This window comes from Desmodus rotundus, chromosome 5, assembly GCF_022682495.2.
Source record: "Desmodus rotundus isolate HL8 chromosome 5, HLdesRot8A.1, whole genome shotgun sequence".
In the NCBI taxonomy this organism is placed as follows: domain Eukaryota; kingdom Metazoa; phylum Chordata; class Mammalia; order Chiroptera; family Phyllostomidae; genus Desmodus; species Desmodus rotundus.
In genome coordinates this window covers 9,757,063-9,828,600 of record NC_071391.1, presented here as the reverse complement: position 1 = coordinate 9,828,600, position 71,538 = coordinate 9,757,063, and the positions used below count along the sequence as shown (strand labels likewise).

General features: G+C 41.1%; 3 protein-coding genes and 1 pseudogene across 8 annotated transcripts; 3 read left to right on the top strand and 1 right to left on the bottom strand.

Moving 5' to 3' along the window:
* Positions 1-2,371, top strand: part of LOC139440897 (olfactory receptor 9I1-like) — a 5,171-nt pseudogene extending 2,800 nt beyond the window's left edge.
* A 33,244-nt stretch (positions 2,372-35,615) lies between these two features.
* OR9Q1 (olfactory receptor family 9 subfamily Q member 1) lies at positions 35,616-40,558 on the top strand. Of its 2 annotated transcripts, XM_045185657.2 has the most exons (3): positions 35,616-35,942; positions 37,217-37,296; positions 37,973-40,558. In XM_045185657.2, exon 3 carries the CDS (start codon positions 37,996-37,998, stop codon positions 38,929-38,931), a length of 936 nt encoding a protein of 311 aa, XP_045041592.1. In that variant the 5' UTR covers positions 35,616-35,942; positions 37,217-37,296; positions 37,973-37,995; the 3' UTR covers positions 38,932-40,558. The 2 variants fall into 2 exon arrangements, with proteins under 2 accessions (XP_045041592.1, XP_045041593.1); XM_045185658.2 differs by lacking the exon at positions 37,217-37,296.
* An 11,024-nt stretch (positions 40,559-51,582) lies between these two features.
* On the top strand, positions 51,583-57,482 carry LOC112320326 (olfactory receptor 9Q2). Of its 4 annotated transcripts, none has more exons than XR_006653629.2 (3): positions 51,583-51,900; positions 52,907-54,256; positions 57,181-57,201. XR_006653629.2 is itself a non-coding variant. In XM_045185653.2 (3 exons), the coding sequence occupies exons 2-3, from the start codon at positions 53,064-53,066 to the stop codon at positions 57,289-57,291; spliced, it is 867 nt and encodes a 288-aa protein (XP_045041588.2). In that variant the 5' UTR covers positions 51,583-51,900; positions 53,053-53,063; the 3' UTR covers positions 57,292-57,482. The 4 variants fall into 4 exon arrangements, 3 of the variants coding, with proteins under 3 accessions (XP_045041588.2, XP_024433561.3, XP_045041587.2); XM_045185653.2 differs by having other exon boundaries at positions 53,053-53,819; positions 57,181-57,482; XM_024577793.3 differs by having other exon boundaries at positions 52,907-53,819; positions 57,181-57,482.
* A 6,899-nt stretch (positions 57,483-64,381) lies between these two features.
* LOC112320323 (olfactory receptor 1S1) lies at positions 64,382-69,149 on the bottom strand. Of its 2 annotated transcripts, none has more exons than XM_045185655.2 (2): positions 69,074-69,149; positions 64,382-67,878 (listed from the first exon to the last, which is right to left on the bottom strand). In XM_045185655.2, the coding sequence occupies exon 2, from the start codon at positions 67,690-67,692 to the stop codon at positions 66,754-66,756; it is 939 nt and encodes a 312-aa protein (XP_045041590.2). In that variant the 5' UTR covers positions 67,693-67,878; positions 69,074-69,149; the 3' UTR covers positions 64,382-66,753. The 2 variants fall into 2 exon arrangements, with proteins under 2 accessions (XP_045041590.2, XP_045041591.2); XM_045185656.2 differs by having other exon boundaries at positions 64,382-67,704; positions 69,074-69,128.
* Positions 69,150-71,538: the final 2,389 nt, after the last annotated feature.

The window sequence follows — 71,538 nt, the reverse complement described above, 5'->3', positions numbered from 1 at the left end:
TGTTCTTCTTTTTAAAATTTTTTCATACCATTATCATCTTCTATCATGGTAGAAAATATACTTAAAATAGATTGTATATACTTGGCTCTCTGCTAGCATGACAGCTCTACAAGGGCAAAGATCTCTGTGTATTTTGTTCTAAGCAAGCAGAGGCATGCTTGGCACACAGTAAGTTCTCAGTAGGCTCTTACTGAATAAATAAATGAATGTCGTCTCTCTCTCTCTTTTTTTCCCTTTTTGGTCAGGATGATTTGTGTGAATTCCTTTCAGAACACAGCAAGTCATTGTTTTGGTCAAAGGTCAGAATTAGAATGGCCCCTAACGAAAGAAAAAAACTCCCAAATACTTACGTTATCAGGAATTCAGTTGGGAGAAGCACCAGATGCTGACCTTTATGTCACCAGTAGTTCAGCTTTTTCCAAACATTGAGCAAAGTTTCATTTTCTTATTTATCTGAAATCCTATGAGAACTTTCTCAAATTCAGTTTTTATTTCAAGGTTGGGAGAATTACAAGAAGAATCACTTTTGAAGTATTCAGTATTCCCACTACCCCAAATTATCACCAGCCAAAGGTGCAGAAGCAAGATTGCCCAAGCACCTGGCAAGAACTCCATCTGTACTAGAACTCTAAACTCAGTGTGTTGGCTTTGTCCCTTAATGAGCTGTGCAGCCTAACTCTGGAATGGCTCCATGCCTGTATCTCACTGATTGATACTGATCTGGCATTTTAAAAAATTAGGCAGGTCCTTTGGAATAAGAGGAGAACTTGGAAACCAGGTCATGGTGCCTGGGAAGAACAGAGGGGAAGAAGTGACTTGGCCCGTAACAGGTTGTAGAGGTTCTTTTCTCTTCACAGCTCACTTCTTGTGCCCAACTCCATTGTGTTTATATGCACATCAAAAGAACTGTAAAGAAAGATAGGGTTGATATTAGGACTCAGGGGAGCTGTGGATTAGGAGATAAGATTCCAGAATGCATGTGAACCCAGGAGCATGTTACTCACGTTGTTGCATAACTTAGAAAAAAATAATTCTCAGTGTGTGAGTCAGACCCTGTGCTAGGCATAGTACATACGATGTCTTTCACAATAATATTGTGACTTTGGTGTTGAAATGTACATTAAACCAACAGGGAGGCTGAGGTTCACCAAAAGATGAGTGAACTTGCCCAAGGTCTCCAGGAATTTGGAATTAGGTCTGATTTCAAATCCCATGTCCTTAATACTCTATCACTAGGGTTTCACCAACAAAGTGGAGTTTTCCAACTCTGCAGTGAGGCTAAGGAAGTTTTTAGTTTGGGAAGTTTGGAAGTGTCTAAGGAACTGAGTTCTAGCTCTGGCTTTGCCTCTCGACTAAGTATGAAATTGTGAACTAGTCACTTTGCCTCTTTGACCCTCATATTCCTCTCTTGAAAACGGGATTAACAATTTATACATCCAAGGATTTCTGAAAAGTCAAATGAAATAAAGTCTATAAAGAATGTTAAGTGCTTTACAAATCTAGAAGATTGTTATCATTACTAAAAATGATCAAATCCAGCCACGCTCATCTTAATTTATCTTTAATGAGACTTCATTTTTTAAATGTCAGTGTGCAAGTGAGGATTCGTGGCAGAGAATGGCACTGTGGCGACAGAATTCATTCTGATGGGGTTCCAGCTGCAGGCAGACTACAGACGGACCTCTTCTTTGTGTTCTTGGTTCTCTATCTCGTCAACATGGGGGGCAGCCTGGGCATGATAGTGCTGATTCAGAGTGACCCTTGCCTCCCTCCACATTCTGATGTACTTCTTCCTCAGACCCCTTTCCTTTCTGCGCATTTTCTACTCCTCTGTTATTGTCTCTCAGTTGCTTGAGACCTTGGACACTGATAAGATGGTCATCACTAAGAGTGCTGAGCTACCTAGCTCTTTTTTCTCCACTCTGTGCTAGGACTGAATGATTCCTTTTGGCCGGGATAGCCTATGACCATTACAGATTATAATGGTATAGGGTAGACCATTATAGGTTATAACCTATACCATGCGTACATGGTATACATCTGGCTGTGTATAACCCCCTCCTTTATGCCACTGCCATGACACCACATACATGCCTGGGGCTGGTGGCCGGGGACTGCGCTGGTGGCACGTTCAATCCCATCATCCATACTGGGTGTACCTTCTCAATCTCCTCTGGAAGTCCAAACACATGGACTACATGGACTTCTTTTGTGACTTTCCACCCCTGCTGAAGCTTGCCTATAGTGAGACCAGGCTATGGGATGAGTGATCTACCTCTTTGCTTTCTGGGTCATATCAACCAGCATTGCAGTGATTCTTATATCCTACCTGCTCATCGTTTGGGTCGTTCTGAAGGGATCTATAGCCTGAGAAACAAGGAAGTGAAGGAGGCTCTGAGAAAGCCCTTGATAGGATGAGGGTTTCCAAGTTGCATTAGACTTGAGTTCCATCAATTCAGAAGTTCTTGCAAATCATCCTTTGGGCTTTTGGCTTGTCCCCTTAACACATAGTCTGGATCTTGTAATTACAAAGACATATTAGAGCAGAAAAATACAGTTTGGGTTTTAATGATTTATTTATTAGCTCTATGACCTTGATCCAGAAATTCTCTGCCTCAGTTTTCACATCAGTAAAAATTTCTGCCTTGCTATGATTAAAGCCAGGATTAAGACAGATGGAATGACAAAGGACTTTATCAATAACAACATGTTATAAACTGTAAAATTTATTTTTCTGATCTGACCTGGGTATTGCTGAGTGTTTTCTTAGGTACTCAATTTTTTTTTCTATAAAGCTAATTTTTGCACCTTGGATAATTACAAAACAATAGCTTATTATTTACATAATAAAGGCAGTCACATTCTTTGGTTGTGGGTAGTGAGGTGGAAATCAGCCTTGACCAGCAAAACCTTTTCTGAACATTCAATCATATCCAAGTTAGGCATTTGTCATGAAGAACACAAGTAGCTAAACAGAGAAAGAAAAAATAGAGGGGAAAGGAGATGTGACTGGGAAACGTTGAACTAGAATATGTTCGCCTACTTCCCAAGATAGCATAGAGGACTGGGACACTGTAGGATAAAAGAGAGATGTAATGATTTGCATTAATTATTGGAAACAACTTGATCTTGATATAGAGCTGAATTGAGTCCCATATATAACTTTAGAAATATTTCTTGATCGCCAAAGGTCAGAAGCTCTATTTTATTTCTGAAGCATTGTTCGTGGACGTCTGCTTCAATCAACTCAGGCTGTGTTCTATTCTCCCGTAATGAAAACCACTATCTCTTGTAGGACATTTACTTTATTATCAGAAGACAGATAACTATGAATCCAAGTGCCACATTTTAATGACCTCTATATCTACTAGAAATATTATTTGAGAAACATTTCCATAGAGATTCAATCTCATTCATCACGTCAGCAAATATTTACGGACAATCTGCTATGTATTGAACATAATACAAGGCTCCAGCACATAGTAATAAATAAGATAGACATTGTTCCTCCTGGAGATTAGAACCTGGGGCACAGACAGATATTAAACCATTACACAGTTAATTGATTTTTTCATTTGATATGGGAAAAAGGAACAAAAGAAGCACAGGATATTGTTATACTATATAATAGGGCTCTGACCCAGTTTGGTGTGGTCAGAAAAGGCTTCCCTGAGGGAACTAACATTTAAACTGAGGCTTAAAGAATAAGTATGTCAGAGTCATAGGTGGGGGGGACTATTCCAGAGAGAAAGAGTTACAAATGCAAGGACCTGTGAAACAGGATGCCTTGAGGAACTGAGAGAGTGAGTGGCTGCCACATAGGAGTGAGGGGTTTATGTGAGAGGCAGCTGGCGAGTTCAGGAGAAACTAGGTCACAGAGCCTTGCAGGCTCACTTAGGGACTTGTGGACTTTACTCCATGAGCAAGGCACGAAAGGATCCTATCTGAATTTTCTAAAGATCTCTTTGACTATAGTGTGATGGGTGGAAGGAAATGGAAGGAAAACCCCCTATTTCATCTGAGAAACAAACGGTGTCTCCCAGGGCATGATGCTTCATTTGCACACAGTATTGTATACTTTATTCTAGAATACACATTAGGCCACAGGAGCATGGCCATGATATTGTTCTAGGATGGATTTCTTGGCAAAATGCTGAAACTGGGGAAATATACTTTTGGAGGCATTCAGTCTTTCATTGGTACACCTTTCCTTCCCTGAATTGCAACCTTCTTCGAGTATACACAATGTGTCCCTCCATCAAAATGGTCATCAATTACTCCCACTTAAGAGGCCGACACATTTTCATTAACTCCTACTGTATGTCAGGCTGTGTTAATAAGCTGAAGAAATCACCCTCTCCAAGGAAGGCTTCTTGCATACTTAAAGGCAGGAAAAACTTTCAACTAAAAAGCAAATAAATGGGCAAAGATGGAACACTATTTCAGTAGGGGGCGTGGCCTCACCTTCCTCCCACCTTCCACTTGATAAGTAGTAACCAACTCCGTCTATAAATGAATGACCTTTGATGCATGCACAATATTTGATGTAGAAACGATTGCTTCAGGGGTGCACAAAGTAGATACAGATAAAATGAATTTTAGCATGTTTTAGGGCACTATGTTCCGATTAACATTAGAAGGCACTGGAAGAAATTGCATTTATGTTGAGTTTCCAATGACATAAATTAATAAACAAATGAAAACATACACACATTACCTAATATGTGTCAGGCTCTGTGCCACGAGTTTTTATTTATCTCATTCTTAAAATAGATACTACACATTATCTTTTAGAAAACAGAATCTGGTGATGGTTGTTTTTTTTGTGTCAATTTGACTGAGTCACAGGGTGCCCAAATATTTGGCTAAACATTATTTGTGGGTGTCCGTGAGGATGTTTTCCAATGAGATTAGCATTTGAATTGGTGAACTCAGTAAAGCTGGTTGTTCTCTGCAATGTGGGTGGGCATCATCCAACCGCCTGAGGGCTTGGATAGAACAAAAGGCAGAGGAAGGGAGAGTCCATTCCTTCTCTGCCTGACTGCAGGAGCTAGAACATTGGTCTCCTGCACTTGGACTGGGATTTACACCTTCAACCTCCCTGGTTCCCAGGCCTGCAGACTTAACTGCATCCCTGCTTTCCTGCGTCTCCTGGAGTGTGGGACTTCTCAACTTCCATTTAAAGACTCGTATGAGACAGTTTCTTAAAACAAATCCCCTTCCGTGCAATAAAATAATCCATCACCTCCAAAAGTTTTTCTAACACCTTTTTATTATTATTATTTTGTGATAAGAAGACTTAACATGAGATCTACCTTCTTAGCAAATGTTTAAGTATACAGTATAGTTTGTATACTATACTGTATACTATATACAGTATACTGTATATTTGTGGAGAAACTATCTCCACAATCTATACTGTATACTTAAGTTTGTCTCCAAACTCATCAAGTTGTACACATGAAATGCATACAATTTTTTATATGTCAATTATACATCAACAAAGGGGTTCAAGAAAAATCTCCATATTTATATGCTATTAGTTTGGTATTTCTAGAGAATGCTGAGTAATAAAATCCAGTCAGTAATATTGTAATCTTTTTCTTTTTATCCCCTTGAATTTCAAAGTGTATCTTGTTTAGGGTTTTAGAATTATAAAATTTTAGCTGTAATACTTTGGCCTCAGCCTACCAAACATGATATAGAAAAGATGAAGAAAGCAGACTTTCAGACTTTGAACTGACCCATTTAACTCAATCATCAAGAGGCCAAAGGGCCATATTCTCATCATTTAGAACACCAAAAAGTGGCATCACCAAGACGGTGGAATAAGAGACCCCAGCCCTTGTTCCCCACAGAGATCAGTAATTAGATAGCCACCCGTGAGCAAAAACAGCCCTGGGAGAGCTTAGGAGTCCACTGGAGAATCTTTAGCCACACAGTGAAAAAAACAAACCTGAGAATAACTATACAAAAAGGTGAGCAAGACCAGCTTCATTTTGCCTCCCATCATTCCACCCCCATAGCTGGTACTGCTCAGTGCCAAGAAGGAACGCACCAGCTAGAAAGAGCTTCCCCCAATGAGAAAGGGATGGTGGGGTAAGTGACCAGTGTTCCCTACCTTGTGGGAACTGCACAAGAGACCCATTTCAGTTTTATCCCACCCAGAGACAGGCAAACCTGAGATGTAAAGAGGTGGCCAGGGACAAGGGAGGAGGGAAGGGACTTCCAGTATTAGCCACAGAGTGGGAATGACCGTGGTTCCTGGTGACGGGCTCTGCCGAGGACCCCAGCAGCTTTCACCACTGAGGAAACCGAAGGCCAGCACAGCCTCCATGAACCCCATGCAGATTTCACTGCTTGTCACCCCACAGGTTTTCATGATTGCAGATGCCAGCCACCTGAGTGCTTCTCACCTCCTCAGCACATCTCCCTCCTCCAAAGAGAGTCAGGGATCTGCACCAGCAGCCAGCCCAGGCCTCTGCGGCCGTGTGGGTGCAGACTTCCGGCCTAGACCCTGCAGCTGGCCCCTAGTGTTACAGAGCAGAGGGAGGGGGTGGTTCCTTCACGATAAATTATTACAGAAGGATTCCCCCTTTCTGTCTCTGGAGGTTCCTCCTCCCCCATGCCCACCTGCTAGGTTCGCAATGCCCGCTGCCAGAGGAAAGACATCTCTCAATGCCAGAGACTGGTGAAAAGGAAAGGAATTGTTTATTTAAAAGTTACACAAACTTAAGAGTAATGACTTAATGTCTTCAATAAGATACTAAAGTCCTTTAGAATACAGATGCACAGTCCTTCCCTCTCCCTGTGCCCAGTCCGGGGTACCGTGTCTCAGGAAAAGAAGTAGAAGTCCGTGATTCAGGCTCCCGGCACCATCAGCTGTGTGGCTGCTGCAATCTCCAGTTAATCCAAAGCTATGTGGCACCTTCTCATGGCCCACCAGCAAGAGTCCTCTCTCCCCTTTGTGGCTGCAAAGTCTCTCCTGCTGCCTAAGCCGCGTGGCAAGAAGCACTCCAAAATCTCGTGGTCCTCTTCCTTTCCCTTCAGAACCGCATGGTCCTTTCTTTACTTCACCTAAGCTGCCTGATCCTGGCCCTCTTCCTTTCCCCTCAGAACCTCGTGGTACTCTCCTCTTTTATTTCAGAACCACATGGACCTCTGTCTATCTACTTGCTCCAGAACCTCGTGGTTCTCCCATTTACTTCAGAGGCGCGTGGTCTACTCCCCATTTACTTTGGAGCCGCGTGGTCTCCTCTTTCCTTCCCCAAAACCTTTTGGTCCTCCCTACTACTATGGAGCCGCGTGGTCTCCTCCCTATTTACTTTGGAGCCGCGTGGTCTCCTCTTTTCTCCCCCAAAACCTTGTGGTCCTCCTCCGTCAGCTATACCTGCCAGCATCCCCGTATTCTTCCAGCTTTAGTGGGCTGCCATAGTAAGTCTGGGCAGGTGTGGCCCCATGGCATGGAGCCAATCATCTCCAAGCTCTCCCACAGGCCCTGTAACCAGGGGGAGTTGCTTCCTAGTCCCATCTTGGGTGGAATTTGGTCCCATCCCCCTGGCTCAAAGCATGGCCACAGCTACTTAACACATCCATGAAACCAGTTAAAGGTTGTAGATATGTTAAATGACTGTGCCAGGGGTTAGCTGCAAAGCTCTTGCTACCCAAAACAGCTCTGAATGGCCCTGTTCCATGTGTCCCATCCCCCCTGGCTCAGGCCTGTGGGGGTGAAGACATCCTAGATACATTTTTCTAATATTTCCTGGACACCCCGAGTCCTGGACCCCATTACAAATCCCTTCCTGGGGCCCTCCTCTTGGCTGCACCCTGCTTCACTAGTGCTGTGCAAGCACTTGCAGGCCTGACTTTTGTCACTGGCTTCTACTGCTGTAAATGTGCTTGTGGCGAGACCTGGTAACAGCAAGCACGTATGCCAATAGCCAGGGTCTGACAGCTGCTTATGGGCCTGGATCTGGCCTTGACCCCTGTCACTGGCCTGTGCCACCGGGATCACCTGCAGCCAGCCCCTCCAACTGTGCACCTGCCCATCTCCAGCTGTGCACCTTCCTGCCTCCAGCCTGACTCCCATTGCTGACCGGCCTCTTCTGCTGTACACAAGCTTATGGTGAGACCCTGCAGCCACAAGAGTGCATGCCAACAGCCTTTTGACACCGAAAGCAAAGGCAACAAAAGCAAAAATCAACAAGTGGACCTGCATCAAGCTAAAAAGCTTCTGCAAAGCAAAAGAAATAACAAAATAAAAAGGCAACCTACGGAACAAGAGCAAATATTTGCAAACCATATATCTGATAAGGAGTAAATGTCAAAATATATAAAGAACTCATGTAGCTCAATAGCAATAAAACAAACAATCCAATTAAAAATGCCCAACCACTGGATTTAAAAATTAAAATTAAAAAAAGCCTGGTACACATGACCAGGTACTATAGCCAATTAAAAATGGGCAGAGCACCTGAGTAGACATTTTGCCGAAGAGAACATACAAATGGACAGCAGGCACATGAAAAGCTACTTAACATCATTAGCCATGAGGGGAACGCAAGTCAAAACTCCAATGAGATATTGCCTCATTACTGTTAGAATGGCTGTCATCAGAAAGACAAGAGATATCAAATGCTGGCAAGGAACTGGAGGAAGGAAATTCTTGCGCTCTCTGGGTGGGAATGTAAATTGGTGCAGCCCACAATGCAAAGCAGTATGGAGTTCCCCCCATCCCTCAAAAACTGAAAACAAAACTACCCCATGATCCAGCAATCCAACTTCTGGGTACACATCCGAAGGAAATGAAATTGTTATGGGAGAAACTCCCAGAAACTTAGTTCTTCTTGACAATGCAGTAAAGAACCAGAGATCTGAGAGGCTATTAGCGGGCAAGCAGGATTTATTGATCTGTTCTCATGAAAGAGAATGAGCCTAGTTAAGGTGGGGCTGGGGGCTGAAAGTCATGGGTTCAGGGTGAAGCAGGGTAAAGGCTGTGAAGGTAGGGGTGGCCAAAGGTGGGGGTGGCAAGCTCAGGGGTGGTGAGGGATGGGGTGGCAAGTGTGTGGCCTGGCCAGAGGCCAGGTGGCCTGAGGCTGGGCTCCAGAGAGCCTAGAGCGCCAAGCCCCGTGTCCTTTGTTCTGATGACTTATATAGTTGGTGGGATGGGGGAGGGTGAAGAAGTTACATATTGATTAACAGGTAAAGGTGATGCTAGCTTTCCAGGAGGCGGGGTGAGGGGGTGTGAGTACCCAAAGGTGTTAATGGGCTTCTTCCTTTAGGCACTATGGGCCTTTTGGGGCTTTTCAGGCCTCTGGAGGAAAGCAGTCTCAAAGGCTTTCTTTCCCAGATAGTAGAGACAAAGAATTTTAAGGATGGCTGAGTCAGTGGGTGGGACACTGAGTCAAGTATCCGTCCTCCTCCCTGCCTTTGTTTGCTATCTATCCTACATAACAAAATCACTATCTAGAAAAGATGTCTGCATCCCCGTGTTCCTTACAGCATTATTTACAATTGCCAAGACATGGAAACAATCTAAGTGTGCATTAACACATGAATTGATAAAGAAAATGTCACACACACACACACACACACGCGCGGTAATACTATTCATTCATAAACAGAAAAAAAAATCCGCATCTCGCAACATCATGGATAGACCTTGACAACATTATGCTAAGTGAAAGAAGTCAGAGAAAGACAAATACTATACATGATCTTTCTTTTATGTGGAATCTAAAACTCCTAGAACTCCTAGAGGCACAGAGTAGATTAAGGGGTTGGGGAAATGGGGAATGTTGGTCAAAGGGGATAAACTTCCCACTATAAGATGAATAAGTTCCAGATCTAATGTACAGCATCATGACTATAGTTAGCAATACCGTATAGCAATACCGTACAGCATACTTGAACATTGCTATTAGGATACATCTTAAACATTTTCCCCACAACAACAAGACCAAAATGGTAATCCTGTGAGATGAAGAATGTTAACTAACCTCACTGTGGTGAACATTTCACAACACATTACGGGCAGCAAATCATCACATTGTGTGTCTTAAACTTACACCATATCATAGGTCAATTATATGTCAATAGAGCCGGGGGCAAAAGAACAACACGAAAACTTTAATTGTGATTTCCCTTTTTTCACGTGTATTTATTTGAATGCATGAATGCAGGTGTAAAGCCAGTTTAACTAAATTACTACATGAGGGCACGAGTGTAGGGTAGAAAGATGGAGTATTACCCACACAACACATAATCTTGGCCCTTTGGTTCGAGTGTACATTTACTTTTGTGTATGGGCATGGATATCATCTGGGAGAGTCCTAACACTTCCGATAAGATCAGCAACAACCACAAAGAAATTCTTTCTTTTTTTGTCATGGAGACAGACCTATACAGTATAGATACACTTTTCAGATTTCTTTTTCTGTCCCCCTGTTGCTCCCAGCCTGTTTGTCTAACCTGCAGGGAGGGGATAATGCTGTCATAGTCTTGTGCAAAGGACCACAGGCTGCTCAGGCCCCAGAACCTCCTCCTCCCGCTCATGGATCTCCCATGTCTTTTTGGTAGCAATAGTGGTAGAAGGTAAAAAAGAAAATGAAGCATTTTGATTAAAAAAATTTTTTTAAAATCAGTGATGGAGTTCAAAGGAGATAAGATAGCTCTAGGTTCTTTAAAAAAAAAAAAAATTACTAGGGCGGGTGGCCCTACCAGTGTGGCTCAGTTAGTTGGGCATGGTCCGGCAGAGTGAAAGGTTGCCGGTTCAATTCCTGGTCAGGACACATGCCTGGGTTGTGGGTTTGGTCTCCAGGTGGGGCATGTATGAGAGGCAACCAATCTATGTTTCTCTCTCACATTGATGTTTCTCTCCCCTTCTTTCTCCCTCTCTGCCCCTCTTTCTAAAAATAGATAAATAAAAATCTTTAAAAGGTTTATTGGGGTGACATTGGTTAATAGGATTATACAGGTTTCAAGTGATAGCTCTAGGTTCTGAATCTTACTTTGCCTGATGCTGAATTCAAACCTAAAGCAATATTTTCTTCTGAATCTTACTTAGATAGAAAGTGTAGGAGGATAAATCGCTTGAGAAACTGGGGAAAGCTGACAGAAGTTGAAAGGAAAGTAGGCTGCCTGCCTCCCTGTGGTGCGTCTGCCAGCTTGTGCGTGGAGACCGAGGTGCTTTATGGACATTATACAATTCATCCTTTTAATCCTATTGGGAAAGAAGGCCTCAGCTGTTTTCACTTATCTCCCTTCAAAACCATGAACTGTTCTGAAAACTGTTGAAAAGAACATTGTGTCTTTTTCTCAACTTACCTTTATCTTTATTTAAAACATAATGTTGCAAACACACAAAAAAATGACAGCAACAGCAATAACAAAAGTACTTTTTTCCCTTGTAATGGAATGAACATCTGAACTCTTTCTGATTCTAGCCTTAGTAAATGTGTTTCTTTGGGTTCTGAAAACCCTCAAAAAGGTATTGTATAAATAGCCTGTCTACACCTATTACTTTATATTTTCACTATAGAAGTAGTCTGAAATATTTTATACATTAATTCAATAAATTGTTTTTTTAAAGATTTTATTTATTTTTAGAGAGAGAGGAAGGGAAGAAGAAAGAGAGGGAGAAAACTATTGATTGTGTGAGAGATACATGGACCATTTACCTCTCATATACCCCCAACTGGGGACCTGACCCACAACCCAGGCATGTGCCCTTACTGGGAATCGAACTGGTGACCCTTCAGTTTGAGGGCTGGCATTCAATCCATTGGGTCACACCAGCCAGAGCCAACAAATTAACTTTTTAAGGGGCTGCTATATGCTAGGCACATTGCTAGCAGCTGGGAACTAATATCAGTGAAGAAAATAGGCAAAACTCTCTTCCTTTGTGGAGCACAAATGGAGGAGGAAGACAATAAACTGGATATAATAAATACGTAAATGATATAGTAAGCCATATAATATGTTGAAATGTGTTGAGTGCTATGGAAAAAAACTGGAGACATAAATTTTATAACATTGAGTGAGGAATTCCCTGTGTCAGAGATACTGGATGAAGTGCTAGGAGGTAATTATTTCCTTCCTAGGATGAACATAATCTCAACTATATCCATTGAATAATAACTCTCATTATCCTTGCCTTCCCAGCCCCAGAAAACCACTATTGTCTTCCTTGCTACTATGAGTTTGACTATTTCAGACACTTTCTAGAAGTAGAATCGTGCAGTATTTGTCCTTCTGTGACTGGCTTATTTCACTTAGCATAATGTTCTCAGGTTTATCCATTTTGCAGCAAATGTCAGAACTTCCTTCCTTTTAAAGGCTGAATGATATTCTACTGCATATACCACAAATGTATACACCACATTTTCTTTATTCATTCATTCTTTGATGACCACTTAGGTTGTTTGCATATCTTGGCTATTGTAAATAATGCTGTTATGAATACTGCATACATCTATACATTCAAGTCCCTGTTTTCCATCCTTTTGGGTGCAATACCCAGAAATGGAATTGTTGGCTCAGATAGTGAAACTTTGTTTAACATTTTTAGGAACGCCTTACTATTTTGTACAGTGGCTCTACTGTTATACATTCTTATCAACAGTGCACTAAGATTCTAGTTTTCCCACATCTTTACCAACACTTGTTATTTTTGGTTTTTTTCCCTCTTTGATAGCCATTCTAATGGGTGTGAAGTGGTATCTCATTGTAGTTTTGATTTTCATTACTTTTATATTGAGTGATACTGAACATCTTTTCATGTGCCTTTTGGCCATTTGTTATCTTCTTTGGAGGAATGTATGTTCAAGTCTTTTGCTCACTGAAAAAAAAATTGGTTGTTGTTGACTTGTATTAGTTCTTTATATATTCTAGATGGCAATCCCTTGTCTGATATATGATTTGCAAACATTTTCTCCCATTCTGCAGTTTGCCTTTCAGTCTGTTGATTGTGCCCTTGAATATATAACATTTTAAATTTCGATGGGGTCCAATTCATCTATTGTTTCTTTTGCTTCTTTTATTGGTGTCATGTGTAAGAAATCATTGCTAAATCTAGTGTCATGAGGCTTTCCTCCTGAGTTTTCTTCTAAGAGTTTTACAGGTTTACCTGGTATGTTTAGGTCTTTAATTTATCTTGAGTTAATTTTTGTAGAGGGTGTAAGGTAAGAATCTAATTTTACTCTTTTGCGTGTGGGTATCCAGTTTTCCCAGCACCATTTATTGAAAAAAAAAGCACTCAACCGACATTTGCTGAAATCCTTAGGACGACGAGGGGCGATGTGGTGTAAAAAGTCACGAGACTGACACGAGAGGACTCTGAACTCATCTTCTGGCCCGCCCTTCTTCCTTCTGTATGTTGTTAGTCCCATTTTATCAATGGAGAAAATTAAGCCCGGGAGGTTAAATAATCCCAGCTACTGCAGCTAAGTAGCAAGGGTGTTTTAAAGTTGCTGTTGAGAAGATGGTATCACATTTTTCACTTCCACAGTTTTCCTGGGGGAGGGGACACTTCTCAAGGAGGGTGAATCCAAATTTGCAAGAGACTGAAACTGTCGTCAGCACGAATATTGTTTTCATCATACAAACAATATAAAGTAAAACTCTTCTGTTTATGGTTTGTGGGACTGCGCAGAGAGTAGGGTGCAAGCATTGGATGAGAGGTCTGAGCTAAATATGCTGGGGGAATATCGATCTAGTGGGTATTATCTCATAACCATGTAGACACAACCAGTCAGTGATGAGCAAAAACACTTCTAGGTAATGTGGTCAGTGAATGAATGTCTAGTTTCCATTTCTTTACCTTGCATGGAACTACCCCAGGCACTAACACAACTGTCTTGGTTGTGATGTTACTCAATTTCCCCAGGAGCTCTAGGTGCTTACATTTCTTTTCCAGTTGGAGCCATCATCTACTGTAGGTACGGGGTAGGAAGACACTCCCGAATAGTTCAGATTTTCCCGTTATCAGGAACCTTGGCAGGGACGCAATGGAAGTTCACTAGACCATTGTTGCATTTCCTCGGACATTTCAGAAGACAAATAAGCCATGTGGAAATCCCCTAGGCCAGGAGAACAAAGGTCCTGAGTCTCAGAAATTACAGATTAAGTAGAAAGAATCTAGAAATTTAATATGAGAATATGGGGAGGTGCAGGTGTGAGCCAGTGCTGGAAGCCATGACATGATGGGGAATAGGTTGGATGAGAAATAAAGGATAAGAACAATTAAAGTGGCAGAAGAAGAACACTTAAAATAAGCAAATTGCTGAGTTCCCTGCAAAAGGACTGTTTCCATGTGCGGTGAGTGGGAGAGCCATCTCCCAGACACATTGACAGCAGCAGGGGTTTCAAATTTAAAATATCATGGCTGATATTTACTTGGCAATATCTTATTGTTTTAACTTGTTTTTCTTTGATTATTAATGAGGTTCAGAATTGTCTCATTTATTTGCATCATTTATATTTCTTTTGTAAAATTTTTATGTGCTGTGTCAATTGATTTGTAAGAGTAACTTGTACATTGGGGAAATCAGTCATTTGCATTGCAAAGTTTCCCCTAAGTTTGTCTTTTGAGTTTGTTTGTGGTGTTTTTAACTGCCAAAAATTTTAAAATTTAATGTAATTATATTTATCCTGTCTTTTCCTTTGTAGCTTCAAAGTTTCCTGTTGTGATTAGAAAGTCCTAAGATAACCAAATTATTCACCCATATTTATCCTTAGATTTGTTAAATTTCCTTTTATTTCCATGTCCAAATTATTGGATGCCTTTGGAACTTATTTTCCATTTCTTTGGGAGATTGCTCAGTACCACTGTCTCCCCACTAGAATTTGGGCCTCAGGGGATTGTTGTAGAAGAGTCAAACTTCAAGAGTCAAACTTCAAGAGTCAAGCAACTGCAAGCCATGGGGTTGAAGATAATTCAATAGGGAGGGGTGGGGAACTGTGAATGGGGGAGGCTCTGTCCTAAAGAGGTATTTAAAGAGGTATTTAGGTATTTAAAGAGGTATCTGCCTAAAGGAGCAAATACCTTTCAACTCCAGCCAAGTGTTACCCTAAGTTAACAGAAGATTTTAATAACATTAAAATTTTAAATGTGAAGTTTCTTGATTTTTAAAACATTTTTTTCATGGCCCAAACAAAATTTATCTGCTGGCTGGATTTCTCTTCTGGTCCACCACTTTGCAAGCCCTGTTTCAGATGGAAGAAAAATTGCATATAGAATGTCACAGTGTCTGGACTAGATGACCTTTCAGAAGTCTTCTACCCTTGGCTCTCTGATTTCCTGAGCTATATATATGTGAGGGATTATTAATAGTGGCAGTATATCACTAGAATGTGACTCAGCATATAAGAAGAGAGGATGGAACAAAGGAAGAATTAGGGTTTGATGGAGGGAAAAGGGTCTCTAGAATTAGTCTGCTAATACAGATAATTATGACAATAAATATTAAGTGCTGATAATAATAATTAAGCAAGTCTTAAGAGGAGAAAAAGAGTCAGGAAATATTTCAAGTGGCAATGGAGTGACAGATATATAGAAGGAGGAGAGAGAGAGAGAGGAAGGAAAGCAGTTTTGGACTTAAACTTCATGCACAAAATGAGAAACTAGGAGTTTAAAGTTTCTACCCTCAGCCCTGTGTCCTGGAGACATAGGCTCTTCTCAGGCTGCACCATTCACTAAAAAGGTGGAGTGTTTTTGCTCAGCAATAAAAATCAATGCTATGGACTTTTGGCTCTGTGATGAAGCTGAGAAAGCCTAAAAGGAGTGGGAGTTGTTATACTTCCCAATCCAACATGATGTCACTGTATCTTTTTATCCATTACTGGGAAGGACTAAGTGCAAAGGTAAGGAGAAATGATGGCTTTTCTTCACATGGCACCTGTGACTCAAAAGACAGAATTCCTTCACTAATCTCCTGACCACCCTTTCTGAAGAACATCAAGAAGGAATTTTTCAAGTGAGGCCAGACTCTCCATCAAAGCCTCCATCTAGTATGAGGTCTTGATGATTCCATCTTGATGTGACCCACTGCTATGTATAGCAACATGGTCTATTCCTTGAAGGAACTATTTGAGCAGTAGTTCAAGACTCTTGTGATTCAAGTGCATTAATTCATTTACTGACATTCTACTGGGTATCAGTTGTTGTGGGAATTAGGAATGAAGACAAGATTCTGTCTTTAGATATTTACTGATGGCTTCTTGAGGGAGAACATTTTATTCTCCATATAATATTCAGCTGTAATCTATAGGGGGTTTTTAATTTAATAATGTTATTATTTTTTAAATGTATGATTATTGGTTTTAGAGAGAGAGGAAAGGAGGGAAGGGGGAGGAGAGAGAGAGACAGAGAGAGAGATCATATGAAAGAGAAACATCTATTGGTTGCCTCCCATATGTGCCCCAACCAGGGATCTAACCCACAACCTAGGTATGTGTCCTGACTGGGACAATGTTCCAACCAACTGAGCCACACCAGTCAGGGTGGGTTTTTAATTTTAGGGGGGTTTCTTGAATGGAGACTTTGATAACTTGATGATAGCTAGGTGCCTTTATCTGAGGAAAACAAGCATACCCTTATACAATCAAATTTTGCAGTCAAGAACATAAATAAAGGTGAGGCTTATGTTTATTTATGGGAGAAAAAGGAAAAGTTCTCCATAATTAGACTTCACGTTATAGAAACTACTTAATTAATTTCAGACCTCCTAAGGGTGAGTGTCTGTAAATCGTCTGGACTATTCAAATTTTTTCATATCACTATTTCAAGTTTTCCAGCTAGATAAGGTCGGACTATGGTTATTGGATACTACTATGAACTGAATCTTAGTTCTCCCAACTCATATGTCAGAACCCTAATCCTCAATGAGATTGTATTTGGAGTAAGGAAGTAACTAAGGCTAAATGATGTCATAAAGTTGGGCCCTAATCTGATAAGATTGGTGACCTTATAAGAGGAGACACCCCAGACATCGCTCTCTTTCTCTCCATTGTGTGAAGGCACAGCAAGAAGGAGGCCGTCTACAAGCCAGGAAGAGAGCTCCCACCAGAATGCAACCTGGCACTCTGATCTTGGATTTCAGCCTCCAGAACTGATAAAATAAATTTCTGTTGTTTATACCACCCAGTCTATGGTATGTTGTTATGGCAGTCCCAGCAGACTAATACAGATACAAAATCTGAGGTGAAGGGAACTTTCAAATTTTAATAAGAATGGTGAACACTTGGCCTGTGTAAATAGAACCTGCATTCTGTACTGGAAAAACAAGAATGAGTAATCTTAAATTTCATTTTGATGCCAGTGGCACTGCTGTTTAAAGTGAAATCCCTTGAAGACATGCTTAGCTTTAGCAAAGTCAGGTTCAATAAGTATTATGAAAGAATCCTCCTTCACTTAGCTCACTGTCCCAGAATGATGTGGTCTCTACTGGTAGAGAAAAAAATAGCATGGGCATTATAGGGGGCTACAAATTAATAGCCTAGTCAAGAAGGTACTATATAAGAGCCGTCTTTTGTTATTTTTTAGGGCTTTAGGCTATTTTCTTTATGAGGAATTGATGTGATTGTTGAAATGGATTCCCATTTTTTTTCCTTAAAAAGCAAACATTTATTGTGATCCTATTCTGTATTCACCACTGGGGTAAATCTATTTTGAAAAATTCAAGAAAATAAAAGACACATCCTCAAGGTCTGTGCAGGAGGGAAGACTAACATACACGAAACAGTACCAGGAGACCGTGCCCATCAGCTGCCATGGTGTGGGGGGCAGTCTTCCGTTTATTTATTAAAACATTTTTCAAGACTGTTTTGATAGCAGTTAGTTCAAATTATAAGATGGGTAGATAAAACAGAAATTCTGTAGTTTAGTTTTTCTCAATTCAGATTGGTTTTCTTGGTTAGAGAGATCTTATGATATTAAGAAAAAATTTATGTAGTACCTCTGCTATATTAAAGGCATTTTACTCAGGTCTGTATGGCCTAAACATATATTTTATATTAAATAGTAAATATGTTACTTTAAAAAATGGAACAGCATTGTAACAGCAGATATTTGGGAGGCAAGGAAAATTCTCTGGGATTTGCACTGTACCAGCCAGTACTCTCTTGCTGTCTCTCTTTATCTGTCTCTTCTGTCTCTCTCACTCTGTATACACACACACTCACCACACACATATTGATATGTGCATTTATAATATTTATCTGTCATATATAATATACATCTGTATATATAATATATGTATATGTAATATATAGGATAATTTTTGGCTCATTTCCTGTATAGCAGAGTCCTCTGTAGACATCAACTCAACACCCTGCAGTTTCAGTTCCAGAATAGCTTATTAAACTATCAGCACATGAGAAATAAGAGAAGACAGGGGATGTTGGAGAACAGAAAATATTGGACTTCTCTATAGGATAATGGATTTTCCTCCAGTAACTATGAGTCAACCTAATGCTTTGGAGCATAGGTTTTAGTTACTCTTAAGGTATAGACCAAACCCTGAACAAGGCTTGTAAAACCCTACATAACTTGGCCCCAACCAACTGTACTATGCTCCCCTTAGTGCAGCCCTGGTCACACTGTTTTTTTCCAGTCTCTTAAATATGTGGCCTTGGCTAATTCCAGTCCAGGGCCTGCCCAGGTCATCCCTTCTGCTCCCTCTACACATGTTGCTCCCAACGACAGTCAGATCTCAGCACACTTCCTCAGGAAGCCTTCTAGGACTTCTCTTTCCTCTCTCATCGCTATGCATGTTTCTTCTTTGTAGTACTTGGACACAGTATAATTTTACATTTTTGATCAATTATTTAATGTTTAATTACCATCTATTCCCAAATTGGATTACAAATGGCAACAGGGCATGAGTTGCATCTCTTTTGCTCATCATTGAATCCCTATCCTCTGGTAACAGAAATAATGGTTGAGAAGTAAGGAGGAAAGAAAGGGAAATTATGGGATGGTTGGAGCAACATATGCTTCATGTGGGGCTTGAAAGTTCTGAGGACTTTATTTTCAGAAGACAGAAGGAGCAGATGTGAATAGGGAGGTGCATGAGTTGTTGCCCTTCTAAGTTCTTCAGCTAAATAGCTAATGAGATATCCTTCCATCCCTTGGGCCTCACTCCCCTCTCAGGCTCCCTTAGTTAGGGATTGTTGGTTGTGGCAAAAGGAAATCTACTTAAGCTAGCTCAATAAAAGTGGGAAATTTTACTGTAATGATAAAATAGCCAATTTCATGGATACAGGAGCTGAATTGCAGCTAGAGCTCATGGGAACTGGGTTCCAGAAGTGACTGGGGAACCAAAGCTTCACTCTCATGTCTCAGGAGTGCCATGGTCTGATTCATCTTTCCTTCACTCTGACTTTTTCTGGGCCCTTCTTTTAGCAAATTTCCTCTGTTTGCAAGGGCTCAATACAATTACAAACCTTCAAATATACATCATAAATCAGTACAAATTCTTCCTATGAAACTGATTACAGAATCTGCATTTTGAAATTTTTAATTAAATTTATTGGGGTGACATTGGTTGGCAGGATCTTGTAGGTTTCAAGTGTAGATTTTTATAATACTAGATCTGTATATTGCATTGTGTGCCCACCACCCAAAGTGAAACCCTCTTCTGTCACCATATATTAGGCCCCCCTGACAAGTTCCCCACCCCCTTTACTTTGGTAACCACCCACTGCTGTCTGTGTCCATGAGTTCAGTGTTATAGCCCACATATGAGTGAAATCATATGGTTCATAGCTTTTTCTGATCGACTTGTTTCACTTAGCATAATATTCCCCAGATCCATCCATGTTCTTGATTAAAATTCTCTAGAGAAAAAATGAGTCAACTGGCCAGACACATTATTTTTTAAAAAATTTAGATTTTTAACTTTAGTGACAATCTTTTAATCTTTTTATATGTACTGATTAAGTAAGGAATACCATAGATCCTTCTGAATAATAAATATTAGTGTCTGGAATTCCCTAACATCGTGGCTTTTCCTCAGTTCCCCATCTTCCACCGTTACCTTTAACTCTTATCCACAATTGCAGGGAAAATACTACTCTTCCATAATTAAAGGAGGACAGAACCTACCTACTTCCCAACATTTTCTTCTTGCTCTTGCTATTCAGAGTTTGGTCTGGGTTCCTGGCAGCAGTAGCAGCAACATCTAGCTTGATAGAAATGTAGACTCTCAGGCCCTACCCTATGGCTGCTGAGTTGGAGCCTGCATTTAAAGGGGTCCTCAGTAATTTGCATGCACACTAGAGTCTGGAAAGGACTGGACCTGACCTACAGACCTGACTCACAGTCCACACTGCCAGAGGCCAGACACACTATTGGGTGTGTTGTCCACTGCATATTCAGATGAAGTCTAGGCCGTAAGATAGAAACATGGCTTCCCAGGTCTGCTGTGCTTTAGAGGTGTTTCATAAGGACAGTTTTGAGACAAGTAGATCATGTCAGAGGTAAGCAGTCCAAAATCATGTCTATTATATAGTTGCATTGGGCCCATGTCCTTGCTGCATCACACCCCTTTGAAGAGACCACCAAGGCTGACAATAAAGCTCTCAAATGCTTTATTTTCTAATTTTCAGCAGTGAGTACATTATGGGCAAAAGAATAGAAATGGGTGCTCAATAACCAAGGTGATCCCACCTCCATGGTCATGATTTATGGGACAGGGAAGGTCACCTGACTCAAGTTGGGCTATTTTGAGACCCTTTAGTAGGAATTTGAAATTGCGACTAGGGAAGACTGGCTGCTCTAAAGGGCTGGACTTACAGTGTATAGGACTGGGAGTTGTCACTGGCCATATCTGCCATGTGGGCTGGGTTGTGAAAGAAACAGTTCTTCAGGGGCAGAGAAATAGGACTTTGCCGTGTAGGAAGAAGCAGAGGTGAGAGATGAAGAAATACTTCCTGGGCTTCTGATAGCTCCCTAGGAGTTGGGCTCCCTGGGTTTGGCTGCACAGCCGCCAATGGGTTCTGCGAGAATCCCCTCAGTCCATACAGAAAATCCTTCCGTAAAAATCTTCAGTTCATTTGAATTGGTTTCTGATACTTGCATCCAGATATCTTAATGAGTATAAAAATCAGGATTATCAGGAATAACATGTGCAAAACCAGACTTTTAGAAAAAAATGTGGTATCATCTGAAACAATGTGGGGGACAGTGGAACCTTCCCCATCCTGGGACGAGAAGCTGACATTCGCTCCTTGGGAAGTGCTGGCAAAGCAATTGCTGGCACACTACCTGTTACCACCTGGGGCTCAGGCCATGTGCTCACAGAGGTGGAGGAGTCCTGATGGCTAAATATCAGGATACTAGGGCACAGGTTGCCCGTTGCAGCGTCTGGTAGAGAGCAACAGAATAGAGGCAAATTCTTGCCCAGATGTCCCACATGAGAAAATACAGAATCCACAGAGTTGATATTACAGAGGCCCAGATCAAAAAATTAATCATTAGATTGGTGAGAGCTTGGAGGAATGGAGACATCTTTAACAGGTTCTAGTCTCCCCACCTGAACCGTAACAAATCCTCTTATCATAGGCACCCAGCCAGGAGCCAATTCCTGAAGAGCCTCATGGCCTTTGAATTCCCACACAGAACTTTCAATTCTTACATGGAATCTTTTGATTTATATCCTGGAGAAACAAGATAAAGAAGCAGTCCTTGAGGCAGGCTCCTAACGGTTATTCTAAGCCTCTTTGTAACTGTGTAACATATTAACAAGCCATTATTGACATCAGTTACCAGTATAATAAGTCATAATAAGTAAAAATGTCCTAACTTTCCTGGGAAAATCACCTTTCATCTTTTTATAAATGTTATATTTTGTTTGAATGGTTTTTTTTGGTAATAATACATAGAGTATCATTTTAACAATGGGTTGTCAGGCTGATAAAACCCAGGGTCTCTGATTTGCCACTCTACTAAGAATATGGTCAGTGAATACATTATAATTGTTATCAAAATTGTTTCAGAAGCAAGGAATAGGCTGGAGCCTTAGTTAGTGAAGCTGCCTATGCCACCCTCTGTTAGAAAAAGATCTCTCTGGGTCTTTTGAAAGCTGAGGCACTGAAGTGAAGGGGTGATTTTATTTTCTGATGCTGTAAGGAGGCAGGAAAAGCAAAGAAGTCAGAAAAACACTCACAGTGCCAGCTGCTAGTACTAAGAATGTAATTTAATACCATTTTCTGAAAAAAGATGATATAAGAAAAATTAAATAATAATTTTTGTAGTTTGTGTATTTCCTATATGCCAAGAGGGATTCTAATGACATCTCTGTAAGGTTGGTGGGTGTTAGGTGAATGACCTTGGGTAACCTTCCATCCTCCTCCCCACCCGCTTCTATATTGCTGCTCCAGCATACTCTGTTCTTTACAGAGCCCTTCTGAGCATAAACTGGATGGGACAGTGCTCTGAAAACTCAAAGGTACTCCACAAATATAAGAATCTATCTATTTAGACTTCTGGCCAAGATGGAGGCGTAGGTAGACACACCGTGCCTCCTCACACAACCAAAAGAAGGACAACAACAATTTAAAAACAAAAAACAACCAGAACTGATAGAAAATTGAACTGTATGGAAGCCTGACAACCAAGGAGTTAAAAGAAGACACATTCATCCAGACCCATAGGAGAGGCGGAGAGGGGCATCCGGGTGGAGAGAACTCTCGGCAAGGCGGCAGCTGACAGACCCAGTGAGGTGGCGATTGTGAAATAGGGTGGGCAAGGCTGCAGCTGGCAGATCTGGCGGTCCCATATTCTCACACAGATAAGCCGGGAGGAACAAAGGGGGAGCAAAACAGACTGCACAACCCCAGGGCTCCAGTGTAGAGAAATAAAGCCTCAAACCACTGATTGAAAACACCTGTGGGGATTGAGGCATCAGGAGAAACCCCCAGCCTCACAGGAGAGTTCGTTGGAGAGATCCACAGGGTCCCAGAAGGTACACAAACCCACCCACATGGGAATCAGCACCAGAAAGGCCCAATTTGCTTGTGGGTAGTGGGGGAAGTGACTGAAAACTGGTAGAGAGTGGAGCAAGCACCATTGGTCCCTCTCAGACCCCTCCCCAACATACAGCATCACAGCACAGCGAGGTGGGTTGCCCTGCCCTGGTGAACACCTAAGGCTCCGCCCTTTTATGTAATGAGTGCCAAGACATATATATATGGGCCATATATGTATATATGGCCCAAATGAAAGAACAGATCAAAGCTCCAGAAAAAAATACAACTAAGCGACGAAGAGATAGCCAACCTATCAGATGCACAGTTCAAAACACTGGTAATCAGGAAGCTCACAGAATTGGTTGAATTTGGCCGCAAATTAGATGAAAAAATGAAGGCTATGCTAAGTGAAATAAAGGAAAATGTACAGGGAACCAACAGTGATGGGAAGGAAACCAGGACTCAAATCAATGGTGTGGACCAGAAGGAAGAAAGAAACATCCAACCAGAAAAGAATGAAGAAACAAGAATTCAAAAAAATGAAGAGAGGCTTAGGAACCTCCAGGACATCTTTAAACGTTCCAACATCTGAATCATAGGGGTACCAGAAGGAGAACAGGAAGAGAAGAAATTGAAATCTTATTTGAAAAACTAATGAAGGAGAACTTCCCTAATCTGGTAAAGGAAATAGACTTCCAGGCAGTCCAGGAAGCTCAGAGAGTCCCAAAGAAGTTGGACCCAAGGAAGCACACACCAAGGCACATTAGAATTACATTAGCCAAGATTAAAGATAAGGAGAGAATCTTCAAAGCAGCAAGAGAAAAGGAGACAATTACCTACAAAGGAGTTCCCATAAGACTGTCAGCTGATTTCTCAAAAGAGACCTTGCAGGCAAGAAGGGGCTGGAAAGAAGTATTCTGGGGCTGGAAAGAAGTATTCCAAGTCATGAAAGACAAGGACCTACATCCAAGTTTGCTCTATCCAGCAAAGCTATCATTTAGAATGGAAGGGCAGATAAAGTGCTTCCCAGATGAGGTTAAGTTCAAGGAGTTCACCATCAGCAAGCCCTTATTATATGAAATGTTAAAGGGATTTATCTAAGAAAAAGAAGGTAAAAATATGAACAGTAAAATGACAGCAAACTCACAGTTATTAACAACCACACCTAAAGCAAAAACAAAAGCAAACTAAGGAAACAACTAAAACAGGAACAGAACCACAGAAATAGAGATCATATGGCAGGTTATCAGCAGGGGAGTGGGAGGAGGAGAGAGGGGGAAAAGATACAGAGAATTAGTAGCATAAATGGGAGGTAGAAAATAGACAGGGGGAGGGTAAGAATAGTATAGGAAATGCAGAAGCCAAAGAACTTATATGTATGACCCACGGACATGAACTAAGTGGGGGGAATGTGGGCAGGAGGGGGTGTGCAGGGCAGAGGGGAATGAAGGGTGGGGAATGGGACAAATGTAATAGCACAATCAATAAAATACATTAAAAAAGAGAGTCTATCCATTTTTCTTTCTTTGCATTTGAGTGATGCAGTGAAAAGAAAGTGAAGCAGCAGCCTTGGTCAGAATTAACATAAGTGTGAGGGGAATAGACAATAAATGTAATAAGTAAATTATATCTTATTTTAGAAGGTGATAATTCCTCTGAAGAAAAATAAGACAGGGCACGAATAGGGAGTTTGAAATTTTGCATAACAAGCTTTAGTCCAAATGTCACTTCCTTGGGAATCATCTCCCTAAATTTCTATTCTGGTGTGGAAATGATTGATTACATACATGACAGTTACAATTCCAGTCAAATGATTAATTACCCCTATAAAATTCTTGAAGGCAGGACATATGTGCATGTATGTGTGTAAGTTTCAGCCCATGATCTATAGAGCACCTTCCACAGTAAAAAATGACATGCTGACAATGTGCAGGTGGCTTCCACCTGTCACCTCCCTGGACCCATCTTTATCTAAGGGGCTTCTTTCTGACCTTGTTCCTTTCCTTTTTCTTGCCTGGACATTTTGAGATTCATAAAAAAACGCTTGTGCATCAGATGCTAAGAATAATTGCCACAATTTCTCAGCCATGGAGAGCTGGCAAAGGTCATGCCAACCTGCAGACTGTGCCAATTGCTTCTCTGGGCAATACACTTGTCCTACTTATTTTTCCCTAGGGTTTCTCTTGTGTTAAAGATGAAAGGGAGAAACTTGATGAAGCACCTGACTCCAGGAGGGCAAACTGGCTACAATGGGCCTTGTCTTTCCCTAGGTGAATAGGTTCCCATTATACCATCCCTGGGAGGGGGCAGCCCTGTATTTACAAAACATTTTTCTCCTAGGTCACAGCTGGTGAGAGAGTGGCAGAGCCTATGATTCTTGTCATTATTCCAAATGAGGAAATTGGACCCTGGAATGTAGATGTCTCCTCGTGGGACAAATCAGAACCAGAATTCAGACTCCATCAAACATTGTTAGGGAGGGCACAACAGGGCAAATGCTTTTAGCAAGGGGGAGAAAAGAGAAACCTTTTCTATTCCCGCGTGAACGGTGCCATTTACATTTAAGGAATCCCAGTATCTGCAATAACTTCTTGGGGACCCAGGTCAGCCATTGACAGAACATAACAGTGTTGGGAGCAGAATATACTACTAGAGTCTTAGGCTGGACCCAAATCCAAGACTGAGAGTATTCCTATTCCCCCCACCTTCCCTGTGCTTGCATGGGTAGGGGGATGGCGGACATATAGTAACCACAGGTAGGAATTCATGGAAAGAGAAGTAGGAAGAAAGGCTAACCACTAAATTAAAATCCCTCTGGTTTCATGTCTTCAGGTGGCTATCCTCACATATTTTTTGAGGGGTGTGGGTGGGTATAATAAACAGCTGTGGAAGTGGAAGCTTAGTGAGATTAAGAACTTACTCAGAAAACTAATAGCTAGTGTAGGATGGTGGTAAAGATGCAGAAGGAAATGGGGATGAGGACCCAGGGGACTGGCTGCCTCATCGAGTGGCTGTTTTTCTACACCTCCAGCCTGAGATTACAATCGGTGGAAGAGCAGAAGGTCATGAGCAATGAAAGAACAATGAACAGGGAGGGAAAGAGACTGTCCAGAGAAAGATGAGGTGGGTTTCAGGTGAGGAAACTGATCAGGTTTACTTGGTCCACACCCATCCAGTGCTGCCAAATCACATTTTCCTTTACACTTGTCATGTAGACAATGGCTTAGTTTAACACTGACCTTGCTGCCTGGGTGTTTCCAGACATACCAAAAATTCTTCCCCTGCAGCCTCACACCAGAATTCTGGCACAGCTTCCCATAATTAATTAACAAAAATTCCCAGCATCACCATGGTCACATCGAATTATTAAATAGTTCCTTTTTGTATGATTGTTTCTTTTCCTAGACTCTGAACTCCTTGTTGATCTTTGAACACACTAGGGGTATTCTCACCTCAGGACCTTTGCACTTGCTGTTCCCCCTACTAAAATGCTATTCCTCTAGAAATTGTTTAATTTATCCCTTGATTCTTTCAGATCATTGTTCAAATGTCACTTTTTTTTAATGCTCACCCGAGGACTTTTTTTTTTTTTTTTTTGCTTTTTGCTTTTAGAGAGAGAGGAAAGGAGAGAGGAAGAGGAGAGAAACATCAATGTGAGAGAGAGGCATCTATTGCTTGCATCCTGTACACACCTGGACCAGGGATTGTATTCACCCCAGTTGGAAATCGAATTTGCAACCTAGGTCTGTGCCCTGACTGGGAACTGAACTTGCTACTTTTGGTACACAAGGATGCTCCAACCAACAGAGCCACATTGGCCAGGGCAATATCACCTTCTGATGAGGTTTTCATGATCACCCTATTTAAAATGGCAAACAACCTCCCTAACAGTCTTTACTGCTATATTTTCATGCATTGCTCTGATTACCATCTGACAAAATGTTTTCTTTTTGTGCCTTATCTTCTGTCATCCCACAATTATGTAAATTCATGAGGGTAGGGCTCTCTGCTGTGTCCTCAGTGCCTAAAACAGCCAGGCATATAGGAAGTACCCAGTAAATATTCAATACTTGTGGACTACGTGACGAGCGCATGCACTCCTCTAGGTGGAACACACTGACCCCTAACACAGGCTTGGGGTCTACAGCACGAAAGAAGACAAATGTTGTTTCTTCCAAGGGCTCTATTTAAAAGTGTCTTGATCGTTTCCTATTTCCACCTGTGGCTTAAAGACTTTCCAATCTCTTTTGTCAGTTATGTCTGAATAGCTTGAACTTTCAGGATGAGCTCCGCTTTATCTTGAGTGTAACTGAACAGGCTACTTCAATATGTCAAAACAGGTGATACTCTTTCTGGCTAGACCTTTGTTAATTGCTGTGTGCCTTACTCTGTCATCAGAGAATGTCTTTTGAATGGTTAATTAATTTGAACGATAGTTTGGTTGGGAATTAAATTTTAAATTCAAAGTCATTTTGTCTGATCTTTATAGACAGTTTTTTTCCTTTGACTCCTGGTATTCAATACAGTAGCTGGAAATTTGGTGGCAGTTTGTTTCTTGTCTGCTTTTGGATCACTCGTTTTTGTTTTTTGTGTTTTTCTCCTACATTAATGTGTAGGATACTCATTCTACACTTGAGTCTAGAAATGTGTCTTATTTGCAATGTTGTTATCAAGACCTTCATGAGCTCTTTGGATCTGAGGGCTTAAATTTTTTTTAAGCTCAAGGAAATTTTCTCTTGTTATTTCTTTAATTTTATTATCCCCTTTATATATTCTCCCTGAGCTTTTTATTAAACAGATATTTGTATTTTGTGTCCGTTACTTTTTTTCATGATTCTTGTCTCCTCAGCTGGTATTTTTGCTATATATTGTGGTATGTATAACAGTTTTATAATTTACAGTTTCAATACAGGTATGCAACAAAAATAACTACCTTATTAAGTGAACTCAATGTTTATTCCACTGAAAGCAGAATAAAAAAAGAATCCTTTCCATTCCTAGGCAACTCAGTTACTTTCAGTTTTAAACATGGCCCATTCAGGACTTAAATTCAGTCAAAATTCTCTCTCCTCTTTATTTCCTTCTTTCCTCTGGGAGTGATGTGAATTCCAAAGGGTTTTATTTATCATAATGGCTTTGGGAGTAGGACAGTTAGTATAACTAACTTCCTCTATTCCCACTTTCCTCTGTGCAATGGTAGCTAGTCCTTTCTGGTTCTGATTGTCATATGTTTCTATCTGCCACTCTCCATGGCCAACCATGGCTTCTCTCTTAAGAGACATATGGGGTTTGTCCAGAAAAACCCCAGCCATTGTTAACATAATGAGAATGGTTGTGCAACATCATGTAACCTGGCAGCCAAAGAGAGTGGACTGGAGTGCACATGTGTGAACAGTGACAATTTCACTGTACTAGTCAGTCGGTGAGGGGGTTTGGGGGGTGGGCAGTAGATGCCCTTGAGTGAGCATGTGTGGTTGTTACATTCAAAATGACTGAGTGAGTAGAGCAAGCAATCTGCATCAAATTTTGCATTAAGCTTGAACATTCTTCTGTGGAAACTATTTGGATGATTCAGAAGGCTTTTGGGGACAATGCAATGAGTGATTGGCAGCTTCATCATGACAATGTGCCTGCTCATGCATCACATCTCGTAAAGGGTTTTTGACAAAACATCAAGTCATCCAGGTGACTCAGCCTTGCTATAGCCCAGATTTGTGACCCTGTGCCTTCTGCCTTTTCCCAAAACTAAAATCACCTTGAAAGGGAAGAGATTTCATACTGTCAATGAGATACGGGAAAATACAACACAGCAGCTGATGGCGATTCCAACAAAGGATTTTGCAGTGTTGTGAACAGTGGAAGAGATGCTGGGAGAACTGTGTGAGGTCCCAAGTTGCCTACTTTGAAGTGCACTGAGGCGTCATTGTCTTATGTACAATGTTTCTTGTATCTTGTATGTTCTTCAATAAATGTCTCTATTTTTCGTATTACATGGCTGGGTACTTTCTGGACAGACCTTGTTGTATACTCTGCATTCTCTTTGCATGGGCCTAAGTCACCTTTGGTTTTCCAACCCTCGTGTCAATTTTTTAATACTGAGGTGTCAAGACTGTGTGAAGTTACTCTTGGTCCCTCTGCATCTATCAGCTAATGCTGGTAAGTTGCTATGCTGCCTTATTGGATGCAGAGAACCCCTAGAAGGTTTGCCACTGCCCCAGAAAGTGAGGCACTCATATCCTCTCCTTCAGCTATAAAAAATGAGATGGGAGTTTATATGACCTACTGACCTCTTTGGGGCTCATTGGGGTTGGGAGGTGTTGGAGGCACTGACACCTTTGTAACAACATTCATACTCTAATCAGGATACGCTCTGATTTTTCTCCTCTCCTGCATGCTGATAATATTTGTTTATTCTTTTTCAACAAGAAAATGACTCTTTATCATAGTGTGACTTTTAGGTTCATGGTATAAACTCCCTGCTTCCTGTCTTCTAGGATTGCTCTTTATATTAAAAGATCCATTTGAGGACTTTCAAGGACAACCTTTTGTTTTTCAACATAGTCTCTCACAACTAAAAGCTTTACTGTCAACCCTTTTATTCTTTTAATGTATTAAAAATTCTACTTAGAAGTTCAATTGGTTTTTTAGTCCAGGATGTATCAGGCTTGCTCCTGAAGGGAAGGTGCATGACAAGTAATCTCTGCTTCCTGAGTCATGGCAGTAAACAGGGGCTGTAAGGAAGACAGGCTATTGTGTTGGGGGTGGTGGTGGGAAGCCAGTGCTCAAAATCCTAAAATATTACTTGTTTGAAATTAGGTCTCATCTTTGGAAACACTCGTTAGCTTTTCAGATGTCTATGATTATTTTGTACCCATTGTCAACCCCTGCTTTATGTCGTCATCATGACTCTCAAGATGACTGGCGGAGGCTGGTGACTGCATAGTTTAGGAGGTTTGACAAATGTAATCCTACGCACACCTTTCACCGTCTCCTGCTCCTTCTGTGGGCCTCATCAATTGGTTTCATTTTCTGTGAGCTCCCATCACTGCTGGCCCTGACTGGGTGGATTGCTTCCTGTAGCAGCTGCTGCTGTATGTGATTTCTGCTACTACATCTGAGTTGCTCTCTCTATAATTCTGACCAGACTGTCTGTGATCCTGTTCACTTACCTGTTCATCAGCAAGCCCATCCGAACATCGGCAAATCAGGTCAGCAGGGTAAGACCTACTCTACCTTTCCCTCATTTAGAACTGCACTTGGGTTGATCTTTGGGACCCAAGCTTTAATTTATGTATGCAATGATTTAGGCAAGACCCTGGAAAGGAAAAATCTGTGACCATGTTCTACCTACCACTGAGCCCCAGGCTGAACTTTCTGATTTTATAGCTGAAGAGCAAAGGAGTGAAGGAGGCCCTGAGGAAAGCTCTTAATAAACCAAGTTGTACTCATTATCTTCACAGCTCTGCAAACGCTCATCAAAAGCCTCTTCTGTTGTACTAACATCTGGGCTGTCATTACCATTTGCAAGTGTGTGCATGGAACCAGGCAGAGAGGTAGAGAATCCTCAGGTATGGAGCTTTCCATGAAGCCTGCCTCCAGGGAAAGTCATAAAAAACAGAATTCAAACAAAGGAAATTCCACATCGTAATGAGGGAAAAATACTGATAAAGCTTTGAAATTAAATTGTGTAACAGGGAAGGCTGACCTCAGCAGTATCACTAATATTGAGCTAGAGGAGAGCAATATGAAATAAGGAGATGAGGGGATGACAGTTGCATAATGAAGCTATGAGAACTGCTACCATAAGAGAGCATGCTTTATCATCTGGGAGGATGTTTCCATATATAATTAGAAATGATTTATAAGTTTATTTTTAAGTGAGAATTTACATGTGACATATTTCCCATGGTGCCTGGTACCTGGTGGGCACTCAGGGATGTTGGCTCATTCTGTGGCCACCACAATTATCATCAGTGGGTTCTACATTCACTACAACCCAGATGGGAAGTTTTACTGCTACCTTAAAGTAATCAGATGGTTTGTATTCTACAACATTATTGAATGTGTAAAGATTCAATTAAGAAAGAGGAAGAAAGGTTGGATTTGGGAAGTGGTCCTGGGAACACCCTTCTGATAGTGAAGATCAGGGTACCTTACTGAAAACTGGCTTTACTTTCTCTCTTTTGTTTTTCTTTCCTTTGATTTCCTCCACAACTTTATAAGGTTGGTATTAGTACTGTTATTTGAATGTACACATGAAAAAGTTGAAGTACAGTAAGATTATGCATACTTTCCAAGATCACACAACTAGAAAATGATGGAACCAGGATTCAAACCCAAGCTGCTTGATACCAGAATCCATACTCTTAACCAAAACTTTCAATGTCTTCTCCCTGGGAAACTCTGAGTGGTAGAAAGAGAGAAGGCCTAAATAGGAGCTATCTGCATTTAAGATCAAAGTACTTTGGGGTATGAAAAATATCTAGTGGTCATGATATGTTCTAAGACCTGTGAGGTACACCCAGCTGGGGTGCTCTATCTCCACCAAGGAGTAGGTTAATGGCCTAACAGGCACATTTTCTACCTGAGGATAAGGCGACTTGGCAATATTTGTCCAGTAGGAGCTCTGAGTTGCTATGGATCAGTAACTGTCACGTGCCTGCCATTCTTACCTTTTCTGATGGGTGTTTTTACTCTGGTTATCCTGCCTGGCTCACCGATGTATGTCGGGTATTGTAGGGCAGGCAGATAACTTGTATTTTTAGTTCATAGTTCTCTGGACTAAGAGGAGCTGCATCTGGACTGACAGAGATCACAAGATCCTAGACTTTGATCCCAATGTGATTTGTTGACGTTAGTGTGTGTGGGTCTCAGAGTGGTGATGAGTGTATTTTGCATGTGATTGGGGTGGTAGGACATGAGTATTTATGGACTACAGGAAATATTGGATTATTGCTCAGAAAACATTCACTCCACTCTTCTCCCACTGTGAGTAGAATAGTCACCTGCTTCAGGGTATTAAACGTGACCACGGAACTTTCTTTGGCTGATGGACACTAGCAGACCTATATAAGCAAAGACTTGAAATGTGCCTTGGTCATGGGACTTTGCCCACTTGTGCTGCTGTTGCTGTTAGAAGAAGATATCCTGAGTATCTTGAAGACCCAAAGATGATGAGAGACACATGAAACAAATCAGGAACCAAGCTCCAGCTTGGCCAAAATAGAAAAGCCCAGCCCAGATGAGCCCAATCCTGGCTGATCCAGGGACCTGTGAAGGTGAGAATAAATGCTTATTGTTGTGTGTCACTGAATTTGTGGGGTTTTGTTGCATCACAGCAGCTACATGAATGTTCCATGGTCAAATACGTTTGGAAATTGCTGCATAATACATACTTCATTTCAGAGTTTACAATGTATATTATCGTACTCAAGTCTGAGAAATCCTTTAGTCAAGACAGACATTTAGCGTCATTTAACCCAGTTTCCCACATGTCTTTGAGCGCTGAATCCTTCTGTGGTTAGTTAAAAGTAAAAAAGTAATAATAATTAAATGTTAGGTGACCTACTTTTGGACCTAATTTTCTTCTATTAAAGAGAAAAATTCCTCCTGGTTGAGGAAAACAAAACAAAATGGTAACTTGATTATGAAATTGAAGAGCCTCTAATCTGTGGTCTAAACGGAAGAAATTTGGATGATAAAGATATAGATCATCATGGATAAGAGTACATAAAGAATTTTTAATCTTCTTCAGTAGATTGGATTGGAAGACTGAGGAACTTGGAGAAGCAAGATGTAAACAAAAGATGATCTCAACAGATAAAGAGACGGGGATGTATGGTAGCAGGCAGGCTTGAGGTGGTGAGAGGCAACCAGTGACAAATTCCTTGTGATGGGCAATTTGAAGCACAATGACATCCATTATTAGTTCTAATTTTCTTCTCTGTGCACCTCTTAAGTTTTCTATAATGTATTTATTGTAAATCTGTTACCCAAACAAACCCCATGTTCATTTTGCTTTAAAGAATGAAGAAAAAGAAAAAAGGCCATGCTTTCTGATTGGCACGATATGGTAGTGGGTGGGGTGAGTAGTCACGGGAAATGGGTGCAAGTGTGCATAATGCTCTAGTGCAAGCAGGGTGAGGAGAGCCATGCGAATGCAATAGTGAGCACTTGAGGGTCCTCGGAACTTTGGGGGCAGGTTCTAGACATTATACTGAACCAAGGGTGAGGGTTGTGGCTGAGACTTAGCCCAAATATTTGTTTGCTGAAATATGCACTTGCTTCTGTACATTTTCTAGATCCCCTGCCATGATGTTGAGGCCATGTGACTGGATTCTGGTACTGGGATGTGGGTAAAAGTGAGGCAGGTCCCTTCCAGGCCTGGTCCTTAGTGATATTTTACATGACCTACACCTGGTCTTTCCTTGCACTCACAGTCTTGAAGGCCACTTGTTCCAAACGGCATAGCTGCAAGATGAAAGAGAACTACCTAATCCACACTAGGTTTTCTTTCTGTGATAAATCACTATATTAATTTTAACTTTATTATAGTTCTTGGGGTGACATTGGTTAATAAGATTATATAAGTTCCAAGTGTACAATTCTGTAATACATTGTCTGTATATTGCATAGTGCGTTTGCCACAGTAGATTTTTCATGGCTAAAATAAGTTTGCGATGTAGTCACTGTGATTTAAGGTCATTTCTTAGCCCAGAGGACCTCACCTCTTCACCCAGTGAGCTTGGGTGTGCCTGTGTGTGTGTGTATGGTCATAAAAGAATGTCCTTTTGGGCAGTGAGGGCTGTGGCTTAGGCAGAGTCCATTAACAACCAAGGTGGGTAGGACAGACAACGTTTCTAGTCTACTTACCAAGTGACTGTATGACCTTGTGCCCCTTTTGCCCTGTTTCCTCATCAGGACGAATGAGGAGTCCCATGATCTCTTTCAATCCTCCAGGTTCTTGTGAAGATAAATAAAGAGAGTGTTTTCAAATGATGAACGATACCCTGCAAGTCCTAGATCTCACTAAGTTGACCTCCCTACATTCTCTTTTCTTAAATGGAGGGAAGAGAGGAAAGAAATAGACTATCCCTAGATGACTAAAAGGCATTTTTTGAGCTTGTCTCCTGGAAGCCCTTTCGACTTGCCTTCCCTTTTAAAGCATATACAAGTATCCTGGTGCCAGTGCTATGCCACGACATCTTAGAGACTGAGGCAAAAGAAAAATCAATGATAGTCATACTATATTTGCTTAAAATGTTGATGTTCATCATAAATTTTTTGCATTGATTTTCATTTTTAAATAATATTTTAGTATTACTTACTGTGTTTACTAATGTTTTCGGTGCCACCTTAACTTTTGTACCTGAGGAGAGTGCCTCACTCACCTCACCCTAGTCCTGACTTGCCTAGAAACAACCTGTGCTATTGCAAAAGTCTCACTCATTGTCCCAGGAATAGTCCCTGGGCTGTGCTGCCCCTGGGAATTTGTTTACAATGGTCTCCTTTCCTGGAGAGTTTTGCCCATCATCCTAACTGTCACCTCCTCTGGGAAACCATCCCTGATCTATTCCAACTATAAGTAATCTTGCCTTACACTGAATCCCCATGGCACCTTACCTACATCTCACTTCAGAGTTTAGTGCTTGTTATATGGTAGGATGTATAATTATCCTACTAGTTAGGTTGCACATTCTTTGTAGACAGGCATTGTGGGGTTTTTTTTTGGTGGGGGGCGGGTTTGTTTTATTTTGTATCTCTTGCTCTTTGTTTAGAACTCAGTACAGTGATGAATCAAGGAACTATGTGGTCTTACTTTCTCTTATTTCTCATAATTGTAAAAAAGAACAGCTGTTCCATTCTTTTCTGTCTTTCCTATTTCCTTTTCTAAATTGGGACATGTTGAAATTTAATGACTTAACAAAATACCAATGAATTTGGGGCTAAAAAAATACTAGAGTGTCAAAAATGCAGAGAGCTGGCAAAGGCTAGGCCAACAAGAAATTGCCAATGTCTCCTTTGGGGATATCCCAGGCTGCTGTTTTCCCTATAATTTCATTTGCTTTTAAAGAGAAAAAAAGGAAGAGACTTAATAAAACACATGACCCCCAGGGAGGGCAAACTTAGAAGACACTATGTGTTTTGTTGAGGTCTCGGTAGAGTCCCCAGTGTGTCCTACTGGATAATGTGGATCAAAACCTTGTGTTTGCAAAGCACTTCTTGACTAGGATATGGCCACACCAATGAGGGTGGTACTGGGCACAATTTCTGATGTTGACCTCAAGGGACTGTGCAGAATTAGGGTTCAGGGCTTTTAGACCCCACTCAGTGGGCGTGTCTCAGGGCTTTGGGAGTTGGGACTCGGATGGGTGAGAATCCACACAAATAATAATGGTCTTTCCTCAGAGACCACTTTAGCCATTGACTGGGGACTTTAGAGCTTTTGTAACAACTATTAGTGTCTTCTTCACAAGGGAATTGTGTTGGGGCCAGGTGCTCACAGGCAGAGGCTGTTCTCCAACCTCCTTTATTCCAGCCTGCACCTGAACAAAACCCAGAGTGAGGGATGCATCTTAGCCAGGTCTACACGGTCATGGAAACAGAAAGATTGAGGGAAGAAAGAGAAAATAGTACTTGGCAGATTTGTATTGGGAAAGATGCAGTGCAGGGACTGACATTCAAGCAAACTATGACACTATTATCCCCATGTTGATTCACTGAGGGGAGTGTAGGAGGAGGGGTAAAGACACTGAGTCCCCAAGAGATTAAGTAACTTGCTTATCATCCTAACTGAGTAAGTATGGGAGGACAAGAACCACCCAGAACTCCTGCCACCCAGGGCAGTGGTCTCTCCCCCACACACTTAGGATGGCTCTCCAAGCAACAGCAGAGAAATGACTGTTAGAGACAAAGAAAGATTAGTGGACAAAGAGTCAAGAAGACTTTCCAGGTGAAGGTGAAGTGGAATTCAGGTGAGAAAACTGATCCAGTTCTCTTGACTTATGCTCAATTCAAATAACTGGATCCAATTTCTTTTATTTATCATTTTCCTCAATATGTCAGTCCAACACTGGAGTAACTGCCAAAGTCCAATGCTTTAAAGATGATCGAATATCTTCTTTACCCTCATCCACTGAAGCTCTGCCAAAGGACTTCTGTCCTTTAGCACAAAAGTTTCCGTCAGCCTCCAGACATGAATAGACTGCGGTGCTGGTATTCGTGCTTGTTTACTTAAAGGCAGACATTTCCTGAGTCCTGCTGGGCTGGTGGAGTAGATATGTGATGCATGCGAAACTCTGTTGCAAGATAAATCGTGCTTCTGTGGGTACTTTTGTTCCTAATGACAGTTCCACCACTTACCAGTACAATATTGGGCCTGTTACTTAAACTCTCAGTTTCCTTATCTGTAAAATGGGGACAATAAAAGTTCCTACCTTATAAAGTGGTTGTGGGGATTGAATGAGTTAATATGTAAACCACTTAAAATAGTTTCTTTCTATATGTTTGTGTCCGTAAGGACAATATCAGTTCTTATAAAATTTATTTTTGGTAAACAGCTTTCTATTAAATAAGGACAGTGGTAGCTTGAGAATGGAATGGTCAAACCAAGGAGGGTTATGCCTTTCATAAAATATTTTCATAAAAGTAAAAATAATCACTTGGACATTTGTACAGTGCCTTTCCCTTTGCAAGGTGCTTCATATCTCATTTCAAAACTTTATTCCACAAAACCACGTTGAGCCTTTACTATGTGCTGAGCTCCAGGGGCATGTACTCTGGCTAGGGGAGACAAACTCAAGAGAGACTTCTTTTGGGCTGAGGCTTGAAGGTCATGTAGGAGCTGGACAGGACCCCTTGGCATGGGCAAGAGAAGGTGTTTCAGCAGAAGGGGTGGCCTGTAGAAAGCAGAGATGTGAGAGAACATGGGGGAATTAGAGAAGCCACAAATAATTTAGTACGGCTGGAGAGGGTGAGGTATGGCTGTGGATGTGAGAAGTAAGAAAAAGACATGAGGAAGTAAATAGGGAGGAGCTCAAGGAGGACATTCCCTGACACCCCAGGAGTCTCAATAATATCCTATCCCCTTGATGGGGTGCCATGGTGCAATTTTTAACAGGAGAGTGAGACACAATCAAATTAAAGTCTTAGAAATATCACTCTAGTTGCAATGAGGAACAAGAATTGGCAAGAACCAAGTCTGAAGGCAGAAAGAGCTGTTAGTTATGTGGCTGTCATTTTCATCTAGGCAAGAGATGAAGAGGTTTTAAGGGAGAAGCTGTGGTCGTGGAGAAAAAGGGACAGAATCCTGAGATGGATATTCTCGTGGTAAGCAGGATCCCATGCATCACCCTCTAATGGAGCAATAGGAAAATTTTGGCTGAAAGATGAAATACTGCTATTTGTGACAACATGGATGGACCTTCAGAATCCCATGCTAAGAGAAATAAGTCAGACAGAAAAGGTTGAACCATATGATTTCACTCATACGTGGGATATAAAAATGAAAACAACGAATGAACAAACATGAAAAACAAAAACTCATAGACACAGACAACGGTAGGGTGGTTACTAGAGGGGAGGGAAGTTGAGGATAGTGAAGAGTAAAGGTGGTCAGATATTGATATATAGTGATGGAAGATAATTGGACTTTGGCGGTGGGCACACAATGCAATATACAGATCACGTATCATAGAAACGTACACTTGAAATCTGTGTAATCATATTAACCAATATCACCCTGATAAATTTAATTTAAAAAGTGGTTATCTAAATCACAAGTTCTCACACGTTTAGTTAGTAATAAAGGTGGGAGAATATATACTCTTATTCTGAAAATGTCTACCTGTATTAAAATTCCCTTGAGGGGAGGAGCTAAGACCAGTCACCTCTGAAGCCCTGCACAGCCCCTGGCATGTTTTTTCCATAGTATATGTTCAATAAAATGTAAACAGAAATGCAGTTAAGTCCTATTTGTAGCTTCCTAACTTGCATCTCATCCTAGCCCTCTCAGGTACCTGTGGCTTCATGGCAGAGAAGAACCTCACCTTAGTGACTGAATTCCTCCTTACAGCATTCACCGACTGTCCTGAGCAGGCATTCCCTCTCTTCCTCCTGTTTCTGTTCATCTATCTCATCACCTTGTTGGCGAACCTGGGCATGATTATCCTGATCCAAGTAGATCAGCGGCTCCACACCCCAATGTACTTCCTTTTGAGTCACCTCTCTTTCATGGACATCTGCTACTCGTCTGTCACCGTGCCTCAGATGTTGGCCATGTTGCTGGAGCTCGGGGCAGCTTTATCCTATACACGCTGTGCTGCTCAGTTCTTCCTCTTCACCTTCTTTGGCTCCATTGACTGCTACCTCCTGGCCCTCATGGCCTATGACCGCTACGTGGCCGTGTGCCAACCTCTGCTTTATGTCACCATCATGACGCAGAAGGCCCGTTCGGGTTTTGTGGCTGGGGCTTACGTTGCTGGTCTCTTCAGTGCCTTGGTGCGAACAGTCTCAGCTTTCACGCTCTCCTTCTGTGGAACCAATGAGATCGACTTTATTTTCTGTGACCTCCCTCCCCTTTTAAAGTTGACCTGTGGGGACAGCTACACTCAGGAAGTGGTCATTATTGTGTTTGCCATTTTTGTTATCCCTGCCTGCATGGTAGTGATCCTGGTGTCCTACCTGTTTATCATCGTGGCCATTATGAGGATCCCCTCAGCTGGAGGTAGGGCCAAGACCTTCTCTACCTGTGCCTCCCACCTCACCGTTGTGTCGCTGTTCTTCGGCACCCTCATCTTCATGTACTTGCGGGATAACTCCGGCCAATCGTCAGAGGAGGATCGGGTGGTGTCTGTGTTCTACACAACAGTCATCCCCATGTTGAACCCTCTCATTTACAGCCTGAGGAACAAGGAAGTGAAGGAGGCCCTGAGGAAAATTCTGAACAGGGCCAAGGTGTCCTAACTCTCGCCAACCTTGGACAATCCTGAGAATCACCTCTGCAAGTACCAGCATTCTGGACACATTATTTTCAGCACACTCAATGTTGAAATGAATATATCATGGTACAAGGTATAAAAAAGAACCAGAAACTTTAGTTTTGGGGGGAAAAAGGAAGAAAAGGAAGAGGCAGCCTGAGAAGAGAGATTGGGATGAATGCTCTAACTCCCAGGAAAAATGATGAAAGGATCTGAAATTAAAAGCTGTGTAATCCAGATGTGGCAAAATTCACAGGCCTGTGACCATAAAACATGATTACATTTTTTGCAAAAGTTTTTGTGAAAGATTTCCACCATATAGAAATATTGAAAACAATGTACAGTGAACCCCCTATGCCCCATACTGAGATCCTGTAACTGCTAATATTTTGTATATCTGTCTTATCACACATATAATCAGTCTATTCATTAAGCCATCCAACAATTCATCCATCAATACACTTTACTTTTTGATGCATTTCAGAGTGAGTTGTGGACATTGGTATTAGTACTCTTCCTCACTATATACTTCAGAATGGTATCATCAATTAGAATTCAATATTTAGATTACATTTATTTTTAATGATTGAATTGAGGTAGTAGTTTGATGGTCCAGTTAATAAAGCTGATACCACTCAAAATATTCTTCAGACTCTTGTACTAGTTCACAGGGAAGCCTCACACAAATCACTATAAAAACCCCAGAATGACATGTCTGTCAATTGCTATCAGCATGGAAATATGTCTGTTTTTTTCTTTTTCCCCACATTCCATCTCCCACTTATCACCTTGTTTGCCTGAGAATCCACTTGGTAATTTATATCACTACCACTGTCCATAGTAGTACCTGCAGTGTCTGTATTATAGATGTCAACACTCCGTATTCCTAAAGCCTTGACCTTGGGGAGGCAGAGCATTGTTGTTCTCCATGCAGAGGTGGGTAGGAGGGAATCCTGGCCTGTACAGGGTTCCTGTGCTCTGCAAGGGCTCTTAACCTGTGTCCAAAGTGTCCCACAGTCTGATGGTCCTTGATCTTTATTTCTCTAACTGTAGGTGACTCAGTCACACCCAAGGCTTTGGAAGGGAACAGGTCCCACCTACACATCATTTTCTGTTCTTTCTTCAACCCTTATTCCTGAAAATTAAACTTTTTTCCTCCCTGTGCCTTGTGTTACCAAAAAACAAGATACCAGGTATGTGAATGATATAAACCCTCAAGGGAGGGAAAAAGGGAGTGACAATACTGGGTCTGTGTGAATAAGATAGTATACTGAAGAGTTATTTGTTCTCTTGGAATCTTCCAAAAGTCAGGGAAAACAATGAATTGAAGGGGACTGCTCGCAGAATGGGTTTCCAGGTCTAAGGAGACAATGTAATGCCTTCTTCTAATTCAATTTTAAGAGGACAGTTAAAGACTTCCACTTGAGAAGAAGGGCTAACCGAAATGCTGTAGGAACTAGTGGCCATGAGGCCCCAATATTGTATATGGGGCTCTATTTACTTTTTACTCTATAAAGGGAGCTCAGGAAGACTTTGAAAAGTGCTTTCCACTTATGTATGAAGAGGAGACAGGGTTAAGTGAGATAAATTAAATAAAGAGGTTACCTGGTTGTAAATAGGTGTTCGTATTTCCTTACATCTTGCTATACCTTGTGTTGAAGTTATTTAAATAAAGCAAACCGTGATTATTTTTGTTGAGTTACTTTAATTCTAAAAGTCCTGTTTAGAGAGCAAATATATAGCTGCTTGTAAATCATTGGGTATGGCTATAGTACCTGAAAGAAGAAGAAAAGTTCTTCTGGAGAGAATCTTGGATATCTACCTCAGTAAAAGGATGGTAAGTATAACAATCTACCCACAGCTGCCTGGTCTGATGCCTGGCACTTGGCTGGACCCCTCCCAGCACCTTTCTCAGGGGCCTGCTAACCCATGGTTTCCTCCGAGAACTCCATTACCATAAGTCAGGTCCTTTAGGAGCTGTCACAGGAGGAACGTGTTGGTACCATGACCTCTCTGGTGGCTTTGTGAGATCCTCTCGCCCTCTTTTGCTCCAGACTTAACATAGGGTTCCTGGGGACCAGACTGCTTGGTGCAGAGAGGAGAGGAAAAACCACAGACCTTCCAGAGCAGGGCAAGCTAGCAGGTATCACCTTACATTGGTGGCAGCAAACATGAGCAATATGGCATGAATTTCAGGATGCCAAGAAGGGGCCTGACTCCAGTTTAAATCCCCTTTCTTTGTTTTTAATGCTTTTACTTGAAATTTGCCTGCTTAACTTTTTTTTTTCCCTGGAGATTGTAGGAAATGACAGAAAGCATGCTGGGTGGTGACCGCCACTTACCAGCTATGGGTCCTTCATAAGGGAATGCCCCATCCTGTCCCTCAATTTCTCCATTTACAAAATTGGGGAGAAGATGGAATAGGAGAATTCTAAGAGCCCCTTTTGGTCTGACATTCTATGTACTCGGGCTTTAACTCTGTTAAAATGTAAATTATTGAGAAGAGATCCCACATTATGTATTGCCAACCACTTCCTTCAGAAAGGGACTGTTTCAGAGTCCTCTACAAGCATGAGTCAGGATGGGGAGTGAGCCCCTGAAAACTGAGTAACTGAGAAGTATGGGGATGGGGAAGATGCAGTGACCAGACACAAACTTTCCACACTTGACATTGGCTCTAACAGGTCAGGCATAAAGCTTAAAGAAGTTACAAAGAGCAATTGTCTTCCCAATGCCTTGTTGATGGCCACTGGATTTGCAGGAAGGATATAAACATGAACTCTTTAAATTCCAGTGACAGATCTGCTTCCAGCTCTGTCACCTGTTGTTTCCCCAAGTTACTGCTTGGCCACCACCTCTGTGGGGTTTCCTGATGAACAGGTGCAACAGGAATTTTTCTGATTCTCCTTACCTTAGTGTGGCGGAAATCTGTTCTTTTGTATTCCCAGAACAGCATCCCCTCTCATCTGGGAATTCTCTTTTCTTTACTTTACATGGTTCACATGGGTACTTCTATCTCCTTCTTCTGGTCTTCACTGATTGGCCCTGAGGTAGGTAGGCACCTGAATACTATTAGGCCAATCCTGGAGCCCTATCCTTTGGCCATAAGACATCTTTGGCCTTCTTTGGGATTTTTTTTTTAACTTGGCACCAGAAATAGTTTTTTTTTTTAAATCTCTTTTGTGGTGAAAAAGCTGGAACATGTGAAGTGTGGACATGGCTTGTGGCCGTATTTTCTACATTGTGGAAAATGTAGATTTAGAAAGAAAATAAAGCTGATAATCAGAGACAGTTAAAGACAATGGAAAAATTCCTGATGTCATGGTCCCAGGTGTCCCCGAGGTCTAGCTGTACCCTCTCCTGCCTTCCCCATGGTTCTGAGAATCTGAATTCATCTGTGTGCTTAGCCATGCTGTGTGCTAAACTTTAGTCACATGCAACTAAAAAGTCCTCTTTAAGAACCCCAGGGACTATAAATCATTCCCCTTTTAGGATCTCATTCTCTACACTTGTAAAAAGTTGGACTGGATTCCTAAGTTCCTTCTGGTTCCATCATTCTGGGAAGTTCAAATCCAGAAACTGAGAAAATTTGTAAAAGAAACAATGGAATAAACTTGTCTCAGGTCTGCATGTCCTTAGGAAAATATGGGAAATAAGAAGGGGAGATATGCATTTTAAAGTATTACAACTGAACCAAGATGAATTCACTTGATTACCTGTTCATCTTCTATTTGGGGATTCTCCTGTATTTTGGAGAAATAAGGGACTTCTGAGTAAAGTGCCCATTAATCATTTTTGGCTTTAAAAACTCATGGAATCAAATGAAATAATCTAACCAGTAACCATCTTTCTATCAATATTTGGGAACCTCGAATCTTGACTACCAGCCAAGATGGAGGCATAGGTAGACACACTGTGCCTCCTTGCACAACCAAAAGATGGACAACAAATTTAAAAACAAAAAACAACCAGAACTGACAGAAAATCAAACTATGTGGAAGTCCAACAACCAAGGAGTTAAAGAAGAAACATTCATCCTGACCAGTAGGAGGGGCAGAGATGGGCAACTGGGCAGAGAGGACTTGCGGCAAGGCGCCGGCTGGCAGACTGGGCAGTCCCACATTCCCATGCAGATAAACCAGGAGGAACAACTCAGGAGCAAGGCAGACCTTGCAACCCAGGGTTCCTGTGTAGGGAAACAAAGCTTCAAACCTCTGACTGAAAACTCCTGTGGGGATTGAGGTGGCAACAGGAGAAACTCCCAGCCTCACAGGAGAGTTTGTTGGAGAGACCCACAGCGTCCTAGAATGTACAGAAGCCGGCCCACCTGGGAATCAGCACCAAAAGGGCCCACTTTGCTTGTGGGTAGTGGTGGAAGTGACTGAAATCTGGCAGAGAGCAGAACAAACAGCATTGTTCCCTCTCAGACCCTTCCCCCACATTTGGCATTACAACCCAGTGATGTGGGTTGCCCCGCCCTGGTGAACACCTAAGGCTCCACCCCTTACTATGTAACAGATACACCAAGACAAAAAAAAAAAAGTGGCCCAAATGAAAGAACAGATCAAAGCTCCAGAAAAAATACAACTAAGTGATGAAAAGATAGCCAACCCATCAGATGCACAGTTCAAAAAACTGGTAATCAGGAAGTTCACAGAACTGGTTGAATTTGGTCCCAAATTAGATGAAAAAATGAAGGCTATGCTAAGAGAAACAAAGGAAAATGTACAGGGAGCCAACAGTGATGGGAAGGAAACCAGGACTCAAATCAATGGTATGGACCAGAAGGAAGAAAGAAACATCCAACCAGAAAAGAATGAAGAAACAAGAATTCAAAAAAATGAGGAGAGGCTTAGGAACCTCCAGGACATCTTTAAATGTTCCAACATCCTAATCATAGGGGTACCAGAAGGAGAAGAGAAAGAGCAAGAAATTGAAAACTTATTTGAACAAATAATGAAGGAGAATTTCCCCAAGTTGGCAAAGGAATTGACTTCCAGGCAGTCCAGGAAGCTCAGAGAGTCCCAAAGAAGTTGGACCCAAGGAAGTACAACCAAGGCACATCAGAATTACATTAGCCAAGATTAAAGATAAGGAGAGAATCTTGAAAGCAGCAAGAGAAAAGGAGACAGTTACCTATAATGAAGTGCCCATAAGACACTCAGATGATTTCTCAACAGAAAGCTTGCAAGCAAGAATGGGCTGGAAAGAAGTATTCCAAGTCATGAAAGACAAGGACCTACATCCAAGATTGCTCTATCCAGCGAAGCTATCATTTAGAATGGAAGGGCAGATAAAGTGCTTCCCAGATGAGGTCAAGTTCAAGGAGTTCATCATCACCACCCCTTATTATATGAAATGTTAAAGGGACTTATCTAAGAAAAATGAGATAAAAAATATGAACAGTAAAATGACAGCAAACTCACAGTTATTAACAACCGAACCTAAAACAAAAACAAAAACAAACTAAGCAAACAACTAGAACAGGAACAGAACCACAGAAATGGAGATCACATGGAGGGTTATCAGCTGGGGAGTGGGAGGGGGAGAGAGGCGGGAAAGGTATAGAGAATTAGTAGTATAAATGGTAGGTAGAAAATAGACAGGGGGAGGTTAAGAATAGTATAGGAAATGGAGAAGCCAAAGAACTTATATGTATGACCCATGGACATGAACTAAAAGTGGGGGGCATGCGGGTGGGAGGGGGTGTGCAGGGTGCAGGGGGATAAAGGGGGGGAAATGGGACAAGTGTAATAGCATAATGAATAAAATATATTAAAAAATATTTGGGAACCTCAGCCTGTTCACCTGTGCATTGGAAAGCCTGAGCCACTTGACTTCTAATATCCCCTTTAGTTCTAGCTTCTTATAGGAGCCTAGAAAAGTTTTGGAGTTCCAGAATGTGTAAAACAAGGTCAGTTCACCAAGGATGAACTGTTATAGCAGGAAAAGTTCTTCCAAAGCAAAGTTATGAGGTTCGGCCTTGAATTGGCATGAGATCCACCCAAGTATGGATTGGGAAATATAGCAGAAATGGATCCCAGGGTGACAGTTGAGGATATATCTTTCTTACACCAAATCTGTAGCCCTTCCTTGTGCCTCCTCCAGACTGTAAGTCATGACTCTTTGGTTACAAGGAATAGGTACCCACTTAAAGTAGTTCAGGAAAACACTGTTTTGGAAGGGGAGAGTGTTTTCTTAAAGTATATTTTCCTGATTATGCTACTACAGTTGTCCCATTTTTTTCTCCCCTTTATTCCCCTCTACCCTGTACCCCACCCCCACCAGCATTCCCCCCTTAGTTCATGTCCGTGGTCGCATATAAAGTTCTTTGGCTTCTCCATTTCCTACACTATTCTTAATCTCCCCCTGTCTATTTTGTACCTACCATTTATGCTTCTAATTCCCTGTAAAATTTCCCCCATTCTCCTCCCTCTCCACTGATAACCCTCCATGTGATCTCCATTTCTGTGATTCTGTTCCTGTTCTAGTTGTTTGCTTTGGGTTTTTTTTTTTTTTCAGGTTCATTTGTTGATAGTTGTGAGTTTGTTGTCACTTTACAGTTCATATTTTTTTATCTTCTTTTTCTTAGATAAGTCCCTTTAACATTTCATATAATAAGGGCTTGGTGATGATGAACTCCTTGAACTTTACCTTATCTAGAAAGCACTTTATCTGCCCTTCCATTCTAAGTGAAAGCTTTGCTGGATAGAGTAATCTTGGATGTAGGTCCTTGCCTTTCATGCATTGGAATACTTCTTTAGAGCCCATGCTTGCTTGCAAGCTTTCTGTTGAGAAATCATCTGAGTGTCTTATGGGCACTTCATTGTAGGTAACTGTCCCCTTTTCTCTTGCTGCTTTCAAGATTCTCTCCTTATCTTTAATCTTGGGTACTGTTATTATGATGTGCCTTGGTTGTACTTCCTTGGGTCCAACTTCTTTGGGACTCTCTGAGCTTCCTGAACTTCCTGGAAGTCTATTTCCTTTGCCAGATTGGGGAAGTTCTCCTTCATTATTTGTTCAAATAAGTTTTCAATTTCTTGTCTTCTTCTGGCACCCCTATGATTCAGATGTTTAAAGTTGTCCTGGAGGTTCCTAAGCCTCTCCTCATTTTTTTGAATTCTTGTTTCTTCACTCTATTTTGGTTGAATATTTATTTCTTCCTTCTGCTCCAAATCGTTGATATGAAGTTTCCTTCCCTTCATGATTGGTTCCCTATATCTTTTTCTTTATTTCACTTTGTATAGCCTTCACTTTTTTCATCTATTTTTTGACTATACTTAACCATTTCTGTGAGCATCCTGATTACCAGTGTTTTGAACTCTGCAACCAAACTTTGAACTCTGATAGGTTGGCTATCTCTTCATTGTTTAGTTCTATGTTTGGAGTTTTAATATATACTTTCATTTGAGCCATATTTCTCTGTCTCTTTGTAAGGGGAAGAGCCTTAGGTATTTGCCAGGGTGGGGCAACCCACTTTGTTGCGTTATGGTGCTGTATGGGCAGGAGGCATCAGAGAGGGAACAATGTTGCTTGTTCAGTTCTCAGCCGGCTTTCAGTCACTTCCCCTGCTATCCACAAGCAAATTGGTCCCTTCCGGTGCTGATTCCTGGGTGAGTGGTTTGTGTACATTCAGGACCCTGTGGGGCTCTCCAATTGACTTTCTTGTGAGGCTGGGGGTTTCTCCTGCTGCTGCAACCTCCACAGATTTTTATAGCCAGAGGTTTTGAGGCTTTATTTTCCAACACTGGAATCCTGGGTTGCACAGTCTGTCTCACTCCCCAGTTGTTCCTCCCAGTTTATTGGCATGCAAATGTGGGACAACACGGTCTACCAGCTGCAGCCTTGCCACAAGCACTCTCTGCACTGGCTGCCCATTTTTGCCCCTCCTACTGGTCTAGATGAATGTTTCTTCTTTAACTCCTCAGTTTTCAGACTTCCATGCAGTGGAAGTCTGTTTGATTTTCAGGTAGTTCTGATTATTTTTTGTTTTTAAATTTGTTGCTGTCTTTTTGGTTGTGTGAGGAGACAAAGTATATCTACCTATGCTTCCATCTTGGCCAGAAGTCCTAAATTATTTGGAAGAGGAGAGTGTTAATACTGGCAATCAACCCACTGACCTTTCTCCTCATCTAATCACATGTACTGAGAACGGTGAGACCATGTGGAGCCCCAGGGGGTGCCGAGTCAATCATTTCACCATGGCTATAATACTTCTCAGAAGGAGCAAGGGCCTGGCCAAATTCCCCAAGAATTTTCTACCATAATCTCCTCTCTCTTCGACTTAGGTCCCAGCTCTAAGCCCAATCCTTTTCTTTCTAAGAGGCTAGAAAGAAAATACAGATGTAGAGGAAAAAACTTCCCGACTATTTCCAAACATGAAGTTCAGAGACATCCTCCTGAGGGTTTGCAATGTAGTATAGGAGTTAAGAGTGTGTATTCTGAATTCAGACTGCTTGGGTTCAATCTCTAGCTCTGCCCGTTACTGTGGGACTATTGGTGATCCACTTCAACTCTCTGTGACTACATTTTCTTGTCTGCTTAAAATGGTGATAATAATAGTACCTAATTCATAGGATTGTTGCATGGATTAAATGAGCAATACATCTATCTATCATCTATGTATCTATCTATATCTATCTATCTATCTGTCATCATCTATCAATCATCTTAGAAAGGGAAACCACATATAGTAAGCAGCTTAGGTAGTTTTTGCCATTATTACCTTACTGGATTTCCATTTCACATTTTGGCTCAGCTCCCACCATGCCCCGAATCTCTAAATCTGGAAACCAAAGTTGATCAGATCTATAGTTGTTAGGACCAAATCTTTACTTTAAAGTACATTTCTTTTACTTTAGTTTTATAAGTCTCAACACTCATAATATGTGAAATCTTGATCTATACTTTATAAGGTTCATTCTGCTTCTTTCCTGGGTCTGGCCTCATGATGAAAATCTTAATAATTATTTGAAAATGGTTTTAAACTCTACTGTAGCTTCCTGAAAGTAGTGTTCTGATGGCCTCAGCAGCTTATTTCACTTGAGGGTGGGGTGAGGTAGGGTCAAGATTGTTTATGAAGCAGAACTGCAGAGGCTCAGACATGGACCCACTTAACAACTGAAGGAAAAGTTTCTTAAAAGGAAAGATGGATTCCTCTTCCATAGCTCCCTGGGGGGATCAATGTGGAAGGATGATGCTCTTCGCCTGGCCCCCTCCCAGCTCCCTTCCCAGTGGGAGTGATTGCTCTTGTGGCAGCCAGTCTGACAGAGACTAAAAAAGAGCCAGATTCTGAGATGAGTCATCAGGAGATGCCTTTGCTTGGAACCATTGCTTCTTTGCTGTTTGGCATTTGGTCAATTGCTGAGCTTTTTTGGAGCTGCACTGCCTAAGCAGCATCCTTATTTAGGAGCTCTAGTTCTGCAGCATGCTAACCTGCTTTCAATGAAAAAGAGCAACTGTGGTCAAACATTTTTGGTAAGTGGTGGGTTAAAGAAAGTTGACAGGGGCATTGTCCCCTCTCTGGCCCCTCCCCAACAGGCAGTGCCACAGCGCAGCAAGGAGGATTACCCTGCCAGGGTGAATACCTAAGGCCCCACCCCTTACAACTTATCAGGGGCCCCAAACAAAGAAATAGGGCCAAAATGAAAGAACAGTGCAAAACCTCAGAGAGAGAGCTAAGCGAGGAGTATATAGCCAACCTATCTGATGGATAATTTAAAGCCCTGGTAATCAAAATGCTCACAGAACTGATTGAGCTTGGTCAAAAAATAAAAGAACAAATGAAAGATACCCAAAAGGAAATAAAGCAAAAATATTCAGGGAACCAACAGTGACAGGAAGGAAACCAGGACTCAAAGCAATGATTTGGAACAAAAGGAAGAAATAAACATCCAACTGGAACAGAATGCAGAAACAAGAATCAAAAAAAATGAGGAGAGGCTGAGGAATCTCTGGGACAACCTGAAATGTTCCAATATCCAAATTATAGGGGTGCCAGAAGGAGAAGAACAACAGCAAGAAATTGAAAGCTTATTTGAACAAATAATGAAGAACTTCCCCAATCTCGCAAAGGAAATAGACTTCCAGGAAGTCCAGGAAGCCCAGAGAGTCCCAGAGAAGTTGGACCCAAAGAGGAACACACCAAGGCACATCATCATTAAGTTACCCAAGATTAAAGACAAAGAGACAATCTTAAAAGCAGCAAGAGGAAAGGAAAGAGTTACCTACAAAGGAGTGCCCATAAGGCTATCAACTGATTTCTCAAAAGAAACCTTACAGGCAAGAAGGGGCTGGAAAGAAGTATTCCAAGGCATTAAAGGCAAGGACCTACATCCAAGAATACTCTATCCAGCAAAGCCAGCATTTAGAATGGAAGGGCAGATAAAGTGCTTCTCAGACAAGGTCAAGTTAAAGGAGTTCGACATCACCAAGTCCTTATTATACGAAATGTTAAAGGGACTTATCTAAGAAAAGGAAGGTCAAAAATATGAACAGAAAATGACAACAAACTTACAACTATCAACAAATGAACCTAAAAAAAATAAAAACAATGAAAACAAAAACTAAGCAAACAACTAGAACAGGAACAGAATCAGAGAAATAGACATCACATGGAGGGTTTTCAGTGGGTGGGGAGGAGAGGAAGAAAGAGGAAAAGGTACAGGGAAGAAAAAGCATAATTGGTAGGCATTAAATAGACAGGGAGAGGTCAAAAATGGTATAAGAAACAGAGAACTCAAGGAACTTATATGTACAACCCATGGATATGAACTATGGGGAGGGGAATGCTGGAGGTTTGGGGGGTGCAGGGTAGAGGGGGAATAAAGGGGCAAAATTGGGAAAATTGTAGTAGCATAATAAAATATAATTTTAAAAAATAAAAAGAAAGGATAAAATCTAAAAAAAATAAAAATAAAAATAAAAAATAAATAAAAAGCCTCTACCCAGCTGAATTTTTCTCCACAGCATTGATGACTGTCGGACAGGCTATGCAGTTTATATTTCCATCTGTTTTTGTCTACCTGCACTAGAATGCAAACATTATAATTTTGGTCTCTATCCCCAGTCTTCAGAACAGTGCCTTAGCTCACAATAAATATTTGTTGAATGAGTGAATGAGTAGTTGCACAAATCACTGTACTTCAGCTTGTTCACTATTAAAATGGGATAAACAATATCTGTGAAATACAAATGTCAAAAAAAAAAGTTGACAGGGTTTCTTAAGTATAGGACTTTATAGATCCTTTAAAATGATCACGAGCAACATGATTTTCTGTGTGGGGAATACAGTATGCAGTGATTTCCAAACTCAAGAGAACACAAAACCTATTCTCCACCTAGGACACTTGGGGGAAACAAGACTTTGCAGGGTGGAAGCCTTTGGACATGGGTCTCAAACTTTGCTGCACATTGCAATTACCTGGCAATTTAAAAAAAAAACTTATGTCTGGTTTCTACACTCAAACGTTCTGATTTATTTGAAGGGGTGCACGCTGAACCTTGGGATTTTTGAAGCTCCCAGCCCAGGTCATTCTGATCTACTGCCCTTGAGTTCTCTTGTCGTATGTCATCCTCTGAACAGGATTAATCAACAGAACACTGACCCAGTTCAAGTCATTGTTTTAGCAGCAAGTAGCTGCATAGCCTTCTCTGTATTTAGTTTTTTATATTTGTAATAGAGACCCATCAAACCCACCCTGGCTATGTTAGGTCTCCCGTGAGGAAGTAAGGTGCTGATGGGACTTTGAAAAAATCACAGCCTTCCAGAACACACCTGTAATATTTTAGTTTATGACAAAGCACAGAAGGTTAAGCAGGGTTAGAGTTCCTGAGAATGCTTCCCAAGACATTGTCTTTAGATATAATTTTTGGAGATCAGCTGTGTCAGAAGCACCTGGGATGGCTGTTAATCTAAGGCCTTGTTCCATGGCAGACACACTGCACCAGAATTTATGGGGGTGAGATGATAGTATTCACATTTTCAACACATTCTTTAGGTGATCCTTATGCACACTGAAGTTTGAAAGCCAGTACTCTGGAGGAGAGCAACCAACTCTCCATTAACAGTTTGCTCAGTTTGCCTAATAGAAGTCTGTTCATGACTTGCTCACACCTGCCTTTCTATCATTTCATCTCCCAGCTGCTGCACTTGCACCATTATGTTTCTGCCAAATGGTCAATTTGCAAAGTCACAGTGTATGTTGGTGATGAGGAGCAAATGTTTATGCTAAAAAACAAAACAAAACAAAACCAAAAACAGCCTCCTTTTGAAATCGGACCATGGCAGGAAGGGTGCCAGTGTGCAAAATCCTTACAAAATTCCCAAGTGAGATATAGGAAACCTTCAAAAATTTATTTATTTATTTATTTATTGGTATAAGACAGGGATGAGGCAAGAACAGAAACCAGCCCCATCATATCCTGCTGAGCAAGGGCAGGACATGGGATGGAACTTTGGGAGTTTGAAATGAAATAAATCTTCAACAATATTGGATGCCTTGTTAGGAAGTCACATGAAGATAAATTGCCTGTCCTTGGAGACTCCCCTCAGGAACCAATTAGTGCATGATGTCGGTGCAGTTATTACAAAAGCACCACTAGCAAGGTCTAGTGCTGGATCAGAAGCTCAGTGAAAGAAGCAAGTCCTCAAGTCCTACTATTCTGGGCCAGGTCTGAAAAAAATCCCAGGGAACCCTAGTGCCAGGGATGTATTATTTTGGTAAGGGTGAAAGGAAAGTGAGAAACTCCATGAAGAGAGAATAGGACATAAATGTTCTGGGAGTGACTCCATCTCAACTAGATAAAGCAATTGAAGTCCAGAGAAGAAAAGTGACTTGCCCAGACTCACATATCTGCTGGGGGTGAACTAGAACCCAGGTATCCTCTGGATCAGCAGGCTACCAGCAGAGGAAACACTAAACAAAGGAGGAAGGCACTCGCAAGGAGAATTCAGGTGAGGACAGTTCATGCCCAGCTCATGGCTTTCAGAATTTCTTTTCTTTGTTATCCCTAAAGAGTTAGCTCAGTATTGACCCGATTGCTGTTGTATCAGGTAATCAAACATGATCAAAGCGGCCCTTTACAGCCCGTTCTAGAACTCTATTTAGGACCCTGAGATCCAGGAACTCAGATTCCTCCCACAACACTTAGACAACACCAGAGTTTTCTCCGTTTTCAAAACTGGATGTCGTGTGTCATCAAACTACTGCTTTTATTAAGACTGTGAGAACAACCAGACAATGGTTATGGAGCTTTGCTAGGTGCTAAAACGAGCTAATGTTTGCTCTTTTGATTCGGAGGTTAATGCTAGTACTTTCAGAAAACAAAACAAAACAAAACAAAACAGCAAAAAACCCTTGATTAGCCAGCAAGCTCTAATTAAGATAATAGCTGTTGTTAAACACTTATGTTGCTACACTGAAAATAGAAATATTCCCCAAAGCAGAGCCCATTGCTGATTGCTAATGGATTATTTGCTCACGCTCTTTTGTTCATAGAATATCAATTTTCCTTCCTTAAAATGTTCATTTAAAATTTTAAATAGCCACCATATCCATGTGGAGTGCCTTTAGCTTTCCAAAGCATTTTCTCATCTGTTTTAATCTATGCATTAACCTTATCTCATAAAACAGGGCAGATGTTATGATTCCCTTTTGGCAGAAGAGGAAATTGAGGTTCGGAGAGGTTAAGTGCCTTGTACAAGATCAAACATTTAATTGGGGACAACGTTGCAAATGCAAGGGCTGACTTGTAAGGTAGATAATCACTGGCTCTCCATTCTTAGTGTAATAGAAGCATTCATCTCTTTTTATCTCATATTAGAGTGAGCTCTGTATTTATCTACTGCCACAGTAGACTGCAGTTTGTTGAAGTCAAGTGCCTACGTGTCAGACACCCAATTTAAACCTTTATTACTTGAAAATGACTTGAACTTTCCCCCCATCTGGTTCTTGTCTTAGTCCTCCCAAGCACACTGCTGAATGGATGGCTGGGCGGAACCACACCCTCGTGACAGAGTTCCTCCTTACTGCATTCACTGAACATCCCGAGTGGGGGCTGCCTCTCTTCCTGGTATTTTTGAGTTTCTATCTTGTCACTCTGCTAGGGAATGCGGGAATGGTCGTCCTGATCCACAAAGATCGTCGGCTCCACACCCCCATGTACTTCTTCCTGGGTCACCTCTCCTTCGTGGACATGTGCTACTCCTCTGCCATCGTGCCTCAGTTGCTGGCTGTGCTGCTGGACCACGGCACAGCTATCTCGCAGGCTCGCTGTGCAGTTCAGTTCTTCCTCTTCACTTTCTTTGCGTCCATTGACTGCTACCTCCTGGCAATCATGGCCTATGACCGCTACGTGGCCGTGTGCCAACCCCTGCTTTATGTCACCATCATGACACAGAAGGCCCGCTGGGGCCTTGTAGCCGGGGCTTATGGTGCTGGTTTTGCCAGTGCCTTTGTGCGAACGGTCACAGCTTTCACGCTCACCTTTTGTGGAAACAATGAAATTGACTTTATTTTCTGTGACCTCCCTCCTCTGTTAAAACTCACTTGTGGGGAGAGCTTCACTCAGGAGGTGGTCATTATTGTGTTTGCCATTTTTGTCATGCCTGCGTGTATATTGGTGATCTCGGTGTCCTACCTGTTCATCATTGCGGCCATCATGCAGATCCGCTCAGCCGGGGGTCGGGCCAAGACCTTCTCCACCTGTGCCTCCCACCTCACCGCCGTGTCGCTGTTCTTCGGCACCCTCATCTTCATGTACCTGCGGAATAACTCGGGCCAGTCCTCCGGAGAGGACCAAGTGGTGTCTGTGGTCTACACAGTGGTGACCCCAATGCTGAATCCCCTCATCTACAGCCTGAGGAATAAAGAGGTAAAGGCAGCTGTTAGGAGAGCCCTGAGCAGATCAAAGCCCTAGATGGACCCTTGTCAAATATGTCATTCCTTAGTTTCCACATCCTTTGTTTTTCTCAAGTATCACCTACTTGGGAAGACTTTCCCAGACAGCCCTACTTAAAATTGCACTTGGACTCCCCACCTCCACTTTCTGGGTTATTATTCCACGTAATACTTGTCACCATCAGGTGTACTATGTTTTATGTATTTGATATTGTCTAATTCCCACAACTAGAAAGCAAACTACAAATGAGTAAGCATTTTTCATCTGTGGAGTCACTGTTTTATGCCAGTGTCTAGCAAAGCTAGTACATAGAGATTTTCAATATTTGTTGAATGAATGAATGAATCACAGGTTTCAGTGTTTACCTGTAAGTTCCAACTTCTTCAGTCCTCAGTTTTCTTATCTGCCAGGTGGGTTTACCTACTTTATAGTACTATATTTTGGGGGATATAATTCATGAATGGGTAGGCGCATATCTGTCTTATTCATTAGTATCTGTTGAGTAAAATACATTGCCTGGCACACCAAATACTTAATGAGTGGAGCAAAAACATTGGAAAAATCACAAAGCTATCTACAAAAGCAACTATTCTTTTGATCCCAGGGATTTTTCAAATGTCATCATTTATTCTTTCCTTGTTTCCTTATTGTTTCTGTGGTTTTTGAATGATGATGATGATGATGATGGTGATTACACTATATAAACTAAAATTTACTAGGCAGTTATCACCTTGCAGGAATTGTGATGTTTGCTACAGTAATTGTCTCATTTAATTCTCACCACCACCTTAGGAGATTTGTTCGATTATCCCTGTTTCATAGGCAGATGAGGCACCTGAATTTAGAAAGGTTGAGCAGTTTTCCCAAGGCAGCGAGCAAGGAAGGGATAGAGAGAGGCTTCCACCCACCCAGAACCTGAACACTTAACAGCCATACACACAGTCCCCTGCTATGATCTGCTGCCCACTCTATATAGTCACTCGATCTGAAATTCATTGTTATTGTACTTCTCTTATTCTTTTACCTGATAAAGAAAAGGTAATAGTTCAACCTTTTTAAAAATTAGTTTATTTTTCAATTACAGCTAACATACACTATTATATCAGTACAGGTATACAGCACAGTGACTGGACATTTATACACCTTATGTATGGTGTGATCACCCCAGTAAGTCTAGTACCTGCCTGATGTCACACAGAGTCATTACACTATTATCGACCTTATTCCCTATGCCGTATTGGTAAAAGTGCAATCTTTGTGGGTATGAGGCCATCGTCAACAGTCACTTTATAGCCTCCATGTGCTAGATTGTGTAATGTGACAGCATGCGTCAGTGTGTGCATGTGTGTGCATGTAGTTGTATGTGAGGAGATGATGTGTGGAGATTAAATAAATGGCAGTTTCTGTGATGTGGATCCCGGCCAGTGGGGTCCGCGTGCTGTGGCAGTGATGGACAAATTCACACGGACTACAGAAATCCTGTGTAAAAAAAGGGATGGCATGGCCACTCTCTAAGTGAGAGGGGGCATGAGGGCCAGAGAGAGCCCCCAGAGAAAGCCCGACCCCTGCCTGGACAGGCTTTTATTGATTTTCTGGGCACATTACATCAAGCATGGTCTTCATTTACTATGCACAGGTTCACTGTAGGTGATTACCTTTTACAGACAGCAAAGGACAGAATGCTGCTAATTACTTCAAAGAGAAGGATGTTACAGATCAAGGGCAAAAGTGGTTGAACTGGTTACACTCCATACTTAGGAGGTTTAGCATGGACTTTAGGAAGTTAAAGATACTCAGTAAACATTTGCTGCCTCAATCCAGGGTGAGGGAGTTTTAGCAAAAGCAAATCTCATAGCAGCCTAGGTACAATGCAGGCCTGATTCCCCACGGGAGAACCTGTCCGTGGGCGTGGGTCCTGCCTGCCAGACCTCCCTCCCCACTGGCTTTTCTGAGTGGGAGCTGGGCTACATTTCCCATGCGTGGAACAGTTCCCTATATTTCTGGACTCTAGGGACTTCATTTTTAAGGACATATGACAAAAATTTTAGGCAAATGTTGGGTAAGCTTGCCTAGGAAAAGATACAGGGAGAAAGCTGCACTGGTGGCCAAAGAGACTTGGGTTCACACATCAGCTTTTGTTCTTGTTTTCACACAAGTCATTTAAAAAGTGCAGACTTGGGGGGTGGGGTGGGACAATTAATATTAAAGAGTGCATCTTGGGGCCATTTTACAAATAGCATCTGCCATGCAAATGTTCCCCTAGTACAACATCAACTTCTGTAGCCAGTGATAAGGGCATTTATGTTGGAGAAAGAGCTCAGAATTTGGCACCAAATTGTGCAGTCTGTTGCTTAGCTGTATGGCTTCAAATTGGTTAGAGTGTTTCAGCCCGCTTTCTCAACTGTGAAATACAATGTATAGAGCATTTATTCTGGGCCAGGTTTTATATGGATCTCATTTATTCTCACAACAACTTGGTGTTCGTGGAGACTAGGAAGGTGCTGGGAGAAATTCTACAAACATTAATTAGTGTTATTATGGCAATTGTCCCAGGATCCACAGCTCAATGAGCACTGATGAACAGAGGAGCCCATAGCTGATCAATGACCTAATCACTTCAGAACTGTCTGGAATTATCTCTCCAGGGCTGAGATTAGCTTTGGATCTAGAAAATTCCATAAGTGGAGAGTTCACTAAAATGTTTTTAACTTAACTCTTAAACTAATGCACATGTAAATGAACACTTAAAAAAATGCTAAGCACTATGCTACAAGATTTACATGAATCATTTATTTTAGTTCTCCTAACTACTTTAATGGAAAGTAATTATTATTAACCTCATTTGGCAAAAGGAAGAAATAAGACCCAAAGAAGTTATGTAACTTGCCAAGGTTATTCATCAAGAAAATGGCGGTCCAGGGAGGATCTGATCTCAAATGCCTCTAACTCCTAAGTATGTATTCCTTTTTTGTAATTAAAAAATTAAAGAAAATTCAATTGTAGTTAGCATACAATATTATATTAGTTTCAGGTTTACAACAGAGTCATATATACCTTATATTTATAACCCTTGTATTTATATTATACATTTATATAACTTAGGAAGTAATCGGCCCATAATCTAGTAAAAGTATGTAGTCTTACATGGTATCTGCCTTCTGCATGTCCCCCTCTCTCTCCTAGCTCCCAGCCCTTAGTTGCAATGTGCTTTGGAAATATCTGGATTTTAGTTGAATTTTGGTCTCAATATTTGGTAGGTCTGGGCTGGGATGGTGCATTTTATGGACTGGGATAAATGCGAAGTTGGAGGAACTTACCTTTGCCCTCCTTCTAGGTCAGTGAGGAGGATGTGAGGGAATTTGCAGCTTCCTCAGCAAGAGCAGGATTGGACCTTCTGAAGCCCTTCGGGAGCATCTATCCCTCAAGTCAAAGCTCCCTCCAATAAACAGTTCATCTGTATGGTACCTCTAAGCAGTCACCAGTCTTGCCTTCATGTCTCCTTTTTAATTTTCAGTGATTACCTAGGAATTCAAGATTCCTTTCCAAACATTGTTATTTCTTACCATTAAAAATGTATGTAACATTATTTTGTTCTATCTCTCATCTATCATCTACAATATATCTATCATGAAATTATTCAAAGGATGTGCCTGAAATCTCTTCTGATGCGCTATGACTTTCTAAAAACAGATTTACGGAGGGGTAATTGACATGCAATAAACCGCACACATTTAAACTGTGCAATTTGATGTTTTAACATAAGCACACACCCATGAAACCATCACCACAATGAAGATAATGAACATTCCACTTCCAAAAGTTTCCTTTTATCCTATTGTTCTTTTTCCCACAAGCCCCTTCCACCACCCTCCCCTTCATACCCCCAGGCAACCACTAATCTGCTTTTTTTACTATTAGTTAGTTAGAATTTCTTAGGATTTCATATCAATTTTTACATAAAAAGAATCATGTCTGACCTTATTCACTTAGCATAATTATTTTGAGATTCATTAATGTATTTGCAGTTATCAATAGTTCATTTCTTATTGCTGGGTACTCTTTCATTACATAGATATACCATTGTGTGTTTATTCATTCACCTGTCAGTGGGAATTTGGGTCGTTTGGGGCCGTTTTAAATAAAGCTTCTATGGCTGTTCATGAAAAGTCTTTGTACGAATGTATAGTTTCATTTCTCTTAGGTAACTTTCTAGGGGTAGAACGGTTGAATCATATGGTAGATATATGATTAACCTGAAAAAAAAACCCAAACTGTTTTGCAAAGTGATTGTATCACTTAATAGCTCCACCAACAATGCATGAACATTCCAGATCTTTCACATTCTCGTCAACACTTGTTATGGCCAGCCTTCGTAATGTTAGCATTCTAATAGGTATGCAGTGCTACATCCTTGTGGTTTTACTCTGTATTTCTCTGATGCAAGATAATGTTGATGTTTAATCTTTTAATGTGCTCAATTGCTGCTAGTAAATCTTTGCTAAACTGTTTTCAAATATTTTGCCCATTTTTAAGTTGAATTTTTGTTTTCTTATGCTTGATATTTGAGAGCTCTTTATGTTTCTGAATATAAGTCCTTTATCAGATATGTGATTTGAAAACATTTTTTCCTGGTTTTTGCATTGTCTTCTGTTACTCTTAGCAGTTCTTTCAAAGAACAAATATTTTAATTTTGATGAGGTCTCATTTATCAATTTTGCCATTTATAACCTGTGCTTTTGGTATCATATTTAAGAAATCTTTGCTCATCCCCATGTTCATAAAGATTTTCTGTTTTCATCTAGAAGTTTATAGTTTTAAGGTTTACATTTATGTTTAGAATCCATTTTGAGTTGAGTTTTACACATGGAACAAACTATGGGTCAAAGTAAATATTTTTGCGGATGTCCAATTGTTCCAGCGCTATTTGTTTTCCACTGAGTTGCCTTTGCACTGAGTTGCCTTTGTTGAAAATCAATTGTCCATATATGTGTGAGCCTATTTCTGGACCCAGTTTTCCCCAGTGATCTATTTGTTTTTATGCCAATACCACACTGTCTCAAATACTAAAAACTCAAGAGATCAGGTAGTGCTAGTACTTAAACTTCATCCATTTTCATAGTCATTTTAATTGTTGTAGGCCTTCTGAGTTTTATATGACTTTGAAAATCCATTTGTCAATTTCTACAAAAATATTTATTGTATGCAATTTTGATTAGGGTTGCATTGAATTTTATTGATCAGTTTGGGAAGGACTGACATATTGACTTTTCTGATCCATGACCTTGGTGTGTCTTTTTAAAAAAATTTTGTCTTTCTTTTTATTTACGTCCTCTTTAATTTCTCTCATCATTGTTTTGTATTTTTCAGTGTATAGCCTTTTCAAATCTTTCGTCAGATATATTCCTAAGTATTCCATTATTTTTTAAAATTTATTGTTGTTCAGTTACAGTTGTCCTGCTTTTTTCCCCATTGCTCACCCCTACCCTATCCCCCCCAACTCCCACAGTCAATCCCCCCCAATTGTCCATGCCCATGAGTCCTCTGTTCGTGTTCCTTTGCTTGCCACTTCCCTTTCTTTCCCCTGTTATCTCCTTCCCCCTCCCTTCTGGCCACTGTCAGTTTGTTCTTTATTTCTAAGTCTCTGATTATATTTTGCTCACTTGTTTGTTTTGTTGATTAGGTTCCACTTATAGGTGAGATTTTATCTTTCACCACCTGGCTTATTTCACTTAGCATAATGCTCTCCAGTTCCATCCATGCTGTCGAGAGGGGTAGGAGTTCTTTCTGCTGTGTAGTATTTCATCATGTGAGTGTACCATAGTTTTTTGATCCACTCATTTACTGATGGGCACTTAGTCTGTTTCCAGCACTTGGGTATTATAAATAATGCTGCTTTGAACATTGGGGTGCACAGGTTCTTTTGAATTGGTGATTCAGGATTCTTGTTTGTTTGTTTGTTTAACAAATGCCTTTATTTTAAATATATTTTTAAATATATTTTATTGATTATGCTATTACAGTTGTCCCATTTTCCTCCCTTCACTCCACTCCATCCTGCACACTCCCTCCCTCCCACATTCCCCTCCTATAGTTCATGTCCATGGGTCATACTTGTAAGTTCTTTGGCTTCTACATTTCCTATACTATTCTTACCCTCCCCCTGTCTATTTTCCACCTACCATTTATGTTACTTATTCTCTGTACCTTTCCCCCCTCTCTCCCCCTCCCACTCCCCTGTTGATGACCCTCCATGTGATCTCCATTTCTGTGGTTCTCTTCCCGTTCTAGTTGTTTGCTTAGTTTGCTTTTGTTTTTGTTTTAGGTGTGATTGTTAATAACTGTGAGTTTGCTGTCATTTTTACTATTCATATTTTTTATCTTCTTTTTATTAGATAAATCCTTTTAATATTTTATATAATAAGGGCTTGATAATGATGAACTCCTTTAACTTGACCTTATCTGAGAAGCACTTTATCTTCCCTTCCATTCTAAATGATAGCTTTGATGGATACAGTAATCTTGGATGTAGGTCCTTGCCTTTCATGACTTGGGATACTTCTTGCCAGCCCCTTCTTGCCTGTAAGGTCTCTTTGGAGAAATCAGCTGACAGTCTTATGGGAACTCCTTTGCAGGCAACTGTCTCCTTTTCTCTTGCTGCTTTTAAGATTCTCTCCTTATCTTTAATCTTGGGTAATGAATTATGATGTGCCTTGGTGTGTTCCTCCTTGGGTCCAACTTCTTTGGGACTCTCTGAGCTTCCTGGACTTCCCGGAAGTCTATTTCCTTTGCCAGATTAGGAAAGTTCTCCTTCATTATTTGCTCAAATAAGTTTTCAATTTTTTGCTCTTCCTCTTCTCCTTCTGGTACTCCTATGATTAGGATGTTGGAACATTTAAAGATGTCCTGGAGGTTCCTAAGCCTCTCCTCATTTTTTTGAATTCTTGTTTCTTCATTCTTTTCTGGTTGGATGTTTCTTTCTTCCTTCTGGTCCACACTGTTGCTTTGAGTTCCAGTTTCCTTCCTATCACTATTGGTTCCCTGTACATTTTCCTTTGTTTCTCTTAGCATAGCCTTCATTTTTTCATCTAATTTGGGACCAAATTCAACCAATTCTGTGAACTTCCTGATTACCAGTTTTTTGAACTGTGCATCTGATGGGTTGGCTATCTTTTCATCACTTAGTTGTATTTTTTCTGGAGCTTTGATCTGCTCTTTCATGTGGGCCATTTTTTTTTTTTTTTTTTTTTGGCCTCGGCACACCTGTTAAGTAAAGGGGTGGAGCCTTAGGTGTTCACCAGGGCGAGGTAATGCTTGCTGGTGGGCTGTGACGCTGTATGTGGGGGAGGGGTCTGAGAGAGACCAATGGCGCTTGCTCCACTCTCTGCCAGTTTTCAGTCACTCCCTCCACTACCCACAATCAAATTGGGCCCCTCTGGTGCTGCTTCCTGAGTGGGTGGGTTTGTGTACGTTCTAGGCCCCTGCACGTCTCTCCAACGAACTCTCTGGTGAGGCTGGGAGTCTCTCCCACTTCCGCCTCAACCCCCACAGGTGTTTTCAATCAGTGGTTTGAGGCTTTATTTCCGCGCGCTGGAGCCCTGGGTTTCGCGGTCTGTCACTGGGTCTACCAGCTGCTGCCTCACTGCCAGCCGCAGCTTTGCTCACCCCTATCCACAATCCACCACCTCACTGGGTCCACCAGCCTCTGCCTTGCTGTGAGTCCTCCCCGACCGGCTGCCCGTCTCCACCCCTCCTACCGGTCTGGGTGAGTGTTTCTTCTTTATCTCCTTGGTTGTTGGAGTTCCATACGGTTTGATTTTCTGTCAGTTCTGGTTGTTTTTTGTTTTTAAATTGTTGTTGTCCTTCTTTTGGTTGTGCAAGGAGGCGCAGTGTGTCTACCTATGCCTCCATCTTGGCTGGAAGTGAACAAATACTTGAGTGAAGTACTTCCAAGACACAAGGCTGGCACCAACAATGGGAAGGGCTTCTCTGTCCTGATTCAGGATTCTTAGGGTATAGTCCTAGCAGTGGGATCGCTGGATCATAGTCCATTATTTTTGATGCTATTGTAATGGTATTGATTTTGAAATTTTCATCTTCAATTGTCCCTTGCTCATGCATAGAAATGCAATTACTTTTTAAAATATTGATCTTGATAAGTTCACTTATTAATTCTAGTAATGTTAAGGGAGTTCTTTTTGACATCTAGTTTGTTGAAGAGTTTTTTTTAAAGTCAGAAATGGGTTTTAGATTTTGTCAAAAGATTTACCTGCATCCACTAGGATGGTCATACAGCTTTCTTCTTTCTCTGTGAACATGGTGAATTACATTGATTGCTTTTGGAATGTTAAACCGTTTTTGTATTTCCAGGATAAACTACCTTGGTCACAGTGTAGCATTCTTTTTATTATCAAAGGAAATAGAAGATGATGTTCCTGAGAATTCTTGGTTGGTTAAGAAAGTCACAGAGGGTGTTGCCTAATTCCATATGCCAGTTTAAAAGGGGTTTATCATTCAGAGTCCTCTAAATTTCTCTATTACAAGGAGAACAGAGAGAGGGGTAGTAAAAGGAAGATGGAGACAAAGAAGAAATTTGAGATATCTTAATCTTCTAAGAAATATGTTTCACTTAGAATTCAACCCTGAGGATGCAGGACTGTCAGAGAGATCACCAGGGCAGTAGCTGCCAGGGTTGAAGAGGGCAAACTAGAACATCTGATACCAGGAGTGATAGTTTGGCTTCTATGGTATTTGAAAGAGTTGACCCCTCCTTTTTTCTTGGAACACTTCACTTTCTTCCTCCATCTTCCTGACACTAATTTACTCTGCTTCCCTACCTCCCCCATCACTGCTTCTAACACTTCTTTGCTGGGTCCTTATTTTTAAATGTTAGAGTTACCCAGGGCTTAGTCATAGGTGTTTCCCTATGTAATCATCCCCTAGGTTAATTTTATCCAGTCCTGTGGATTTAAACATTTACTTAAAATATTTAACTAAAAGTAATTTGCCCTGACCTATGATCAATTGAGCCAGTCTGGGTCCCTAGCTACCTTCATGATTTTCTTCTCCTCTCTTCCCTTCAACCTGTTCCCACATCAGGATTTTTATTCCTGCTCTTCCCTTTTCTTGGAATGTGTTTCCTCTGATCTTCTCATAGCTCACTTCCTTATTTTAGTTAGTTCTCAGTCAAATACCTGAGAGGCCTTCCCTAACTCCTTAACCTCGCTATTGAAAATGGCTATTCCACCCTATGTTATCATCTATCTTCTGACCCTACTTGACTTTTTTATATCTTAGCCTTCTTGCTGCCTCATATTTATGGCCATTGTTTATTTATGTGTTGACATATTCATTGTCTGGGCTATGCATTATGATATAAGAACCAAGAAAACCATGGGGGTGTCTTATTTCATTGCAACTCTCAGTAGGTACTCAAAAAATATCTGTTTAGTGAATAAATAAATGAATATTTTGCTTACACTTTATACATTAGGTTTAGCAGGTAAATTCTACCCAATGCATGGATTTTTTGATTTTTTTTCTAGGCATTTCTTTTGCATTTGTGTTACTTACACTAAGATAACAGGGTTTTCTATTCATTTACTCACAAAACCACAAGTTGGCTTTTCTCAGGTATGGTTAACACAAAAGAACAAAGGTAGCATAAAAGTTAGTTGACTGTGCTTTGCATAAAATCTCTATGTTTTCTAAATCTAATGATGTTAAATACTGTCTTTGCTTATCCAGTCTTAAAAATCACTTAATTATATTTATGTCAGTTTCTCTCTTTAGTTTGTAAGCACATTGAGGGTGTGGACTGTGAACTATGCACCACTTTAGTGCCAGGGCCAAACTCAGGGCCTGGTAAAGTGAAGGTTTACAATCGATGTTTGCTGAAAATGATAAATAGGAGAAGGTTTCGGGGAAATACAAGCATTCAGGTATAAATTTATGCTTCTCTGTGAAAACTTACCAAGGTTTTCATAATTTTGTGATTCTGTATTTCCTTAATCAGTTGTCTTTTGTGTCCCACAGTGAATCCTAATTTGCTTGGCCAGGCAAATGCCCCACTTGCACACCTCTCTATTCGTAGCCCAATCAACCTCCCCATTACTCACTGCAGGTGGAACTATACCTTAGAATGGATACAGCCTTCTTGGAACCTCCAAGTTGGAGGTAACAGAGGGTGAGGACAGGCCCACAGGGATGGCATCCAATTAAACCAAATGACTTGTGTCTAACCCTGATGGTTTTTGTTATATCAAATATAGGCTAGATGAAACCAGAATGATGCAAACCCACTTCTGGGGTACTTTGTCAAAGGAGTCACCCAAACCTTCCAGGTTCAAGGGGAGGAACAGAGACTCCACCTTATAATGGGGAAATGATCAAGTTCTTCAGGAGCATGGGGGGGTGGAAAATGTTGTTGTGACCATTTTTGGACAATACAATCTGCCACAACCACTGCTAATATTTTGTTGACTCTCCTCCTTGGCCTCAATTTCTGCATATTCTGTTTTACATAAATGGGTTTTCATGGTACCTGCTGTTATAGAACATTCTTTGTTTATTTAGACAAATTGTCACATTACAGAAAAAGAAACTGAGGTTAGTAACATGGCTTATCATGCAGTGAGTTAGCAGCAGAGTTGGACCCAATGCCAAGTCTCTTGATTACAAATCTAGGACTCCCTACTATTCCATGTGGGATATGAAAGCAGAGTGCTACGATGTTTCATGTTAGAGTTGTGGGTAGAGTAAGATAGATTTTGAGGCAGTTGAGGAAGGCAGGACAGTTAAGAGACCAGGTGGTAGCCCATAGAAAAGCAGGTGGTTTTACATTTGTAAAGAAAACACACATGAAAAATAAAAGTTTAAAGATGCTATAGAGAAAGGCAGGGGGCTGGTTATATAGTTTATATATTTTCTCTTAAAGAGGTTGGTTGTTTATAAGTTTAGAGAAAAGTAGGAATCAACTTAGACTGGAGACAGACAAACCTATTTTGGAGGGCAGGTAGCTTAGAATTGGAAACCATGGGACAGTTACAAAAAAGGGAACACACTTTTTTTGTTGTTTTTTGAGTGTTTAAGATTTACTAGGCAATATGGTAGGTGGCTAATATCCATGTCCATCTAGCAACAAACAGCTTTGAGATGTTGAAATCATTATTCCCAATTTCCAGATCAAGAAGATGAGTTTCAATGCTTAAATTAAATACTTTTCCTTAGATCACATGAGTGGATCACAACTTGCTGAAAAGTCAGGATTTAGAACCAGACCTTTTCTTTACACTACAGAGCAATGGTTAGAAAAATTAGATTTAAGAAATAGTAAAAATGTGCTCCAGAGGTGGAAATATTTAAAAAGAAGTTTAGGACAGGGAGAAAGAACACCCTCTTCTGAGTAGCTACAGGATATTTTTAAGTGAGTTCTGAAAGATAATCTTCATCAACCAGTTGGCATCTAGATTCACAAATTTCCAAAGCTAGAGTGGAACTCAGAGCTCAAGAGATTCAGTGCTTCTTACCATCAGAATCACCTCAGGAGTGTTTCTAGAATACAAATGCCTAAATTCCTTCATTAGAGTCTGGGTTAGTAGATCCAGGGTGGAGTTTGGAAGGAAAGCAGTCGAAGCTAGTTTGTAGCTGTCTCTCAGCCTCAGGCAGTCTGAAGTTTGACTCTCAATCAAATCCCCCTTGCATCTAATTCAAGAGTTGTGTAGGTGTAGACTCAATCCTTCAAAGAGACAGTCCTGCTGAAACGGCTTGGTGTGCCTTGGATCTGTTTGTTAAAATTGGTTATGGGGGAATCTGTAACTGATCAGTAACTATTTGCTGAGATGAGGCTGAACCAGAAAACGAGTGCTGGTCATATACTCCTGGGGGAGCTACATGATAAGCAAGGCTGAAGTAACCCCAGGTTTGAAGTTTTCTTGAACCAAGGTGGTCCATACCCACTCAGCACTCTCACTTATGACCATGCACATCCCAGGCGTAGAATGAGTAAGATGTCTAGAACACATGCCTGAGAGTCGTGAGACCTCTGCCACCGCTGTATGTGTGGTGTGGCTGCCCTGTATCCTCTGCTAAAGCTTTCTTAATGGTTGATTCTTGGTGTATCTTGTGAATTTAATTGCCAAGCTGAACCCAAGACTGCTGCAGCTGGTTGAGCAGAGAAAGGCACTGCCGTTCTGAGGTTGTGAATTTTGAAAAAGGTACCCCAGGTAATTCTGATGGAAACAATGAGGACCAGTGGCCTCCTTTTATACATGAGAAAATAGACTCAATAAAGTGAGCTGACATGCTTAAAGTCTACTTGGGCACAGAGTCAGGTTTTCCATAAAATACATTTCCCGAAGTGTATTTTGCACAACACTAGACCTATGAACTAATCTGTGATGAATTAGGCCCTATATGATTGAATAAGTTTAGTTCTGAGAAATGCTACATACAGTATTACCCTCCTGGAGATTTATATTATACTGAAGGCTCTCAGAGGTTGTCTAATTAAAATATTTTTTAAATTTAACTCAGAGTTACCCAAAATTGTTTGAACGTGGGATCTTTCACTTTTATAACTATTAAACATCTCACTGAATAGTACCTTAGTGAAACAAACTTTGAGAAAGGCTGACCTAGAGAAATCTAGATTCAATAAAAGAATTACTAATAATTGTTTTCAAAGCTGCAAAAGCTAGACTATAAGTACTATACAAACTTGTTATCATATAAGTTAATGAACAATTTGCACAAAAGTTTTAATAACACACAGTATACTCTTCAGAGGTTGAAATAGGAGGCAGATATCTGAAATCTTATTAAATGCTGAACCATCACAACTATGCCACAAACTTCAGACAAAATCTTCCACCTGGTAATGAAGATAAAAGTAATTCAGATGTCCAAGGCATCAAAGGCAGAAGCTTTTCTTATTGATGAGCTTTTTCAGCGCACTTTTTATGTCCTTGTTCCTCAGACTATAGATGAAGGGGTTCATCATGGGTGTCACGACAGTGAATAGTACTGCACCAATTTTATCTCTGTTGTCAGGGTGAATGGATGAGGGGAAGAAATAAACCCCTACAATGGTCCCATAGAAGAGCAATACAACTGTCAGATGAGAGGCACAGGTGGAGAAGGCTTTCCACTTTCCCTCTGTGGATGAGATTCTCAGGACTGCCCTGACAATGCAGATGTAGGAGAAGAGGATGAGGGTGAAAGGGAAGGTGATGACTGATAAGCCCACGATAAGCAACACAAGCTCATTGATCGTTGTGTCTGAGCAGGATAATTTCAGCAGAGAGGCCAAGTCACAGAAGAAGTGTGAAACAGTGTTGTTGTCACAGAAGCACAACCGAAGGAGCAGAAGAGTGTGTGTCAGGGCAACAATATTACTGAGGACCCACGGAATGACTGTCAGCAAAATGCAGAGCCTAGGTTGCATGATGGTTGTATAGTTCAGAGGGTGGCAGATAGCCACGAACCGATCATAAGCCATGACCCCCAAGAGGAAATTGTCAATGACAACAAACACAATAGAAAAGTACATCTGTGTGACGCAGCTCTCATAAGAGATGGATTGACTCTTGGTCTGAATATTCATCAGCATTTTGGGGACAGAGGTAGAAATGGAGGAAATATCAGCAAAGGATAGATTAACAAGGAAGAGATACATTGGAGTATGAAGGTAAACGTCCAAGCCGATGGCAAGGGTGATGAGGCCATTCCCGACCACAGTGACCAGGTACATACCCAGGAAAAGCACGAAGAGAAGATTCTGCTCCTCAGCATGGTTGGAGAGTCCCAGGAGGAGGAATTCAGAGATGGTGGTTTGGTTTCCTTGATGCATATTTCTGCTGATCTGAAGAAAGGAACACAAGGTCTTCTTATCCCTACAAGGAACCCCAATATGGTACCATTTGGCTGTAGTCTCTGCAGGAAGGTGGGAACTCCCTCTAGGCTGAAGGGCAATGAAGGGTGGAGAAAGATTGCTTAATAAGGAACCAGGTCAGCTGTGCAGAGCTCCAGAAAATGCCTTAGAAAGAAAATACAGAGACATAACAGATACTTTTCAATGAACATGTTTTAAACTCTTATATAACTCTGAATGTGATTTTTACAGTTGTCTCCAAATGTAGTTAAATGCCCCAAATTAAGGACAATATGCTAGGTGTGCTACATATTCTAAAGATGTTAGATACCCTTCTCTGAAGGAATTAGTTAAAAATGAACCATCTGGTCCTAAGACCTTTCCCACCATCCATCCTAATCCTTTAAATCTAAGAAGATAGAATTTTAAAGAGACGTTAAAGTGAAGAGTTTAATGGAAACAATTGAGGGTTAAGAATGCTTATGAGAATATACTGTTGTGTGGGTGCTTTGTTTCACTCAGCTTAAGGGGGGACTCCAGAAGAACTGCTCTTGGAGGATGCGTGCAGGAAGGGGAGACTAGAATTCTACTCTACTCATGGCTAGATGTTAAGTGAACAAAGACAGTTTAGAGGACACATAAAGACCTAAAGACTTGTGTTTGCCACCACGTCTAAATGAGAAGGCTCACAGGATCAGCCCAGTATGCAGGGATAAGGGAAACTGTGGTAGGGCAATCCTTTCTCATCCGTGGCATAGCATCAGTATATGAGTTTCCTTTAGGCTAAGTACGTGCTGCACGAGGTTGTTGGATTCAAGTCATACCATTGGACTCCAACCAAAAAGCAGCCTCTAGTGTAGAGGAGACTGTAGCAATGAAAGGTGATGGAGTGGCTCTCCTTTGAAAGAAGAAATATAAAAGGATGAGGGAAAAAATTCACTGAGCCTTGGATAGTTTGGGCTTGATCAGAATGTGGAACTATGGTCCTGGCTGGTGTGGCTCAGTGGATTGAGCACTGGCCTGCAAACCAAAGGGTCCCAGGTTGGGTTCCCAGTCAGGGCACATGCCTGAGTTGCAAGCCAGGTCCCCAGTATGGGGTGCGCGATAGGCAACCACACATTGATGTTTCTCTCCCTCTCTTTCTCCCTCCCTTCCCCTCTGTCTAAAAGTGAAATAAATAAACTTTTAAAAAAAGAACGTGGAACTATGTATTTTTGACAGACAACCCCTAATCTCACTTTCCTATCCTGCCTCTCCCACCCACCATCAGTGCTGTGCAAATTGTGCTGAGTCCCTGACACACCTGTGTCACTGGTTAAGAGCAGCAATGAAGTAAAAAAAAAAAAAAAAGAAGGCTCACCTTTGAAAGATGGTAGGATCTCAGGAAGTTACTGGAATCTAGACCTGATAGCTTAACTTGTTGATAGAGTAGCAGCGGGGAGAATGAGAGCAGTTCTTTATGTTTTTCAAAACAGGAATGTTCTTTCCCGACAACCAGAGTTAATAGTCATGGTGCTAGGCTCCCCTGGGACAGGAAGTCCTTCTAAGTCCTTTGGGATTGTATCCCTGCAGTGGTTTTCCAAGACAGTTTTCACACCCCAGTCTCAGTGAGGTAAATGGGGAATAGATGGGCAACTCTGCGTGTTTTGTTTATTTGTTCATCTTCTGGTGCCTCTTCCTACTTGTAATTTTCTGTTTGTTACTTAACTGGTTACTTCTCTTCATGGCAAGTGATTCACTTGGTGTGTGTCTTATGTTCCCAGTGAGATGGGAAGCATTTTGAGAATTCCTTCCCTATTTCCCTGTAGTACCTTGTAAAGGGGGAGCACTAACTAAATACCCAAGAATTGAGTTAATTCTTGCCCTAGGAGTAATGACTCCTAAGATAGGCCATCTATAATGGAAAGGGTGGGCTATAGCCTCTGTACCACTTGAATGAATGTCAGCAGTGGAAGGGAATGTAGGGACCCCTTGACTCAGCACTCAGTACTCTTAGTTGCAAACCAAAGAAATAAACTCTGGCTTTTTAATATTGAAAATAAACATATTGAAATGGTATCGAGTGGTTCACAGACACATTGGGAAGGCTGGAAAAACAGACCCTGAAATGGCCAGGAGCAAGGGAGGCTGTATAGCCACAGACACAGCCCAAACCAGTATATCCCTCCTTCTAAAGTTTACGTGTGCATCGTATTATAGTGCAGTTGTTTCTCACCCCTCCTCAACAGCAAACAATTAACCCATGGACTAACTATTCATTACTCGTGACTTATTTAAAATAACTTGGCAATGAAGAAGAAAAAAAATGTTTTTAATACCTATTATCTATCTATCATTATCTATCTACTATCTATCTATCTATCTATCTATCTATCTATCTATCTATCTATCTATCTATCATCTATCATATGTACATCTAGCCACAGTTAGGAAGAAAATATAAGCAATAGAAGCCAGGAAAGTGGTTGATTGGGCAGGAAGAGAACTTGATTAGGAAGGGACACAAGCAAGAGAACTATCTGGGGTGAAAAAAACATTTCATTATTGGATACAGTTATCCAAATACATCAAAGTGAACCAATTTAGATCTATGTGTTTCATTGTATGTTATTTACATGCTGATTACATTATAACAGAAACAGACAAGCTCATCACTTTCCCCTTTTTGCTTCAAGTGGAATTTGAATCTCTTATGACATCAGAATCAATGGAAAATCTTTTCTTGCCTTATTTTTTTCTCCTAGATAAGCAGAGGGTTAGATGTTAAATCTTTGCTACTATTCTGGAAGTGGATGTTGGGAGACAGAGTGGAGCCAAAGATACTCCTACATATGATAACATCCAGAGTGAAGAGTCATCTTCCCAGTCGCATAGGAAGTTATTCCATGTTATGTAAGAGAAGAGAGGCCAGGTGTGTGGTGTGCTCTCAGAAATAAGAAGACCCAGGATAGAATAAGCCAGCAGGAGGCACTTATGTATACACACATGGATTTGCTGAAGGCCTGTGGCCTCATATGGACCTATGGGAGGGAGCTGTCAGAGAGGACATTCGGAGCTAGGCTTCCTGATAACTATTTGGTCATGGGGAAAAAAAAAAATAAGTAAACCCTTCTTGGAAAACACACAGAAGAACTTACCAAAAGTTATGTTGAGGAAGATACGCATGTGTGGTGCGGCGGTAGTCTTGCACTTGTCAGTCTCCTCTACTCTCGATAAAAAAAAAGATTGACTTATAATTGTGATTCCTTTCCCCAATAGTCTGTAAACTCCCTGAAAGCAAATATTTTGGTTTTGTCTCTGAATTCAAGCATATAACTGAGTGCCTGACATAAAAGAGTCCCCTTTTCATCCCCAAGTCACTATCTCCCAGTATTCTCCTTCTTATCCTAAATCCCTGCCCCCTTCACCTTTTGCCTATTTATTTATTGTCTCTTTTCTCCTTATAAACATTAGATCCATGGAGTCAGAGACTTTGGAAAATAGTAGATTCTCTTTAAATGTTTGTTTCAAATTAGTAAATGAACATGTAATAAATATTTATTGAAGGAATTGTTGTATTATGGCATAAAAGGGTCTTTCTAAAATAGCTTCATAAAGATCACCAAGGATGTGGTCTGTGGCTCCTGGGGATGATTATACAAAGTTCTGCCCCATCTCTGTTGAGGACCCTCTTTCCTAGCGCTAGGAATGTCATGCTTTTTCCTTCTCATGAGAGCTGGATTGAAACCAATAAGAAGAACTAAGAGAATTCTCACATTGGAGCTAGTGAGCCAACACAGGCCTCAGCAATAATTACTATCATATTTCAAGCCTTTACTGATTTTC

What these genes read in the sequence shown, in the direction of transcription:
- OR9Q1 (XM_045185658.2), top strand. Translation starts at nt 37,996, where the DNA reads ATGGCAGAGAAGAACCTCACCTTAGTGACTGAATTCCTCCTTACAGCA.
- LOC112320326 (XM_024577793.3), top strand. Translation starts at nt 52,932, where the DNA reads ATGGCTGGGCGGAACCACACCCTCGTGACAGAGTTCCTCCTTACTGCA. An exon ending in ACAGCCTGAGGAATAAAGAG is followed by an intron (nt 53,820 to 57,180) that starts GTAAAGGCAGCT and finishes CCCTCCTTCTAG; the next exon opens with GTCAGTGAGGAGGATGTGAG.
- LOC112320323 (XM_045185655.2), bottom strand. Translation starts at nt 67,692, where the DNA reads ATGCATCAAGGAAACCAAACCACCATCTCTGAATTCCTCCTCCTGGGA.